Source organism: Rana temporaria, chromosome 3, assembly GCF_905171775.1.
Source record: "Rana temporaria chromosome 3, aRanTem1.1, whole genome shotgun sequence".
Classification (NCBI taxonomy): domain Eukaryota; kingdom Metazoa; phylum Chordata; class Amphibia; order Anura; family Ranidae; genus Rana; species Rana temporaria.
Genome location: NC_053491.1, coordinates 439,833,720 through 439,905,808, shown reverse-complemented (window position 1 = coordinate 439,905,808; position 72,089 = coordinate 439,833,720). Strand labels below are relative to the sequence as shown.

The 72,089-nt window shown below is 45.5% G+C and overlaps 3 non-coding genes across 3 annotated transcripts; all 3 read right to left on the bottom strand.

Moving 5' to 3' along the window:
- Nucleotides 1-37,570: 37,570 nt before the first annotated feature.
- Nucleotides 37,571-37,652, bottom strand: TRNAS-CGA. The gene has a single exon. It is a non-coding gene; the product is annotated as a tRNA-Ser (tRNA).
- A 1,145-nt stretch (nucleotides 37,653-38,797) lies between these two features.
- On the bottom strand, nucleotides 38,798-38,879 carry TRNAS-UGA. Its single transcript has one exon. It is a non-coding gene; the product is annotated as a tRNA-Ser (tRNA).
- A 624-nt stretch (nucleotides 38,880-39,503) lies between these two features.
- TRNAS-CGA lies at nucleotides 39,504-39,585 on the bottom strand. Its single transcript has one exon. It is a non-coding gene; the product is annotated as a tRNA-Ser (tRNA).
- Nucleotides 39,586-72,089: the final 32,504 nt, after the last annotated feature.

Sequence of the window (72,089 nt, the reverse complement as noted above, 5' to 3'; positions counted from 1 at the left end):
CTGCCGCTAGCGGGGGTTAATACCGCACCGCTAGCAGCCGATTCCCGCGGCAATCCCGGCGGTATAGCGCCGCTATTTTTAGCGGCGCTATACTGCCACCGCGGCTCCCGCTCCAATGTGAAAGGGGCCTAAAGCTTTGACCAATCGGGAAACGGGCGGGTCCCACGATTTAGTGTGAAAATTGCGAATATTCATTTGCTATTGTCACACAACTGGGTGGCATCGGGGGCGCAGTGCCCTACCCTTTTTTGAAGCCTATTAGAGCTTCCTTTAGCACTCAAAACTAACAAATTAAATCATCTGAGTTTTACATACCTGCTTTAGAAATTCTCATTCTCCAGACGAGAGGTGAACAGCTTCAAGGCAGAAGATAATACCTAAAAAGTGATTAAGGGCCCTTTCACACGTACGGACCGTATGTCCGCATTTTCATCCGTCCGTTGCAGATGAAAACGGGACATACATAAGTCCCTATGTGATTACGGGTGTCAGCGGATGAACATCCGCTGACACCCGTAATTTGTCCGCCTCCGCAAAGATGCGCATTTGCGGACGGAAGAAATCCTATTTTTCTTTCGTCTGCCGGATCGGATGAACACGGACATACGGTCCGTGTTCATCCGATCCCCCATAGGGGAGAGCGGAGGAAACACAGGGCGGTCCCTGCACAGTGTGCGGGGACCGCCCTGTCAGCTGCCAGCTCAGCGGGGATTTTACGGAGGATCCCCGCTGAGATGTACGGACACACGGAGCGGATCATTACTGATCCGCTCCGTGTGAAGGGGCCCTAAGTGTGTAATTCATCTTATAACAACGGCGGCTGGTCGGCAAGTGGTTAAAAAAACATTTTCTTTTCCATTTATAGAAGATTTGAATTTAATGTACACACTACCTATCAGGACTATATTTACTACACAACAACTCAGAAAAACTTCACATCTGAAAATGAAATTTACCTTCTCAGTTACCAAGGCTGAGTGCTTTTCCGTATAAGCTGTAATGACATGGAAACCAGGGCGGTCCAAAACCCACAAGACAAAAAAAACCACACATTTACATCACAAAGTTTGGGCAGTGTCCATCTCTGTGGATTCGATTCTTGGAAGTATTTGAGCTTTATTATTTCTATTTTTTTTAAATCACAATAAACCCTTTCGTTCTCATATCACTGCAAGAAGATTTTTTAAATGGGGACACTAATATGTACATGATTTTTTAGCTGTTTGCTCTATGTCTATTATAGCCAAACTTTAGAATTTTTTTACTTTTATCACCATTTTATCGCTTCCTTTTTGTCATTGCTCTATCTATCCTAAATTCTTGGTATCTGCAAAGCCACTCCCAAGTGCTCTTGAAAAATGCCCAACATCAGCCAACCACTTCCAAGTGGCATTGATGCCCGACATCAGCCAACCAATTCCGGGTGGCATTAATGGCCAACATCAGCCAGCCCCTTCCAAGAGGCATTGATGCCCCATGTCAGCCAATCACTTCAAAGTGGCATTGATACCAAGTTTCAGCCAAACCCTTCCAAGTGGCATTGATACCCAACATCAACCAACCCCTTCCAAGTGGTATTGATGCCCAATGTCAACCAACCACTTCCAAGTGGCATTGATGCTCTTTGTCATCCAACCACTTCTTGTGAGAGCAGGCTGTCAATGGCACACCCCCAGGACTCAGCATCATCATGCGGCCTGGACACTGACACTTCACAGCACCATTCTCTGCAGCTCTGAAAACCACCCATTGCCCGACGCTGGGGATGGCGAAGAGGACAACGCTGGTCATGTGACCTCTGTAATTAAGGAGTGTATGCTTTACATTTTCATCAAGTTAGGGATGATGAGGAGAGGAGCTGGTCTTCAAAGTTAAACTTCAGATATAAAAAAATAAATGTTTTTTTTTAAGGGCTCATTCCCGCACTAAAACACATTTGTCCTGGTTCCCCCATAATATAGTGTCTGTTCCCATCTCAGGGCATTTTTAAAAATAATTTTTTTTTCTGAATTTGAGTGCATTGAGAGGCCCAGAGAAATTAATGGCAATGCATAAAAATGCATATAAGATGCATTTTGCTACCTTAGAAAAAAAGATGGCCCGGATTCACAAAGCACTTGCGCCGACGTATCTCGAGATACGCCGCGTAAGTGCACATATGCGCCGTCGTATCTATGCGCCGGACTCAGAAACTAAGATACGCCTGAAAATAGGCTTCATCCGACCAACGTAACTTGCCTACGCCGGCGTAGAGTGGGCGCAAATTTACGCTGGACGTATTTGGCGCTCCCATTGATTTTCTATTCACATATGCAAATGAGGGAGATACGCCGATTCACGAACGTACGTCCGTCCGACGCAGTGCGCGTAAAGTCATACGTCCGGCGTAAAAAGTTATGCCCCATAAAGGAGGTGTAACTCAGCAGCATCCATGCAAAGGGCTGCACCAGGGAACACAAGCCGACGTATTTTACGTAGTTTATGTAGGACGTGAATATGACTAGGCGTAGGTTACCTTCACGCCGTAGGCAGTGATCCGACGTATCTTAGGCAGTTGTACCGACGTGATTGTGAGCATGGACACAGCTGATCACGCGGTAAAGAGCCGCTGATTGGCTCTGTACCCCAATCTAATTTGATGTCATTGTAAGCACCATGGGGTGTCCTAAAGCCCTGTCACTTTTACAGGACAGCTTGGTCTGTTAAATGAAGCTAAAACATAATGTATCAGCAGGTAAAAAAATTGAAAAAAGGAAATAAACCCAAAGGGAAAACGAATGTAGTCACCACATCTAAGAAAAGATATGCTACAATATATTAATATTATTATTATTTGTAACACTGCTTTAAAAAAGCACATTTGGCCTAGTTGATAGGTGGGTCTTGAATAAGATCTGTATTGGCCTGAAGCCATTGAGGGCTAATACTATCTACCGGTAATAAGAATGTGCAGAGAGAGCGGGCATCATCTTAGGCTCATGTAATTGTATCAGCTGCATAGCTTGTATCATAAGGATAATTATTAGTCCCAAGTCAGCCCATCCCTGCACATATAGTGTATGTCCCATACATTGAATTCCGTTCCGGAACACAGGCTCTTCTGTCATGATTCATCTCGTGCCAGCTTCTTAAAACCATTTCTTTCTCCTGAAAGGGAAGCCACGTCCAGCTGCTGTTATAATAGGGATTCAGTGGCTTGACTAGACCCGATTATAACTGTTCAGAGACTCGGAGAATGAGAGGTGCACAGCTGACGGACACAGCTGGGAATTCAACTGGAAAGCCTGGAGAATTCTGGGAGTATCTCCCTCGACCATCGTAGACTTTGATTTAGGGTAACACTACATATGAGCGTTTAGAACACTGCGGCCGCTCTCTAAGAACTGAAGATGTCACCATGTTCAACATTATGTAATGTCCTGCATATCAGAATTGGGTACAGTGCCTAGATTAAAGCTTAACTCCAGGTTTCATTTCATTTGAATAAATTGGTCCAAATGAACTATTTTCCATTACATAATACATATGCCCACTTTTAGCGCTGTATAAGCTGTATAAGGCCTCGTACACACGACCGAGGAACTCGTCGTAAATTAAACATCGTTTTCCTCGACGAGTTCCTTGTTAGGGTTGTTGAGAATCTTGACAAGCTTTCTTTGCATACACACTGTCGAGACAAAATCTCGTTGTTCTCAAACGCGTGACGTACAACACGTACGACGGCACTATAAAGGGGAAGTTCGATTCCACTGGCACCGCCCTTGGGGCTGCTTTTGCTAATTTCAGTCTGTTACAGCGTGACGAATGTGCTATCTCCATTAAAAACCCTACTTTTACCGAAGGCACGCTCCCATCTCATACTTTATTCTGAGCATGCGCGGGTTAAACCTAAGCATACACACGAACGTGTTTCTCGTCGTAAACCAGCCCGACGAGAAACACGAAGAGGAAATTGAAACTCCCGACGAGGAAAAAGAGAACTTGTTCTCTTTTTTTCTCGTCGAGTTCCACGACAGTTTTCTTGATGAAAAACATACACACGACCGTTTTCCTCGCCAAAAAAGCTCTGCCACCAAGTTTCTTGATGGATTCTGTCGAGGAAAACGGTCGTGTGTACGAGGCCTAACTGTTTTATTAAGTTAAGTTTTCTTCACAGTAAAAGCTGTGAAAATGTGGAATAGACTCCCTCCAGAGGTGGTTCTGGCCAGCTCAGTAGATTGCTTTTAAAAAAAGGCCTGGATTTGTTTCTTAATTTACATAATATAACTGGGTACTGACATTTATAGGTAAAGTTGATCCAGGGAAAATCCGATTGCCTCTCCGGGGATCAGGAAGGAATTTTTTCCCCCTGCTGTAGCAAATTCGATCTTGGTTTGCTGTTTTTTTTGCCTTCCTCTGGATCAACTGTGGGTTGTGTATATGGCATTCTATTATTATTTTTTTCTTGATTGAACTAGATGGACTTAAAAATATTTTTTAACCTGACTAACTATTTATGTAGAGCATCAGCTACATACAGTACACTTAACTGTCTTCCTGTAACGTACTTCCACAATGTCTCCGTCCTGATAAAAATCGCAGATCGCCGCTGTGATACATTTGCCTATAGGTCTCAGTTTACTGCTCCCTGCTAGCCAGGTTATTGATGTGCTAATGTCCCCTCACTATTTCTAAAGGTTAATTGATCTATTGTGTTGTGTGAAGGAGAGCTGGGTTTAAGTGGCTTGTGTTAATTATTCTGATTGCTTCATTGTGGTAATTATCTCCCTATATGCGGGGTCGAGCGGTCTGGTTGATGTATTCAGTACAGCTAGTGCTCAGCGTCATTGATGTCATTGTCTAAAGAAAATGTGTTTCAGCATCGGCCCCGTCGTGTCTACTTAGTCATCTGTATGGAAGCCCCAGTGTGAGGGGGGCGGAGATTTGTCATTGTAACAGTTTTGGAAATGACATATAAGCTGTGTGTGTTATAACATTAAAGTCTGTGTTGTTCTAGCAGTAAGCTGGTCTCATGTGTGGCTTTCTGGGCGATTCCAGGGATATCCCTCCTCGTGGAATATTGGGGTGATTTTCGTTATGGGAAGAAGGGAACGTTGACGGGGATATCATACCGATACCGTCACAATTGGTTGGTAGCAGTGGGATTTTTCCCTTCTATTCCCCTTCACACCCGGATTCCAAGCAGACACTGGAAGAACTACTGGAAGTTCGTGGAAGGATTGCTAGCAACAAAACCAAGCGGGTCATCATAGCAGAATCAATGGAGCTAGACCAGGAGGACGGGATTGCAGCAACGCCAGCAGTACAAGAGATGGAGACACCAGTGATTCAGGAGGAGGAATCGCCAGCCAACAAGCTAATGAGAGAGAAGCTAGCGTGGTTCGGCCCGAACCCAACGCCAGATGTGGTACTGAAAGTGATGGACATGTTAGTAAACGCAGAGCTACAGAAGGCTAAAGAAATAAGAGACGCAGAGCTACAGAAGGATAAACAAATAAGGGACGCAGAACTACAGAAGGATAAACAAATAAGGGACGCAGAACTACAGAAGGATAAACAAATAAGGGACGCAGAACTACAGTTAAAACTGGCAGCAGTCCAACAAGCAGCCGCACCTTCTACGAACAGTGAGTACAGCACAGCAGACGCAAGGAAGATTCCGTTTAGCGCTTTTAAAGCTTTTGATGAAAAGGACTGTGAGATTGATAACTTCCTGGCGGATTTTGAGCGACAATGTAACCTGCACCGAATAGCTAGAGGAGACTGGGTTGCAATATTGTCAGGCAAACTGTCAGGCAAAGCTTCTGATGCTTTCCGGACCGTGCCAGATCAGGATATTCATAGCTACGCCCGGGTTAAAGAAGTGCTCCTGGCTCGTTATGCAGTAACCCCAGAGTCCCACCGACAGAAGTTCAGGGACTCACGCAAAACCACGAAAGACTCTTATGCGGAATGGGCATGCCAATTGTCCCGGTCGGCCTCTAACTGGGCTAACAGCAGCCAGGCCACCACCGCAGAGGACATTTTGCAACTAATGCTCCTGGAGCAATTTTACAATCACATCCAGACGGACGTCAAGGATTGGGTGAGAGATCGCAGGCCCATGACTCTACCAGAGGCCGCGAAGTTGGCGGATGAATATGCAGATACTCGCAAGACGAACCAGGTCACACCACAGGAACAACCTCCACCACAAACGGTGCCCTCACACCCACCAACCGCTAGATACCAACCTCCTAACAGACCGGTGACATCTAGCCCTCGCTATCCACGCCAGGAGGACAACGAACAACGCTGCTTCCGGTGCAAACAGCTGGGTCACTTCAAGCAGAATTGCCCCCTGAGTGACAACACCAGGTCAACTTGGTCTCAACCTGGGTACCGCCCACCAGCAGCAGCCCATTGTGTAGACTCGGCTTGGGATCCAAAGGAGCTGGGTCAGGAAGAACCATTGGGCACCCCTTACGAAGCCCTCATGGTACAATCTGTTATTACGGACAACAGGGAACACCATTGTCAGCTGGTCATGGGCGACAGCCCTGAGCCGGAGGGGCCCTGGAGGGAGCTGGGCAGAAAGAGGCACCGCCGGCCACCCTTCAAGAAGAAGAGGTCCTGGAAGCCGTATAACAAGCTGACCTGGGAGGAGAAGAAGCGACTGGAGGAGAGGGAGTCGCAGCGGGCGTCCCAGATGCGTGCCGAGATGTTCGCCAAGGGCCCACCGGTGGCCCCTTACACCACCACCCAGTTCCTGATGATGAAGGACCACGTGGAGAGCCTGCAGGACATGAGCAAGCAGGAGCTGATCCGTGAGTACATAGAGCTGGAGGAGTGCATAAGCCGCATGGAGGAGGAGAACAACCACCTGAGGTCACAGCAGCATGAACTGGAGATGGAGCTGGAGAAGCTCCAAGAGGAGAACCGGCGGCTGCGGAGGGAGCAGGGGGTGGCTGACCTTATGGGGCTCTGATTCCCCCCCCCCCGGACTCTGAGCACCAGTGCTACAGCATTTCAACAAATATAACTTTTTCTTTTTATGAATCTCCTGGGATTGTCACTTCAGAGCCATAACCTACCCCCTCCCATAGCGGGACACCTAGACGGCGGCGCACAGACCCATTCGCTGTCTTCACACTGACTTCTGGTGACTTTGCAGATCGCACAAAGACTTGGGGACTGACCGGCGTGTGATCTGACGACCCGGTGACATACCTGAGTCTGAAGCAGTTGCCAAGGGAGGTCAGTCATGCCAAACGGAGTTAACCTCTGACTAATAGCTCTGAACCCGTCAACCCTACTGGACCAGGGAAGGTCCAACCGGGTTTGCCGGAGCAGGGAGCAAAAGGGGGGCCATTGTGATACATTTGCCTATAGGTCTCAGTTTACTGCTCCCTGCTAGCCAGGTTATTGATGTGCTAATGTCCCCTCACTATTTCTAAAGGTTAATTGATCTATTGTGTTGTGTGAAGGAGAGCTGGGTTTAAGTGGCTTGTGTTAATTATTCTGATTGCTTCATTGTGGTAATTATCTCCCTATATGCGGGGTCGAGCGGTCTGGTTGATGTATTCAGTACAGCTAGTGCTCAGCGTCATTGATGTCATTGTCTAAAGAAAATGTGTTTCAGCATCGGCCCCGTCGTGTCTACTTAGTCATCTGTATGGAAGCCCCAGTGTGAGGGGGGCGGAGATTTGTCATTGTAACAGTTTTGGAAATGACATATAAGCTGTGTGTGTTATAACATTAAAGTCTGTGTTGTTCTAGCAGTAAGCTGGTCTCATGTGTGGCTTTCTGGGCGATTCCAGGGATATCCCTCCTCGTGGAATATTGGGGTGATTTTCGTTATGGGAAGAAGGGAACGTTGACGGGGATATCATACCGATACCGTCACAGCCGCCATTACTAGTAAAAAAAAAAAAATAATAATAATAAAAAGGTCATAAATCTATCCCCTATTTTGTAGATGCTATAACTTTTGCGCAAGCCAATCAATATACGCTTATTGAGATTTTTTTTACCAGAAATATGTAAAAGAATACATATCGGCCTAAACTGATGAAGACTTTTTTGGGGGATATTTATTATAGCAAAAAGTACAAAATATTGTACTTTTTTTTACGCAAAAAATAAATAACGCAGAGGTGATCTATTACCAACAGGACTTCTGGCAGCAGAAAAAAAAGTTACTCTGGGTGCAAAAATATGTAGAATACCGGCCTAAACTGATGAAGACCTTTTTTTGTTTTTGGGGGGATATTTATTATAGCAAAAAATACAAAAGATTGTGTTTTTTTTTCCAAATTGTTTTTTTTTTTTTTGTCTATAGCGCAAAAAATAAAAAACGCAGAGGTGATCTAATACCAGCAGGACATCTGGCAGCAGAAAAAAGTTACTTGTGGGGAAATATCTGCATGGAAGATAAACATTGTAGCAAAAACTGGTTGATTATTTTATCCTTCAATGGGTGCTTAATTTTTACCTTGTTACTATTTGTTTTGCTTTAATAACTACTATACACATTGCAGGCACCTACCTAATTTGATACAAATTGAATTGATTGTTTTGATAAGATATTACAAGGTTTAGATAAATTTTAAAAACCATCCTTAGCCATAAATATTTGATAGGAGTTCTCTAGAAAAGATAAATGTTCTTATTGTTCTTTGTGTCCCCAATGAAGACACAACATACATTTAGTTAGGCGGAGCGTATCAGAGATACACTACGCCGCCGTACATTACCTGGCGTATATATTCGAATCCTCAGCGAGTTTGCGCCGTAAGTTACGGCGGCGTAGTGTATTTCTGGCGGCGGATTTCAAATTGGGCGGGTTGGGGGCGGGTTTCATTTAAATAAAGCGCGTCCCCGCGCCGAATGAACTGCGCATGCGTCGTCCAGAAATTTCCCGCCGTGCTTTGCGCAAAATGATGTCGCAACGACGTCATTTTTTAAACTTAGACGTGAGTTACGTCCATCCCTTATGCAAAAAAAAATTCAAATTTCGACGTGGGAACGACGGCCATACTTAACATGGCAATTCTATCTATACGCCGCAAAATACCAGCTTTAACTTTACGCCGGAAAAAGCAGACTACAGACGACGTTAGAAAATGCGACGGCCGCGCGTACATTCAGGGATCGTCGTAAATCGCTAATTTGCATACCCGAGGCGGAAAACGACGCGAACTCCACCCAGCGGACGCCGAAGTATTGCATCTTGGATCCGAAGGCGTACGAAGCCGTACGCCTGTCGGATCAAACCCAGATGCCGTCGTATCTTGGTTTGAGGATTCAAACTAAAGCTACGACGCGGGAAATTTGAAAGTACGCCGGCGTATCAGTAGATACGCCGGCGTACTCTCTCTCTGGATCTGGCCCGTAGGGGTTGATTTACTAAAACTGGAGAGTGCAAAATCTGGTGCAGCTCGGCATAGAAACCAATAAACCACCATTTTTTTTTGTTTTTTGTCAAAGCTCAATTGAACAAGCTGAGGTTAGAAGCTGATTGGCTAACCCGCACAGCTGCACCAGATTTTGCACTCCCCAGTTTTACTAAATCAACCCCATTGCCTCATTTCCTGTCCTATTGACCACACAGGAAATAAAAAGAGATGTCCACATTAGGCACATTATATATATATATATATATATAGAAGTAAAAGCATAACAGGTTTCCTAATCCTACTTTGTTCAAGGCACTGGTCAGTTGTGATGCAGTTCTCATGTGCTAGTAAGGAATATGTTGATAGGGGGAGAGAGCAGAATGACAGTGAGATGATCTTATCAGTCTTCTGCTTTCCCTTCTCTGTCCAGTCATAGGCTGAAGGAGGAACAAGCGACCTCTAATGCCGCGTACACACCATAGTTTTTCCTGTCGTTCAAAAACCCGTAGTTTTTCACGACGTGATTCCTCTCCAGCCTGACTTTCATACACACGTTCATGCAAAAAAAAACATCCAACTAAAGCGCAGTGACGTACAACACGTACAATGGGACTAAAAAGGGGAAGTTCCTTTCAAATGGCACCACCCTTTGGGCTGCTTTTGAGCTACATACTTGATTCTGAGCATGCACGTTTTTTTTTCCCCTCGGAAAAGCATACACACGTTTTTCGCGTTGAGAAAAAAACTGACGGGAAACACGACGAGAAAAAAGAGCTGGTTTCAATTTTTTGCGGGCAGTTTTGAGAAAGTTATCGAGAAAACTGCTAGGGAGCATACACACGACCGGTTTTCACGACCAATATAAAAAAAGGCAGTTTTCTCGTCGTGAAAACCGGTCATGTGTACAAGGCATAAGTGTTACTGAACTGCAGAAGATAAAATCAGTGGCATCGGGAGGGGGGCTGGAGCCCTAAGTGGGCCCCCAAAAAGCCCCGGGTCTCGGGCATTCACAATTGTATTGTTAGCCCTAAATCCAAGCAGCCCTATGCAAGGAGTCAGACAGTCACTGGCTGTCTCACTCAGCGCAGCCAGTGGGATCGATCCGACTCCAAGCGTGGCCAGCAAATGACATAAGTCCCGCCTCCTGGATCCTGCAGCGCCTATGATGGACGTCACACTGATCCAATGCCAGGACCGCAGGACGTGTGACGTCCATCATAGGCGCTGCCGGGTCCAAGAGGCAGGAACTACACTGCGGCTGCGACGAGCACTATGAAATCTGGTGCTCACTCTATGTAAATGGACAGGCCGCAGGTGGCTCTCCTAACCTGGCTCTGGCTGCCTGGAGCGTGCAGCCTGCTGACTGACTGGTCATGAATGGGATGGTAATGCTGATCTGCAGAGGGTCAAGAGGTCACCTGAAGTCTGAGGTGGAAAAATAAGGTAGGTCAGTGTATGTGTCAGGTAGGTCGGTTCATGTGCCAGGTATGTCAGTGCATGTGTCAGTTAGGTCAATTCAGATGTCAGTTAGGTCAGTGCAGGTGTCAGGTAGGTCAGTGTATGTGTCAGTTAGGTCAGTTCAGGTGTCAGTTAGGTCAGTGCAGTTGTTACGTAGGTCAGTGCATGCATCCGGGAGGTCAGATTAGTGGTCAGCATTGATGGGCACTGGTAAGCCAAGCAGCAACTAGCAAACAAGCCTAACCCGCCCCCCCCCCCTCCCCAGGGCTGGACTGGGACAGAAATTTGGCCCTGGACTTCATCCAGACTGGCCCACTTTGACAGGTTTCCCCCATGGCGGCCGGACAACTCCCGCACCCCCCTCCCCCAGCCACCCAAGCCCCCTCTCCCCCTTCACTAGCCACTAGCCGTTCTACTTTATTAGAGTAGAACGGCTGGTACTGGTACTCTTATAGGCAGTACCAGTGGGGAAGCTAGACATTATTTCACCCGGGGCAAAGAATCAGTTTGGTGCCCCCCCCCCCCCTTATGGGACAAGATTAGGCAGAAGTGAGAAACTCCCAGGCCATAGCTGTTGAGTCAGCTGTCTGTCCCTTCCCCCCTGCTCCTCTGGTCCTCCCCCTGCTTCTTTGTTCCCCCCAGGTGAGCGCTGCGGGGAGGGAGAGGAGGTGAGCGCTGCGAGAAGGGAGAGACAGAGGAGCGGAGGGCGATGGCGGTCCGCTGTCACTGAAGCCGGCCCACTGAGCCATCGGCCCACCGGGAAACTCCCTGTAGTCCCAATGGCCAGTCCATCCCTGCCCCCCCCCTTGCAGAGCGCTCTCCTGCCCCCGTCGTTGCCGGGCTTGGACTTCGGCCTAGAGCCCATGGTCTTTTTCCCGCCTAGCAACGCCCCTGGGTAAAAGTCACATCTCATGCCCTTTCAGATGGCATTCAGCTGTTTTACTTGGAGTTCAGCTTTCATTTTTTTTATAAATCAACTCAATTAAATCTGCCTTGAAGTAGCAACTCTAAAAGAAAGCCTGACATATGGACCTGTATGAAAAGGCAGTACAAACAATCATGTGCTGTAACCCATAACTAATCAGACGTGACCTTTCTTCAGTTAGGACAATGACAAATGATCTCTGATTGGTTGATAGATGTTACTGTACATGCCTACTCACAACTCTGTCTTATTATCCAAGCCTGATAATGAATGGAACAGTTGTGTGCGAAAATAAGAATAGAGACCAAGTAACGCCATATGTGGTCCCCCCTCCCGGAGGAAGAAAAGCCGCTGTTTTCTTGCGGAGGGAGCAGCCCCCATCTTTCACCAGTCACACTTGACCACAGCGGAGGATGGAGCAGACAAAGCATGTGGCTTCCTTTTCACCACAGCTCTCCGTGCTGGCCTTGTTGTGGATCTCTGTAATGGGGTGTGACGGTTAGGAAAATAACCATTTGTGCCGGATCACAAGCTCCGCAGCTGCTGTAGAATGTTATTTCACCTTTCCTTATTTATTTATACAGCATGCCCTCCAGAACTAGAATGAAAACTTGCCCTTACAATAGAAATTCCTAGAAGCAAAGCCGAGATTTGAAGACTTTGTAAGAGGATCTTTTCTTTAAGCCCTTCTCTTTCCCCAAATCCTTCCCCCAACCCATCCCCTTCTCATGCATTCGCAAGGGTTTTCCTTAAAAAAATGATTTTGACTTGAATCCACCATGACATTAGTGAAGGCCAGTAATTCACATCTGTAGTCTTGGCCTTTCTCTGATCAGTCTTATTGCCACCCATCATTATAACAGCATCACGATCATGGACCTTGTAAATAGCCAATCGGAAGTTGGAAAGTGTCCACATTATTAGTCAGCAACGTTGACACCCAAAAAGGACCCTTCCATTTTGCAGACTAGTACAGAGAAGACTCGGTTTCTAGCATATCCATGTGACCATGGATTTAAGGTGAGTAAGGCGCCCAGGGCCACCATCAGGGGGGTACAGGCAGTACACCTGTAAGGGGCCCGGAGGTCCCCAGGGGCCCAGATGGCAACCCCCCCAAAAAATATATATATATATTTTAGGGGTACGGAGGTCCCCAGGGCCCCAGATGGCAACCCCCCCTTTTTTTATTTATTTTTTATAAAAAAAAATATTTTTTTAATATATTTTTATTTTATTTTTTATTAAAGGGCCAATTTTTTTAATAGGGGTCCGGAGATCCCCAGGGCCCTGGATGACAACCCCCCTTTTTTTTATAAAAATATAAATGTTTTTTTATTTCTTTTAATTTTATATATATACTATTATTATTATTATTATTATTATTATTATTATTATTATTGGGCCCAGAGGTCCCCAAGGCCCCAGGTGGCAACCCCCCTTTTTTTTATAAAAAAAAATATATTTTTTTATATTATTTTTTTCTTTATATATTTATATATATATATATAGAGGTCCCCAGAGCCCCATGTGGCAAACCCCCCCCCCTTTTTTTAATAAATGTTTCTTTTTTTATTATTGTTTATATATTTTTTAAAGGGCCCAGAGGTCCCCAGGGCCCTGGATTGCAACCCCCCCCCCCCTTTTTTAAATGTTTATTTTTATATATGTGTATATATATATATATATATATATATATATATATATATATATATATATATATATATATATATATTTATTATTATTTTTTTATTAAAGGGCCCAGAGGTTCCTTTTTTTTTTTTTATTAAAGGGCCCAGAGGTCCCGGATGGCAAACCCCCTTTTTTGTAATTTATTTTTAAATCTAGGAAGTCATATAGTCTGGCTTCATGATGCCCACACTTAAGATGGCCCCAGTCAATTTCTAATTTATAAAGTGTCTAAATGCTGTAACAACCTAACAAAACGGACCTTGTTTACAGACTAACTTTACTAGAATACATTAAGCTTGTGTATTACAGGGGTATTTATATTTAAAAAGTGAAATTGTGGCCGGAACTCCGCTTTAAAGGGCCCAGAAGTCCCCAGGGCCCTGGATGGCTACCCCCCTTTTTTCTCAATTCGTGGCAGCCCCCCCCCCCCCGCTTCTCAATTTCAGGCGGCAGAACCCCCCCCCCCCCGGTTCTCTGCTCCAGGGGGCCCATGCCTGAAGCTGTGTAAGGGGCCCCATAATTCCTGATGGCGGCTCTGAAGGCGCCTTTCACACGGGTACAAAAAACAACTGTCACTGCCCCTACCTATGACTGGTCTTCACAGCAAGGAGCATTGGAAGGGCGGACGCATGTCAACAAACACACAGAGTAACCAAGCTCAACTCACCAACCAATCAGCAACCAACCGAATTCACCTGTCTAACAGTGCGTTAAAAAGAGAGGTTTAGTTCTACGCATTTTCAAATACACGCGTAAGCTGCAGGCCCCGTCAATGTTCCCTGTGTACTGCACTCCTAACTCTAAAATTTAAAGTCTCCTCAATGGAAGCACATGCATGCTGATGGATAGATGAAGGGCAGATGACTGGGTGCCTCCATGGAACTGATCTTGCTCAGCGGGGGATCGCTCCACACAGACTCTAGGCTTTGCGAGACCTTAGGCCAAACCTAGACAGGAGGCCCCACCAGTGGCGGCTGGTTCTCAACATTTTTGGGGGGCGCAAACGAAAAAAAAAAAATTGCAGCGTCACTGTGCCCATCAAATGCAGCCACTGTGCCATCAATTGTCACCACTGTGCCATGCCATCAAACGCAGCCACTGTGCCATCAATTGTCACCACTGTGCCATGCCATCAAACGCAGCCACTGTGCCATCAATTATCACCACTGTGCCATGCCATCAAATGCAGTCACTATGCCATCAATTCGCACCACTGTGCCATGCAATCAAACGCAGTCACTGTGCCATGCCATCAAACGCAGTCACTGTGCCATGCCATCAAACGCAGCCACTGTGCTATGCCATCAAACACAGCCACTGTGCCATCAATTGTCACCACTGTGCCAATTGTCGCCACTCTGCCAATTGTCACCACTGTGCCCTTTAATTGTCACCACTGTGCCCTTTGTCACCACTGTGCCCATTAATGCCACTGTGCCCATTGATGCCACTGTGCCCTTTGTCACCACTGTGCCTATTGATGCCACTGTGCTCATTGATACCACTGTGCCCATTGTCGCCGCTGTGCCCTGTAAAATGCACTTACCTTACTCCTTCCACGTCCCTCGATGTCTTCTTCCGCCTTGGTGACGCTTCAGCCAATCAGGTTACCGATAAGCAGAATCTGGGAACCTGATTGGCTGAGACAGCTGTCAGTCTTATCCAAGGAACGCACCCCCCGTACGTTCCGAGGATAAGACATCCGGGAGCCGAGGGCTGTACTCGGAAAGGCACTTTCGCACAGCCAACCAGCTGCCGTTATTCAGGTGGCCGGCGCTCAAGTTCCGGCCATCTCTGAATAGACCAGCGGCAGCTGGCAACAATAACATACATTCATGCAATGCATGAATGTATGTTATTAGACTCAGTGGCGGGTGAGAGCCAGAGGGGGCGGCGCTCCAGCGCCCTCTATGGACGAACCGCCACTGGGCCCCACTCCAGCCCATAATGGGGAAAAAAATCCAAGCAATTGTGGCACTACCCCCGAAGGAGCTGCTGGTTTGTTTTGGGTCTACGCTCTGACTATCAACCCCTGAAACTGGCTCAAAACCCTCCCTTGGCGCAACTGGTATAAATGAGAATTGTGGACCCCACCAACTGCTGGGGAACACAATATTTTATCACACCACAGTAAATATGTAAATAGATCGTTACCTTGTGTTGCACTGGACCCACAGGATGATAGACCGGTTTGCACTTAACCAAAGGAACTTTACTTGGTAGACATAAAAGTAAAAGAACAAAGGTAAACAAGTAATGGACTACTTGCAGGGCCCTTGCAAAGCCGCACGACTATATACGTCCGCACAATGGCACGGACAGGCAGAAGGACGTATATATACGTCCTTGCCTTTCCGCGGGTCGGATTCCCTCGGGGAGCAATCAGGGACGACGGCGCGGCTATTCGTTTATAGCCGCTCCGTCGCGATCGCTCCCCGGAGCTGAAGAACAGGGAGAGCCGTATGTAAACACGGCTTCCCCGTGCTTGACTGTGGCGGCGCATCGATCGTGTCATCCCCTTTATAGGGGAGACACAATCGATGACGTCAGACCTACAGCCACACCCCCCTACTGTTGTAAACACACACTAGGTGAAGCCTAAAACGTTCAGCGCCCCCTGTGGTTTACTCCCAAACTGCAACTGTCATTTTCACAATAAACAATGCAATTTAAATGCATTTTTTGCTGTGAAAATGACAATGGTCCCAAAAATGTGTTAAAATTGTCCGAAGTGTCCGCCATAATGTCGCAGTCACGAAAAAAATCGCTGATCGCCGCCAATAGTAGTAAAAAATTTTTTTTATAAAAATGCAATAAAACTATCCCCTATTTTGTAAACGCTATAAATTTTGCGCAAACCAATCGATAAACACTTATTGCATTTTTTTTTAACCAAAAATAGGTAGAAGAATACGTATCGGCCTAAACTGAGGAAAAAAAAAAATTTATATATGTTTTTGGGGGATATTTATTATAGCAAAAAGTAAAAAATATAGCATTTTTTTCAAAATTGTTGCTCTATTTTTGTTTATAGCGCAAAAAATAAAAACCGCAGAGGTGATCAAATACCACCAAAAGAAAGCTCTATTTGTGGGGAAAAAAGGACGCTAATTTTGTTTGGGAGCCACGTCGCACGACCGCGCAATTGTCTGTTAAATCGACGCAGTGCCGAATCGCAAAACCTGGCCTGGGCATTTAGCTGCCTAAAGGTCCGGGGCTTAAGTGGTTGACAACTCACTTTGCCTAATAGGCAGTCTATAAATCAAGTACCTCACCAAGGTAGTTTGGTTGATCAGACCAAACGTCAATACGATCGTTCTCAATAGTTCACGCGTATTTTAGTTGCATGCGGTGGTGCACAATGATTGATTTGTAATCCAAAGGGAGGAACACATAAACTGATGCAAAATGCCTGGGCAATCAAGTCACAATGGCAAGTCTGCACAATTCACTCTCCTGCAATACAGTCAGTATACTTGGGCAGGTGCCTGTCTCACCCAACCAGACTAGGCCTTGTCTTTCCAGAGGGCTCCATCTGTGAAACTCCAATCCGCAGTCCTTCCGGCACCGACAGTCCCAGGTCCTCACGCAGGTCACCATTGCGCATGGACAGAGTCCGGTCACTCCGTCAGGGATCCTCTCAATGGGCGATCCGCACAGGTGTGGATAGGCCTCGAGACTCAGGCATAGGCTTCCGGAGAGGCGCCTCACACAGGCGTCCTCCTTGGTTGAAGAGGCGGATCAGAGAGAGCGCGCCAAAGACGTCCTCCCCCTTAAATTCCCTCACCCAGCAGGCTGTGCGGGGTGCAAAGCATTTTGGGATGCACAGTTGCTCTCTGGGTATTGTAGTCTATCCATTTAACCAGGGCAATGGAGTCTTTATCTCCCTGCAATTCGATTCCCACAATTCTTCGCTGCATCAGTGTAAAATCAAATATAAGGTGGCTATCCAATAATTGGCCACCGGAGGGAGCTGAGTTCCTTCTATATGTGCAAACGGTAGTCTTTTAACACATAAAAGTGATACCTTGCTACACAATAAAAAAAAATTAACTGTATAAATTGCATATATTAAGACCTATAAAGTACTGGTGTCAGTGCTCTCTATCTCAGTACTGGTGTCAGTTCTCTGTATCTCTGTGCTGTTGTCAGTGCTCTCTATCTCAGTGCTGGTGTCAGTTCTCTGTATCTCTGTGCTGGTGTCAGTGCTCTGTATGTCTGTGATGATGTCAGTGCTCTCTATCTCAGTACTGGTGTCAGTTCTCTGTATCTCTGTGCTGTTGTCAGTGCTCTCTATCTCAGTGCTGGTGTCAGTTCTCTGTATGTCTGTGCTGGTGTCAGTGCTCTGTATCTCTGTGCTGTTGTCAGTGCTCTGTATCTCTGTGCTGTTGTCAGTGCTCTGTATGTCTGTGATGGTGTCAGTGCTATGTATCTCTGTGCTGTTGTCAGTGCTCTGTATCTCTGTGCTGGTATCAGTGCTCTGCATCTCTGTGCTGTGTCAGTTCTCTGTATCTCTGTGCTGTTGTCAGTGCTCTGTATGTCTGTGATGATGTCAGTGCTCTCTATCTCAGTGCTGGTGTCAGTTCTCTGTATCTCTGTGCTGGTGTTAGTTCTCTGTATCTCTGTGCTGTTGTCAGTTCTCTATATCTCTGTGCTGGTGTCAGTGCTCTGTATCTCTGTGCTGTTGTCAGTTCTCTGTATCTCTGTGCTGGTGTCAGTGCTCTCTATCTCAGTGCTGGTGTCAGTGCTCTGTATCTCTGTGCTGGTGTCAGTGCTCTGTATCTCTGTGCTGTTGTCAGTTCTCTGTATCTCTGTGCTGTTGTCAGTGCTCTGTATGTCTGTGCTGGTGTCAGTGCTCTGTATGTCTGTGATGATGTCAGTGCTCTCTATCTCAGTGCTGGTGTCAGTGCTCTGTATCTCTGTGCTGTTGTCAGTTCTCCGTATCTCTGTGCTGGTGTCAGTGCTCTGTATCTCTGTGCTGTTGTCAGTGCTCTGTATGTCGGTGATGATGTCAGTGCTCTCTATCTCAGTGCTGGTGTCAGTTCTCTGTATCTCAGTGCTGGTGTCAGTTCTCTGTATCTCAGTGCTGGTGTCAGTGCTCTGTATCTCTGTGATGGTGTCAGTGCTCTCTATCTCAGTGCTGGTGTCAGTTCTCTGTATCTCAGTGCTGGTGTCAGTTCTCTGTATCTCTGTGCTGTTGTCAGTTCTCTGTATGTCTGTGATGATGTCAGTGCTCTCTATCTCAGTGCTGGTGTCAGTTCCCTGTATCTCTGTGCTGGTGTCAGTTCTCTGTATCTCTGTGCTGTTGTCAGTGCTCTGTATCTCTGTGCTGTTGTCAGTGCTCTGTATCTCAGTGCTGGTGTCAGTGCTCTGTATGTCTGTGCTGGTGTCAGTTCTCTGTATCTCTGTGCTGTTGTCAGTGCTTTCTATCTCGTTGCTGGTGTGAGTGAGAATATTCAGTTGTATTATTATTTTGCCACCTCCCCTTCTCCTCCTTCCCAAGACAGACAGCCAGCGCTCTGTCCTCTCTTTCCACTACCTGGCTATGGGGCTCGCAGGCAGCATTAACCCTCAGCAGGCCGGAGCGTATCACCACAGCGGCATTGTTGTCGTCAGGCACAGTCCTGAATACCCAGAAGAGGGTCTTCAATTAGGCAAATTAGGTGGCTGCAAGGCCCCTGTGAGTGCGAGGCTTTAGGCGACCGCCTAATTAAAGAGCCCACAGTCCTGCTCTCCTCTATGGGGAAATTGAGTGGAAACAGACCGCCTGTCCATTTTCATCCACTCCTATCCAATCGATCTGCCAGATGGATGTAAAATTGAACAACCATTCGTCTGGATTTTGCAGATCAAATGGAATAATCTCCAACTGATGTCAAACTGTTGCCATTAACACAAGCCTATAGCCTGTCGATATCGGCCATTGAGAACCTGCCCAATACACTTTCGGACCATCCACCCGCAATGTACTGCGGATAAGCGGCCCGTGCAGGTAAAACTATATACTGGTATGTCGGTGCCTGCTTCCAGGTTTACGGCGCGTGCATGCGCCCAAAGCGATATATTGGTAAAATCAGCACGCATTGCACACGTTTCACAATGTTAGGGACACATTTAACCCCTTGATCGCCACCAACTTGTAATCTCCATCCCAGCCAGTGTCATTAGTACAGTGACAGTGTATAATATTATCACTACTCACCATATTAGTGTCACTGGTGATGCCAGTGTCAGTTAGTCAGTTCCCCCCTCCAGTGTCAGTTAGTGTCAGATTGCCCACAGCACTATCAAAGTCCCATTATAATTATTAGTTGTGTAGAAAAAAAAGACATCCAATATACTGTATAAACCAGTGACATGTTTTCTCCATTCACTCATTACTCTCTCACACACTCACCAGCACATTTTACTGAACTCCCATTCCCATTTACCCCTTTTCTCCCAGACCCTTCACTTTACACACTTTGTTTCTTTGCACGTCCCCTTTTTCGTTTTTCTTTCCCCCTTTCTCCTCCCTTTTCTTCCTTTACCTGTTGACCATCTATTTAGTATTTTGAAGGTTGTAATCCCTCCTTTATTTATTTATATAATTTTTTAGGTTTTGCTGGGTCCGTGCTTCTCCTTTTTTCTCAGCTGGTTCTGTTTGGCTCCCCTCTATCTCCCCCCCCCATCACCTCTTGCCCCTCCCTGCCCAGTGTAGGACCTGTAAGTGCGACCTCTCGTAGGCATGGAGGACGCCCACCTACTTGCAGCCTGGTCTTTTCCATCGACCCTCCCATTCCGTGTGGTTCTCTGGGGGTGCTGTTTCTCGGTGATAGGGTCCTGTGGTGGACCCATGGTTTCAGTCTTTGACATTGATTTTTTGGTAAATATACTTACCTATGCCAATATGGCGAACAATAATTGTATAGAATTTACTGTGTAAATATTTGTTTGTTTTCTGTTTTAACAAATATTATTTATATGTATCTTTTTTCAGAGTTCATGTTTTCAATCATTTCCCCCTGAAGAGACCTCCATTATCAAAGGTCGAAACGCGTCAGGGTTTCTAGTACAAGTCTACTTTTTTGTTACATGAACTCACATAGTTGTATTTATGTATCTACTTTTAAATCGCATTTTGGAACTCATGTCTTGATCCCACTAGAACGCTTTTTTCACCATGTATCTTTTTAATAAATTATTTCTTGAACTTTGGAATCCATTCTAATTTTTTGCTGCAACTCAAAGCCCCTTGGGGTACCTTTCCTTCTATCAAACCAGTGATTCTCAACCTATTTTCAGTCTAGGCACTCTTTGAAATTATGGACAATCTAAAGGCATCCCATTCTAAAATGTAAAAAGCGATTCTAATCGTTTTACATATTGCAGCAACATCCACACACGTAAGACACCCAAAGTTAACGGTGATTTATTCTTCTAAAGCAAATAAACTTTTGAACACTGGTACTAACTAGCTAATTAGTAGGCCCCGTACACACGGCCGAGGAACTCGACGTGCCAAACACGTCGAGTTCCTCGTCGAGTTCAGGGATGAAGCCGCCGAGGAGCTCGGCGGGCCGAGAGCTCCCATAGAACAACGAGGAAATAGAGAACATGTTCTCTATTTCCTCGTCGAGCTCCTCGTCGGCTTCCTCGGCCGAAAGTGTACACACGGCCGGGTTTCTCGGCAGAATTCAGCCAGAAACTCGGTCGGAAGCTGAATTCTGCCGAGGAAACTGGTCGTGTGTACGGGGCCATACTCACTCAGCCAGGCCCTTCGCTACAGGACAGGCAAAACAAACAATTGCTTGGGGCCCCGAGCCGGCCTGGGGCCCCCAACTTCCCCTTCCCAGGCTGTAGTGTGGCCAAGCTCCTCTTCCTTCCTCCTGGAGTCCTGTCAGTCCGGCCGGGTACCATGTGTGGTACAGGAGATTCAATTTCCTGTTCCCAGGCTGGACTGACAGGAAGAGCACACTGAGTGCTCACTTCCCTTAAGTCCGGCCGGGAACACAGGAAACTAAATCTGCTGTACCACGCGGTACCGGATAGAGGACTGGGGACCCATAATGATAGAACACCGGACTGACAGGAGGAAGAGGAGCTCGGCCACGCTACAGCGGCTGCCTACAGGGAAGAAGGGGAGGTGAGAATAGACAAACATAGGGACTAGGGAGGGGGGGAGGAGTAAGAACATGGGTGTAAAAAATTATTGTAGCGCTAACGTAGGCTTTGCGTGCGGGGGGAGGGTGCTTGGGGGCCCCCATTTTGCTTGGGGCCCCTAAATTCCTTCAAACAGCCCTTCACTCAGCTAATTTGATCCCAGTGCTGACAGAGAGGGACAGGGGCAGGTTAAAAAAAGAATGCTGTCCAGGTGACCGACATCATCTTTATCAACTGATGATGTAATTGGCTGTTAGGATGCCAGCGGCTAGAAGGTCGTAATCGCATAGCTCCCAACTGTCCCTGACTTCAAGGGACTGTCACTGATTTTAAACAAAGTCCCTCTTTACTCTTCATTTGTCACTCATTTTGGTCTGATCAAAATTAGTTGTTATAAAATTACCGTAGTTATTAATTATTATTATTATTATTATTAATTATTGTTATTAGTTATTAGTGATTAGTTGTATATAAAATGCACTTGTTATCTATCAAAAAGTGTTTCCCAGTACTAAACCTTTCATCCAATATCTAAATTGCTGCATTTGTAAATTTCAAAAGCCAATATAAAAGAACAGTAGTGGTAAAAAAAAAAAAAAATGATTGGGGGTTTACCTAATAATTTTTTTCCGTATGATTCTGCTTTAAGGGGGCGTGGCAGGGTGATTGTCCTATGCAAACATACTTTTGCTAATACGTGTCCCATGTTCCCATCTCAAAATGTTGGGAGGTGTGCATAATGGTGTTCAATGAACCTGTGGCTTTGTGTAACTTTAAAGCAGAGTTCCGGCCACAATTTCACTTTTTAAATATAAATACCCCTGTAATACACAAGCTTAATGTATTCTAGTAAAGTTAGTCTGTAAACTAAGGTCCGTTTTGTTAGGTTGTTACAGCATTTAGACACTTTATAAAATAGAAATTGACTGGGGCCATCTTAAGTGTGGGCATCATGAAGCCAGACTGTATGACTTCCTGGATTTCAGCCTTGCAGATCTCGCACATGCTCAGTGCTGCACAAGCAGTGTAATAGGTTTCAGATCAGGTTTCAGCACCTGTACTGTCCAAGTCACATGATTCTTCGAGACTGGGGAGTGCACATACTCCTGGAAAGTTACACCCACTACATTCCCAGGAGTCTGTGCGGTGTAGGTTAGGATGCTTAAGCACCTAGGTGCAGGAAGAGGGAAGATTAACTATTCTGCCTAGCAACAACACTTTGAAGGCATCTAAAAAAAAAAAAAAAAAATTCTTAAAGGACTAATGACATTTTTTTAAAACTACTGATGTAATTTTATATTTATGGGTGGAACTCCACTTTAAGGCAGGCTTCATCCACTTGCTGGCTTGTGTACAGTTGTTGGGCAATTTTTAGGCATTTTGCCAAGGTACCCCCTGAAGAGACCTGAAGGCACACTGGTTGAAAAAGGCTGGTACTGTAAAACCTTGGATTGCGAGAATAATTTATCCCAGAAACATGCTTGTAATCCAAAGCACTTGTATATCAAAGAAAATGTCCCCATAAGAAATAATGGAAACTCAGATGATCCGTTCCACAACCATTTATTCATAGGTCCTTCAGTTTATAGTCCATATAAAAAGATTATAGCAATGTGACCAGGTTGTGTAACCATAAAATGTCCTTCCACAAATGGAAGCCTCCACAAAGGGATTAGAAGCAAAATCCAGCAGGAGCTACAGAGTATAAAAGAGAAGAGAGGCGCCTCTAAGTGTAGCAATATGTTGTATCTTCATTAAATGTAACCATATTTCTACACTTATAGCTGGATTCTGAGACGTTTACGCCGGCGTATTAGTAGATACGCCGTCGTAACTCTGAATCTACTCCGTCGTAAATGTAAGTGTATTCTGTAAACCAGATACGCTTAAATTAGGCTAAGATACGAGCGGCGTAAGTCTCCTACGCCGTCGTATCTTAGAGTGCATATTACGCTGGCCGCTAGGTGGCGCTTCCGTTGTTTTCCGCGTCGAATAGGCAAATGAGCAAATGAGCAAGATACGCCGTTTCACGAACGTACGTGTGCCCGTCGCAATTAGTTACACCGTTTACGCAAGAGATACGCTGGCGTAAAGATAAAGCTGCGCCCTAGGTGGCGCAGCCCATGCAAGGTATGGACGTCGGAACAAGCCTATCTTTTTACGTTGTTTGCGTAAGTCGTACGCGAATAGGGCTGTGCGTAAGTTACGTTCACGTCACAGGCATTGAGCCGACGTATCTTAGGCATTCTATCCGACGCATGCGCACTGGGATTCTTTCACGAACGGCGCATGCACCGTTCGTAAAAAACGTCAAATACGTGGGGTCACACTAAATTTAGAATAAAACACGCCCACATCATCCACATTTGAATTAGGCGGGCTTACGACGACCAAATACGCTACGCCGCCGTAACTTAGGGCTCAAGTTCTGAATACAGAACTTGCGCCCTAATTTACGGCGGTGTAACGTATCTGAGATACGTTACGCCCGCCGACAGATACACTCTTGTACCTGAATCTGGCTATCTTAGGCGCCTCTCCTCTTTTATACTCAGTTGTGACATGACGCTACTCTTATATCAAGACATTGCTTGTATATCAAGTCAAAAGTTATTAAAAATGTTGCTTGTCTTGCAAAACGCTCTCAAACCAAGTTACTCTTAAATCAAGGTTTTACTGTATACTGTATACCATCGTTTATAGACGCTAGAACTTTCACACAAACCAATCAATATACACTTATTGGAATTTTTTTTACCAAAAATATGTAGAGGAATACATATTGGCCTAAACTAATTAATTTACTAGTAATCGCCGCCATTACTAGTAAAAAAAAAAATTATTAATAAAAATGCCATGAATCTATCCCCTATTTTGTAAACGCTATGGCCCAGATTCTGAAAGTCCTAATCTGGGCCGTCGTATCTATGCGACTGATTCTTAGAATCAGTTACGCATGGATAACCATTAGATCCGACAGGCGTAAGGCTCTTACGCTGTCGGATCTTAAATGCAATTTTTTTTTCGCCGATAGGTGTCGCCTCCGTCGTTTTCCCGATCGAGTATGCAAATTAGCAAAATACGCGAATTCCCGAACGTACGTGCGGTCGACACAGTGAAGATACGACATTTACGTTAGATTTGCGACGCAACTCACTAATAATGACCTCCCTGGCACTTACTGGGCACTTCTTTCTGCATTGTAGCTGGCACAAAATACCCAATGACTCCAGCTATGGGGGAAGCATATGACCTGACCCCACGATGTAGTGTTAGAGTTAATTGCATTTGTTAGGTAGGAGAGGTGATGTCACCACGACTTCTAAGCTCCGACACAGGGTATTTTGGTGGCAACTTTAACAAAGGAAGGAGTAGCACGGGACGACTGGAGAGGTAAATATGAACGAGTCGCGGTGTAGGTTTTCCATTGACACTGTCTATTAATCCCTGTGTAAGCAGGTGCCTACAGGTGGGTTAGTTTGTTTTTTCTTTAGGCTGCCTAGGTGGGAATGGGTTAAACCATTCTCTGCAGTTTCCTGGGCATTTGTGGGCTTTTCCCCCACCACCCCCCGTCTCTGTGCTGTAAATTAAAAGGGGGAAGGCTCTGCTCAAGAGCGGTCTGCCCTGGCCTGCATCGGACGGAATCGAGAAGCCAAGCCGAAAGACTTGATAAAGTCACGTGACAGCGACGCAACGTGTCGGTAGGAGGAGCTTAGTGACGTCACTTCCAGTTACACATTTTTTACGCTGTTTTCCCTGTTTGGCATTTTTTTGCCATTTTATTGACATCTCATACTTTTTAAATAAATGCAATCATATATTTTTTAAACTACTAGGCCATGGAGATCTTCCTTATTTCTCATTTCTAAAATGTGTGGAGCTGGAGGCTGTACTTTCTAGGAAATCGTTGGGAAGACTGGAGAGACAACTGCAGTAGTCCTTTGTCCAGGATTCACCAAGGAAAAGAGCAATCACTGTCTGCTGGATACCCATTGCTTGATGCACATTTAGACCCATTGGGGTCCATCTATGAGGTGAGAGGCTGGTACGATCTGGAGAATTTAGAGGCCAATTCAACACCTCGAACTTGTGTGCCCCAAACTATTTTTGAATCATTCTTGCAGTGTGGCAGGGCACATTATTCTGCATCAATGAGCCTTGGCCATCCATGACCCTGTCACCGGTTTGACAATTTTCCTTCCTTGGACCACTTTTACGTAGGTCCTGACTACTGCAGACTAGAAACATTCCACAAGGGCTGCAGTTTTGGAGTTGCTCAGAGCCAGTCATCTAGCAATTACAACTTGGCCCTTGTCAAAGTCACATAAATCCTTGAAGGAGTAGTCCAGTCTGAGCTTTTTAGGCTGAGCTTCTCCTATGGGTCACAGGAGAGCAATTCGTTGCACTCCTGTGACCCGTTTTCAGCAGAGACCACTCTCTGCTGACCAGGGCCGGCCTTAGGTGTTCAGGCGCCCTGTGCGAGCTAATCCTGTGGCGCACCCCCCATCTTCACCCCTCGCCCCCTGGTCACCTAAACATACACATAGAGGAAAAAAATGCCACCGCGGGTGTAAAACAATCGCGGAGGGGGGTGCTGGTCTGACACCCCCCCCCAGTGTGTGTGGTACCCGGGGGCGGCCCGCCCCTCCGTGGTACCCGGGGGCGGCCCGCCCCCCCTTAGTACGCCTCAGGGTGGCCGCAGGGCGCCCCTGTTGCCCATGGCGCCCTGTGCGACCGCACAGCTCGCACACCCCAAAGGCCGGACCTGCTGCTGACGTCACTGTCATCAGTTGAGGCAGCTCGTCATCCTGACTCCCCAAGTCTGGATCCGCCAGCTGCCTTGACTGATGGCAGTCTCAGCGAGCCGCTGAGACGGCCGCTCCCCGCCCCTCCTCAGCTCAGTGCTCCAATGAGCGTGGAGGAGCAGAGAGGAGAAACGCTGACTTATAGTCAGCAGCTCTTCCTTTGGCGATGTTCGGTGGCTCTGTTCTCAGTGCAGAGAGGGCGGGGGACAGATGCAGATGCTGCATCCACCTAGGTAAGTACGAATCTCAAAAAAAAAAAATATACTTCTCCTTTAATCTTGCCCATTTTTCTGCTTTCAATACGTCAACTTTAGGGACAACATGTTCACTTACTGCCTAATAATAATACTAATCAATGTTATTCACTTAACCTGTCAGTGTTCATAAAGTTATGGCTGAGCGGTGTATATCTCACAGAATGAATCAGTCTCTCGCATAGTCAATTTCATATAGTCATCAGTCATTGAAAAATATGTATTCTTTATCCTTCACTTTGTTCTGTTAATCCCATCACTGTCCCCTTCTGACGCCCCCTGATCCTCCAGCACATCCCCAGCTGCCTCTGATCATCAGGTTCTGCATTCTTCCCCTTACAGATCAGTTTACGTTACTATATGGAGAAGAGATGAAAGAGATGCTCCTCGGATTGTACACGCTTCCCTAAATCATTCGGAATGCCTCACAGTGGTCTGTCCGGCAATGATGACATTCATAGCTCAGGCATACACTGATCCAAATATGGCTGGTTCAGCAGGGACTGGACACATTTCCATCAGTGTGTGGCCGTCCCTGCTTAAAAGAAGTTGATAATTTCATCCACTTCTGTTGAAGGAACTTGCTGGAAAACTTTTATCGATCAGCAGCTACCGCCTCTGATCAGTGCATTCCAACAGCGGTGGGTCCCACTGTCAGAATACAATGTCCCATCAGGCGTGAATTAGGGAATCTATTTATTTTTTTGATCATTACGCTGGCTAAATAATAGAAACATGAAAGGGACAGAACACATGTAGTGGAGAGAAATATACTGCTCACCCCGGTATATACTGTGTTTCCCCGAAAGTAAGCCCTACCCTGAAAGTAAGCCCTAGCGTGATTATCGGGGCGGGCTGCAATATAAGCCCTACCCCGAAAGTAAGCCCTAGTCAAAGTTCATTAAAAATAAAAAATTTTAAACCTATACATTGCTGCAGTGTTTCCGTTTATTACTGTGTTAAAAAATATGGTACCATTATGTTTAAAGCCACTGCTGATCCATCCTCTTATCACCTCGTCTGCATCCCGTCCCTCTTTACTGTAAGCAGCAGTCCAGCTCTTCTTGTTCCTTCTCTCCTCCCCCCTGACATCTTCAGCCTGTCCCTTCTTACTGCACGGAGAGGGAGCCGAAAACAGGTGACCTCGGCTCTTCTCTCTCCTTCTCTCCTCCCGCCTGACGTCTTCAGCCCGTTCCTCTTTACTGTAAGCAGCAGTCCAGCTCTTCTTGTTCCTTCTCTCCTCCCCCCTGACATCTTCAGCCTGTCCCTTCTTACTGCACGGAGCGAGCCGAAAACAGGTGACCTCGGCTCTTCCCTCTCCTTCTCTCCTCCCGCCTGACATCTTCAGCCCGTTCCTCCTCATCGCGCAGAGCGCGCTGACGTCAGCGGGATCTCTTCTCTCTCACTCTCTCCTCCCGGATGACGAAAGAAGAGCAGGTGAATACTGGTACACCAGGGAGCTGTATACCCTACGGTAAAAGGTATTTTCTATGGTACTGCACCTTATACAGTGCCAAAATGTCTTTCTCAAAATACCGTAATGACTCCTGACCTGACAGTTCGGGGGGGGGGGGGGTGACAGGGGGACACAGAATCTTTGTAAAATTTGTACATTCCGTAAATAAATAAGCCCTACCCTGAAAGTAAGCCTTAGTGTGTTTTTTGTGGACACAATTAATATAAGACCCGGTCTTACTTTCGGGGAAACACGGGTATAACAGAGAAAGTTTTCCCAGTAGGGTTTTTTTGGCAGCTCAAGTAGGCAAAAATTTGTTCAATGTAATAAAAATTTATTTATTCACGTATATCAAAAAAAGGGGAAGGGATATTGGATTGCATAAATAGATGTGGCAGAATGTGGCATAACAAGCTACAGCAACAATATAAACAATATACAGCTATTATTGAATATTGCATGTATAAATGGTGTCCTAACGCGTTTCGACCCTTAAGGTCTTCTTCAGAGGTTTATTTGTGTTGTGACGTTGATGAAATGAGGAGTGGTCTCGCTGTAATTTTGCTATAACAGATAGAGGTGTCCAATAGCTCAAAGATCGCTCCAATTCTCGGAACTCATGCAAGGGTATCCACGCCAGATGCCAATGGTCCCGTTTGACACAACAGGGGGTCACCCTCTATGAGCGGGGCCCAAAACGCGGCAGGCCGGCAGTGGGGGAGGAAAACAAAAAAACAAAAAGGAGAAAAAGGGACCTTGTTAGGCACGATTATCACTAAATCTTATAGATTAAAACATCCAACAGGGACCATGCTTTATTGTAAAAAGACCGCTGGTGTAGGAAAACATGTGAGCGTTGTCCCCTCCTATTGCAGGGAAAGGATTAGTTGCTGTTCCTGGAGGTCAGCAGAGTCCTCTGGTATAATAGAAACAAACCATTTTTGATCAACTTCACAATCCACTTTAATTTAAAGGGGTTGTAAACCCTTGTGTTTTTTCACCGTAATGCATCCAATGCATTAAAGGGGTTGTAAAGGTACAATTATTTTTTCCTAAATAGCTTCCTTTACCTTAGTGCAGTCCTCCTTCACTTACCTCATCCTTCCATTTTTCTTTTAAATGTCCTTATTTCTTCTGAGAAATCCTCACTTCCTGTTCTTCTGTCTGTAACTACACACAGTAATGTGAGGCTTTCTCCCTGGTGTGGAGTGTCGTGCTCGTCCCCTTCCTTGGACTACAGGAGAGTCAGGACGCGCACTAACACACACAGCTCCTTTCTCTATCTGCAATGTAGAGAGCGTCCTGACTCTCCCGTAGTCCAAGGGAGGGGGCGAGCAGGACACTCCACACCAGGAAGAAAGCCTTGCATTACTGTGTGGAGTTACAGACAGAACAGGAAGTGAGGATTTCTCTGAAGAAATAAGGATATTTAACCACTTAAAGCGGTGGTTCCCCCTAAAACAAATTTCTAACAATACATTCGTAAGACCCGTTACACTGCGGGTAGGCTGGCTTTTGTTTTGTTTTTTTAGTACATACCTCGATATCGCCGTTTCGTCCCTTGGCGGTGGGCGTTCCTAGTTGATTGACGTTCCTCCGACGGGCGCATACTGCGCGTCACGACTTTCCGACAGAAGCCGAACGTCATTGCGCAGGCGCCGTATAGAGTCGGCTCTATACGGCGCCTGCGCAGCGACGTTCGGCTTCTTTCGGAAAGTCGTGACGTCACGTATGTGCCCGTCGGAGGAACGTCAATCAACTAGGAACGCCCACCGCCAAGGGACGAAACGGCGATATCGAGGTATGTACTAAAAAAACAAAACAAAAGCCAGCCTACCCGCAGTGTAACGGGTCTTACGAATGTATTGTTAGAAATTTGTTTTAGGGGGAACCACCGCTTTAACGACCGCCGCCTGTAGATATACGTCCACAGAATGGCACGGCTGGGCAGATGGACGTACCGGCACGTCCTGTACATCTACCCAGCCGTGGGTCGCGGGCGCACGCCCGCGACACGGTCCGAAGCTCCGGGACCATGGGACCCGCAGACCCGATCGGCGCTGGGGTCCCGCGATCGGTCCCCAGAACTGAAGAAAGGGGAGAGCCGCGTGTAAACACGGCTTCCCCGTGCTTCACTGTGGCGGCTGCATTGATCGTGTCCTCCCTTTTATAGGGAGACACAATCGATGACGTCACTCCTACAGCCACACCCCCCTACAGTTGTAAACACACACTAGGTGAAACATAACTCCTTCAGCGCCCCCTGTGGTTAACTCCCAAACTGCAACTGTCATTTCCACAATAAAGAATGCATTTTCAATGCATTTTTTGCTGTGAAAATGACAATGGTCCCAAAAATGTGTCAAAATTGTGCGAAGTGTCCGCCATAATGTCGCAGTCACGAAAAAATCGCTGATCGCCGCCATTAGTAGTAAAAAAAAAAAAAAAAATGCAATAAAACTATCCCCTATTTTGTAAACGCTATAAATTTTGCACAAACCAACCGATAAATGCTTATTATGATTTTTTTTTTACCAAAAATAGGTAGAAGAATACGTATCGGCCTAAACTGAGGAAAAAAAATATTTTTTTATATATTTTTGGGGGATATTTATTATAGCAAAAAGTTAAAAATATTGAATTTTTTTCAAAATTGTCGCTCTATTTTTATTTATAGCACAAAAAATAAAAATCGCAGAGGTGATCAAATACCACCAAAGGAAAGCTCTATTTGTGGGAAAAAAAGGATGCAAATTTTGTTTGGGAGCCACGTCGCACGACCGCGCAATTGTCTGTTAAAGCGACGCAGTCCCGAATCGCAAAAAGGGGCCTGGTCCTTTACCTGCATTTTGGTCTTAAGTGGTTAAAAGCAAAATGGAAGGATGAAGTAAGTGAAGGAGGACTGCACTAAGGTAAAGGAAGCGATTTAGGAAAAAAAATTGTACCTTTACAACCCCTTTAAGGTGAAAAAAACTTCTGTCACTCAGCAGTTCCCCAGCAATCCCCCCCCTCATTTTACTCCCTCGACGGAGACACTCTACCTCTCTGGCCGGGGTTCTTGGCTCTTGATTAGATAGATTGATAGCAGCGCAGCCATTGGCTCGCGCTGCTGTCAATCAAAGCCCCTTTGGGTGGTCTGTTACAGCTTTAGCTGCTTTTTTTTTTTTACCTTGCCAGCTTTTAAAGTTGTTGTAACGAGTTACCCCCTTGATTGGAAGTTGGAATTAGTCTGTCTGTCCAGCACCTATGGTAAGGACAGGCCCCCTTTAGAATTTGACAAGTTAATGTTAAAGCGTGTTCGCAGTACAACTGCTGGAAAGTGTGGTGAGAAAATGTTGTATGGTCCTGTGGATTGCCTTGCCCATGTGCACCTTTCATTGTGCTGATTATAAATTAAACTAGGCAGTTGTCATATCTGCTTTGTTGGATTTGGTGCACACAGACACTGGGGGTCATCAGCTCCCAACTGTCCCTCGAAATCAGGGACAGTTGGGAGCTATGTTATTTCACAGTACAACCAGCTAGAGCAGTGGTCTCAAAGTACCGGCCCGCGGGCCATTTGCGGCCCGCGGACCAGTTATAAATGGCCCGCAGGCATGGTGGAAGTGGGGGGAGCAAAGAGTAAAAAAAAAAAAAAAAAAAAAAAAAAAAATTTTTTTTTTTTTTTGTGAGCTGGTGCTATCTGGTGGTGAGCCGTTGGTATTACAAGTTATTACCACCAGATGTGAGCTGGCGCCATCTGGTGGTGGCCGTTGGTATTACAAGTTAAGCATTACAAGTTAAACAGCAATTCTAATGTCATTTTACACTATTTTCACTGCCATCTTCTTCCCTCTAATTAGAACCCCCCAAACATTATATATATTTTTTATCCTAACACCCTAGAGAATAAAATGGCGATCGTTGCAATACTTTCTGTTACGCCGTATTTGCGCAGCGGTCTTACAAGCGCACTTTTTTGGGAAAAAATTACACTTTTTTTTAATTAAAAAATAAGACAACAGTAAAGTTATCCCCATTTTTTTTAATATTATGAAAGATAATGTTACGCCGAGTAAATTCATACCCAACATGTCACGCTTCAAAATTGCGTCCGCTTGTGGAATGCCGACAAACTTTTTTACCCTTTAAAATCTTCATAGGTGACGTTTAAAAAAATCTACAGGTTGCATGTTTTAAGTTACAGAGGAGGTCTAGTGCTAGAATTATTGCTCTCGCTCTACCAATCGCAGCGATACCTCACATGTGTGGTTTGAACATATGCGGGCGCTGCTCGCGTATGTGTTCGCTTCTGCGCGCAAGCCTGTCGGGACGGGGTGCGTTTTCTGGCTCCTAACTTTTTTTGCTGGCTCCTAGATTCCAAGCAAATTTGTCAAACCCTGCCTTACACCAGTGCTGGTGGTAATAATGCGCTCGCTGACACCAGTGCTGGGGGTTAATAATGTGTTCGCTGACACCAGTACTGTTGTTTTTGAAGTTTGAAAGTTTGCATGCGGCCCCTCATGGGATATGAAAACTTGTCTTGTGGCCCTCAGGTAATTTGAGTTTGAGACCCCTGAGCTAGAGGGATCGGGTAGGGCTCCAGCTTCTTATCACATGATTTTATGTTGTACATTTTTTGTGGCAGTCCCTGTGTGAAACACCCCAATAAACACAGTGGCCCGGATTCTCGTACGAGTTACGCCGGCGTATCTCCAGATACGCCGTCGTAACTCTGAGTCCGAGCCGTCGTATCTATGCGCCTGATTCTAAGGCCCCGTACAGACGAGCGGACAGTCCGTTGAAAACGGTCCGCTCGGAGATTTCTGTCTGATGGTTGTACACACCATCAAACAGAAATCCGCGCGGACAGGATAAGCGTTGACGTGGCCGCGCCGTCGCCGTGACGATGACGCGCCAACGTGCGTGACCCTGGAAGGTCAATGCTTCCACGCATGCGTCGAATCACTTCGACGCATGCTAGGGCTTTTGGCCGAGCGGACATGTCCGGTGAGTCGTACAGACGACCGAACATGTCTGACGGACTGGTTTCCAGCGGACATGTTTCTTAGCATGCTAAGAAATTTTTGTCCGCTGGAAAACGGTCGGCTGGACAAATGTCCGCTGGAAAACGGTCTGATAGGCCGTACACACGACCGAACATGTCCGCTGAAACTGGCCCGCGGACCAGTTTCAGCGGACATGTTCGGTCGTGTGTACGAGGCCTTAGAATTAGTTACGCATAGATTTGTATTAGATCCGACCGGCGTAAGTGTCTTACGCCGTCGTATCTTAACTGCATATTTACGCTGGCCGCTAGGGGCGTGTACGCTGATTTATGCCTAGAAATATGTAAATCAGCTAGATACGCCAATTCACGAACGTACGCCCGGCCGACGCAGTACAGATACGCCGTTTACGTTAGGCTTTTCCCCTGCGTAAAGTTACCCCTGCTATATGAGGCGTAGATGCGGCGTACCAATGTTAAGTATGGACGTCGTTCCCGCATTAAATTTAAAAAAATTTACGTCGTTCGCGTAAGTTGTTCGCGAATAGGGCTGGGCGTCATTTACGTTCATGTCGAAAGCATTGGCTTCTTGCGGGTTAATTTGGACCATGCGCACTGGGATACTTTCACGGACGGCGCATGCCCCGTTCGTAAAAAGCGTAATTTCTGTGGGGTCACATTAAATTTACATAACACACGCCCACATCTACCATATTTGAATTAGGCGGGCTTACGCCGGCCTATTTACGCTACGCCGCCGCAACTTTGGTTTGAGAATACAGCACTTGCCTGTCAAAGTTGCGGAGACGTAACGTAAATAGGATACGTTGCGCCCGCACAAAGATGCGCGCTTCTACGTGAATCCGGGCCACAATTGGCAGATATGGGAACCTTATCACTTCATCAAAACTGCGCACCACTGCACTGCACCCAAATACATTTGTGAACTTTTTTTACCTGGTTTTATAAATATCGAACCCTTGTACAAGTCTTATAATTAGGGTTGTCCCGATACCGATACTAGTATCGGTATCGGGACCGATACCGAGTATTTGCGGGAGTACTTGTACTCCCGCAAATACCGCCGATGCCTAAATAAAATACTCAGCCCTCCCACCCCCCTGCCGCCGCCGCCGCTACACCGCATCCCGCCGGCCGCCTGGTTTATACGAGCGGGGAACATTACAGCTTTCATTTGAATAGCTGTAATGTTCCCGCCGTGCCGCGTATAGAGACTCCCCCTTGCTCGGGTGATCTGTCCAATCCCGAGCAAGGGGGAGTGTCTATACGCAGTGCGGCGCGAATCATTACAGCTATTCAAATGAAAGCGTAATGTTCCCCGCCCGTATTAGCGGTGCGGCAGCATGCAGGTAAGGGGGGAGGCATGGCTGCATATATGGGGGGACATGGCTGCATATATGGGGGGACATGGCTGCTTATGGGGGGACATGGCTGCTTATGGGGGGACATGGCTGCTTATATGGAGGGACATGGCTGCTTATATGGGGGGACATGGCTGCTTATGGGGGACATGGCTGCTTATATGGGGGGACATGGCTGCATATATGGGGGGACATGGCTGCATGTGTGGGGGGACATGGCTGCATGTGTGGGTAAATGGCGGCATCTGTGGGGGGACATGGCGGCATCTGTGTGGGGACATGGCGGCATCTGTGGGGGGACATGGCGGCATATGTGTGGGGACATGGCTGCATATGGGGGGGACATGGCTGCATATATGGGGGTACATGGCTGCATATGGGGGGACATGGCTGCATATGGGGGGACATGGCTGCATGTGGGGGGACATGGCGGCATCTGTGGGGGGACATGGCGGCATCTGTGGGGGGACATGGCTGCAAATGTGTGGGGACATGGCTGCATATGGGGGGGACATGGCTGCATATGGGGGGACATGGCTGCATTTGGGGACACATTTAAAAAAAAGTATCGGTATTCGGTATCGGCGAGTACTTGAAAAAAAGTATCAGTACTTGTACTCAGTCCTAAAAAAGTGGTATCGGGACAACCCTACTTATAATAATTATAATTACCTGAGATGCAAATGGGGGAAACTGGTAAAATGGAGCAAACTATATCCAGGCTCTATAACTAGGTCAGTTAGATATTCTGCTTATACCCAGGAACATGTGTTTGCTAACATTCCTATGGCATGGCAGAGATTAAGGGCTTGTGCACACAGACATTTTTTTAATCTTTCTTCCTGCTCTAAAACAAAGCAAGTGTTGCCCATGGAATGACTCCAGCGATATTTGGTCAGTGAAGTGAATGTTTGCAAATTCCTAAATTTCTTTCCACGTCCACTTATATGCTTCGTGCAGAAACATAGCAAAATACAGATTGTTTGATTTTTCCTATTGTTTTATATAATAACATTATTATAAAATTATGATACTGTACATCAATCATAGGTGTGCGCAGCCTATTGCATTAGGGTGTGCACCCTAAAGCTCAAAACAAACATGGATGTGTATGCGTATATCGATTTCCCTGTCGATACAGTGAAAGAGAAGAGCAAACACTTCTCGTATGGCAGAGCCAGTAAAAAGGAGAGCTCTCCCTATGTTCCTGCTGCTACACAGAGCGATAATACTAATGTGCATGGGGTGATTAGGGTGTGCCTGGGCACACCTGGCACACGCCTATGACATCAATAGATACTGTAAATAGACAGCCATCGATATGTGATGTGTGGATTTTCAAATGCAATTTTGGATCAACTGGAGGTAAAACATGAAGTATAGTAAAGTGGACCTGTCAACAGATATATTTTTGAATGTTAAAGAAGTAATAAACCCAAAACCAAAAATGTAATACAGTATGTCACTAGGGGCAGTGGCGGCTGGTGCTCAACATTTTTGGGGAGGCGCAAACAAACTGAAAAATTGAACTGTTAGGTTAGTAATCCAGGGCTGTAAATAGCAATTTATCAGGTGATTATGTATCATTACAGCTAGATAAAATATTGAAAATGTTAATGTTAAAGTCAATTGTTAAAGAATAAAATAAAATGTATTCAAAAATCAAAATCGGTGAGTTTTTTTTAAATCAGTAAACACCAAATGCAGCCTCACTGTGCACATCAATTGTAGCCTCACTGTGCCCAAAAAATGCAGCCTCACCGTGCCCATGAAATGCAGTCTCACTGTGTCCATCAATTGCAGCCTCACTGTGCCCATCAATTGCAGCCTCACTGTGCCCATCAATTGCAGACTTTCTGTGCCCATCAAATGCAGGCTCACTGTGCCCATCAAATGCAGGCTCACTGTGCCTATTAATTGCAGGCTCACTGTGCCTATTAATTGCAGCCTCACTGTGCCTATTAATTGCAGCCTCACTGTGCCCATCAAATGCAGCCTCCCTGTGCCCATCAATTGCAGGCTCACTGTGCCCATTAATTACAGCCTTTCTGTGCCCATCAAATGCAGGCTCACTGTGCCAATCAAACGCAGCCTCCCTGTGCACATCAAATGCAGCCTCAATGTGCACATCAAATGCAGCCTCATTGTGCAAATCTAGTAAAAGACTGGGAGCTCAGTGTGAAGATCTACAGTGGGATACTGTGAGATGTGAGAGAAGATCCACAACGGGATACTGTGAGTTACGTCTGCAGATCTATATTGACTGTTGAAAGTTCAGTTGCTATAGGAGACAGCAGTTCTACAAAATACAGTGCGCTGCATTCAGCATAAAGGTCCTCTACCTGTATAACTGCTTGCCTGTTACTATTTTTGGTTTGGGGAGTCTGACAATTGCTATTGCATTTGCCGAAGGGTGTCCTGGCCCTAAACCCTCTCTTCCCCAGACAATAAAATCTCTTTTGTTGCATTCAAAAAGTGACTGGCGCCCATGTTTCTAACTTGCATTACACCCACCATGCCCAATGACTTGCACCTTGAGGAGGAATTGTAGTTCTCCCTAGCTCTGGGGGTCACCTTTAGACCCTTAAATGCTGGGGGGACCGCTACATGTGTTGTGTGACCAGATGCAGAAACTATGTTCAGAAGATTTAATGTACGGAACACAAAATTATGAAGGAGACATAAACAAAGCAGACGACGTGGCCACAGGTAACATAGGAATGAAAATTCTAAATACAAAAAAGATAAAAATAAATTGGCAGCATGGCTGTCATGTACCGACTGTGGAGCCTGAGATACCACCCCCAAAAATTCACCAGCCGCCACTGCTGAAGGCAATCCAGCATGGGGCCTGTACGAGATTCCCGACAATGGCTTTTTCTGGCTGAAATATGGTGGCTCCTGCAGTAAGTGCTTCCTCCACAATACAGTCATGGTCCTAAGCTTGCATATGTGCTGTACAACATTGCATTCATCTTCAAGTGAAAGGAGGACAGGCTTACATTGGATATCATTTGAAGTAGGAGCCTTTTCAACTGAGGGCCAGTGAGAGAAAGGATACTGTAGGTTAGTGATCCATGTATTTAAAACGCTCACGCTGTGAGCAGGATTTGAACCTGCGCAGGGAAACCCTATTGGATTTCGAGTCCAACGCCTTAACCACTCGGCCATCACAGCTGCTTGCTCCAAAAGCTTCTAGAGCTTGTTTACATCATGTCCATTGACAGAAAGGGCACTGTAGATTAATGGTCAAGTCAAGTCATGGTCAAGTCACTTTAAGTTGAAGCCTACTGACCACTACTCTATAGGGTCCCTTCAATCTCTGATCATAGTGTAAAGGGGACCGACCAACCCATGGTCAAGTCACTTTACATTGGTGATCATTCGTAGGAGAGGTCATTTACACTGATGGGCAGTGAGAGATGGGATTCTGTTGGTTAGTGAAGATAGACTATACTTCACTCACTGGTAATCATTCGGAGTAGGGGCCCTGTATAAAAGTACAGTAGTCAAGTGGAAGGAGGACCACCTTACATTGAAAAAAATTAGGAGTAGGGGCCCTTTACGCTGATGGTCAGTGAGAGAAGGGATCCTGTAGATTAGTTGTCAAGTGGAAGGAGGACCACCTTAAATTGGTGGTCATTGAAAGATGGGCCTCTTTACACTATGGTCAGTGAGTGAAAGAACCCTGTAGAGTAGTGGCCAGTAGAAGGATCTTGTAGAGGACCCATAACACTGTTTGCCAGTGAGGTGAGGGACCCTGTAGATTAGTGGTCAGTAGAAGGAATCAGCCCTTTACACTGACCAGTGAAAGATGGACTGTACATTACTCATTGGTATTCATTTGGAGTAGGGGCCCTGTATAAATGTAGTCAAGTGGAAAGAGGACCACCTTACAATGGAAAACTTTAGGAGTAGTGGCCCTTTATGCTGATGGTCAGTGAGAGAAGGAATCCTGTAGATTAGTGGTCAGTGAGTGAAGGGACTCCGAAGAGTTGTGGTCAGTAGAAGGACCAATTTTGCCAGTGAAGTGAGGCACCCCGTAGATAAGTGGTCAGTAGAAGGAAGACCACCTCTTCATTGGTGATCATTTGGAATAAGGGCCCTTTGCACTGACGGGATCCTGTTGGTTAGTGGAAGAATGACTGTACTTTACTCACTGGTGATCATTTGGAGTAGAGGCACTGTTGAGAGAAGGAACCCTGTCGATTAGTGGTCAAGTGGAAGAAGGACCACCTTACATTGGAAATACTTTGGAGTAGGGGCCTATTACACTGAAGGCCAGTGGGAGAACTAAGTAATCAGTGTTTTAAAAACTCTTACGCTGTGAGCAGGATTTGAACCTGCGCAGGGAAACCCTATTGGATTTCAAGTCCAACGCCTTAACCACTCGGCCATCACAGCAGCTTGCTCTGTAAGTTTCTAGAGCTTGTTCACATCATGTCTATTGACAGAAAGGGCACTGTAGATTAATGGTCAAGTCAAGTCATGGTCATGTCATGGTCAAGTCACTTTACTACTCTACAGGGTCCCTTCAATCACTTATCATTGATGGCCAGTGAAAAATAGGATCATGTGGGTTAGTGGAAGAAGAACTGTACATTACTCACTGGTATTCATTTAGAGTAGGGAGTATAAATGTAGTCAAGTGGAAAGAGGACCGCCTTACAGTGGAAATCTTTAGGAGTAGGGGCTCTTTACGCCGATGATCAGTGAGAAAAGGGAACCTGTAGATTAGTGGTCAGTGAAAGAAGAACCACGTTACATGGGTGGTCATTGAAAGATGGGCCTCTTTACACTATGGTCAGTGAGTGAAGGCACCCTTAAAATAAGTGGTCAGTGGAAGGAAGACCACCTTTCCATTGGTGATCATTTGGAATAAAGGCACATTGCACTGACCTGGTGATCATTTGAAGTAGAGGCACTCTTGAGAGAAGGAACCCTATAGGTTAGTGATCAAGTGGAAGAAGGGCCCCTTTACACTGATGGCCAGTGGGAGAACCAAGTAATCAGTGTTTTTAAAACTCACGCTGTGAGCAGGATTTGAACCTGCGCAGGGAAACCCTATTGGATTTCGAATCCAACGCCTTAACCACTCGGCCATCACAGCTGCTTGCTTCAAGAGCTTCATGGTCAAGTGTAAAAAGAGGACCACGTTGGTGATCATTCGAAGGAGAGGCCATTTACACTGATGGGCAGTGAGTGATGGGATTCTGTGGGTTAGTGGAAGATAGACTGTACTTTACTCACTGGTAATCATTTGGAGTAGGTGCACTGTTGAGATAAGGGACCCTGTAGATAAGTGGTCAAGTGGATTGAGAACCACGTTATATTGGTTGAAAGATGGGCCCCTTTAAACTATGGTCAGTGATTGAAGGGACCCTGTAGAGTAGTGATCAGTAGGCTTAAAAAAAAGGGTGGGCACTGCACCCTGAGCCCACCCAGTTGTGTTACAATAGCGAATTATTATTCGCTATTGTCACAGTGATTCTCCCCCCGGACAGTCAGGAAGCATTTCCCGATTGGCCCAAAGGAGTAGAAATCCTATTGGCCTAGGAGGAGGAGGGAGGAGACACACGACCGGAGGAGACGCACGGGAAGCCTGACCGACCAACCCACCATCCACCACTGTCTCCAGGGATGGCTCACCCACAGCGGCTCAGCCACATCCAGTACTCCACTGGACAGGGGAGGGAGGAGGAGAGTTGGAGTGTCATCCCAGGCAGGACATCTGCCTCAGGTAAGGAGGCCTTCTGCTTTCCCATTCGTCCTTCTCCTGTGGGGGAAGGGGGGGGTGTTGCTGGTGTTCCCCCATCTTCATTTTCGTCTCCTGCCGAGGGGGGTGGTTTTGGTTTGCCGACCCTCCCCCCCTCCCAAATTATTGAGCACCAGCTGCCACTGAGAACCACCTTACATTGGAAATCATTTGGAGTAGGGGCCCTTTAAACTGATGGCCAGTGAGAGAGGGGATTCATCTTGTTAAAACAACCCATCCCCTAAAAATTTCGCAAGATGTTGGGGAGTAATTTTTATTTATTTATTTAACCAAAAGATCAGTGCAAAGTCGTCACAAAAATGGTTCATGCTATCTCATGCATGCGTAGTACAACAATATTGAGAAACCTTGCAAAATTTTGTAGATTGGGAGGCACAAGGGGCCAGATCCACAAAAGGGATACGCAGGCGTATCTGCTGATACGCCGTCGTATCCCTGTTTCTATCTATGCGGCTGATTCATAGAATCAGTTACGCATAGATATTCCTAAGATCCGGCAGGTGTAATAGTTTTACACTGTCGGATCTTAGGATGCAGTACCGCGGCCGCCGCTGGGGGCATTTCTTGTCGAAATTCCGCGTCGGGTATGCAAATTAGCACTTACGGAGATCCACGAAGCTTTTTCCCTTCGTTATTTCTCCGTAAGTGTTAGTTTGCCATCGCAAAATTAGGGCTGCTTTTACAAAGTGTAAACTTAGTACACCATGTTAAAGTATACCCTTCTATACCGCGTTGCTGTCAATTTTTTTTTTACATTTTTTTTTCCCGCCGCAACTCTTTTTTTTTCTTTTACACCCGTCGCGATTCTCAAAACCCGGCGCAACGTAAATCCGCGCAAAGCATGTCGGGAAAATAGCGTCGGGAGCATGCGCAGTACGTCCGGCGCGGGAGCGCGCCTAATTTAAATGGGACTCACCCCATTAGATTTGGCCCGCGTTGCGCCGGACAGATTTAAGTTACACCGCTGGAAATTTCTAAGTGCTTTGTGGATCGGGCACTTAGGTAGAAATTTTGCGGCGGTGTAACTTAAATCTGAACATTTAAGTTGCGCTCGCTGGCTGTGGATCTGGCCCAAAGGGTCCTTGCAAACCTGTGTCACTGCGGTTCTCTTTGAAGTGATATGTGAACAGGTCTGGGAAAATGTTTTGTGTTTCTTTCACAGGCCAAGTGATAACCTACCATGTGCAGGATATGAGACAGGGCCAGATGCCCTAACAAGGGACTTTGCCAGATAAGATATTAAGCCAAGGGAAATTATCTCTGTTGCTTATTTCTGCAGCTGAGATTCTTTCCTTTGTACTTTGTGTATTCTCCTTTTCATGTTTAGATTCACGTGCATGAAGACTGGACCACCTGAGGTTTAACCTTTGTTTTTGTTTTTTTTTTTGTTTTTTGGGGGGGGGGGGGGGCAAATATGGCTTTGTCTCTTCATCAAATTTAATTGAAAGATGCTTCTCTTTTTGTCATTCAGGTCACAATGGCAATGAATGAAAAATAAAATGTATGGCGGAGAAAAACACTTCTTTAGTCTATTTATGAAGGTTTTCATACAACTTTCTCCAAGAATTGTCACATTTTTTTTCAATTTAATGCCACTAGCGATAAGTGGAAAGCTGTGAAAATCTTATCTCATAACTTTTATAAATGGACCTCTTAAAGCGGAGGTTCACCCTCAAAATGAACTTCGTATTTATCAGTACTGCAGCCTTAATAAATGCCTAAACCGCTGTGTTTTTTTTCCAGATCTCTAAGGGTACCTTTATTCAGATCGATTCCTCACTTGCCTCACTTCCGGGTCTTGTTCCCCGCGGGAGTGGGCGTGTAGCTCCTTTTCCCCGACGCCTCAAGGCTGTGTGCAATGTTTCCTGGGAGTGACGTTTCAACACTCACAGGAGACCATCCGAAATAGCCAGGTGTGTATTCTCACGCTAGCTCGTCACAACGGGACATGAACTTCTCAGGACGCCGGCCGTTGTGATGGCAACTGTGTAGTGTTGACGGCGCCGCTCGCCGTCAACACTGCACATGCGTGGGATAGAGCGTGGGATAGAGCGGTGAATGCTGGGACAACAGCATTCACTGTATCCCGGAAGGATCTTCAGAGTGCCCACAAGCAAGATGGAAACGTCCATCGAAGATTTTTATAAAACATCTTTTGCGGGAGAATGACTATGCTGGCGGCTGCAATAATAGGAGACGTGAGTACCAGATTAGCTAAGTTAACAGCGCCAGAAGCATCTAAAAAAAAAAAAAAAGAATTACCGCGGAACCCCCCCTTTGGGTAAATATACCGGGTAAAACAAACCAAAATGTATTCTACAACTTCTCTCCACCATAACGCGTGTGTATGGTTTACTGGGTCAGTACATGTAAAGGGCCCACAAACAGGCTAATGAACACGAAAACCATGTTTATTATCAAGAAATAAAAATAAAAAATCCAAACTGTCTCTAGAGATCATCAAACGCAACCAGAAGCCCCTTGTAAAAAGAACATGTTGAATGCTTGGTGGGTAGCAAGTCTACTCTTCCCAGTCTTATTGAGATATGAGCACCGCCACTATCCTCTTGGGCTGGGTGATTTGGACAGTGTGTCCTACGCTGGACACTAGGCTTTCTCTTGACTACAAGACGGTCACAGTTCCTTTTCTTAGAATGTCCTCTTTTCTAACAGTTCAAACTGCCAAGCTCTCAAAAGAGTGCTGCAAGGAACTGTATATACTTGTAGTCTTGGCTAAGGTAATTGGTGCCTTGCAGAGGATGAGCTAAAACAACTTATCAACAAGGAACAATAATGATAAAAAACCTTTAACTAACCTGCCCAATTAAAGCTGGTCATACATGGATCAAATAATGACAACACTGGTTCAGCAGGGACAGGCTAAATTTCAATCCATGTATGGGCAGGCTGGTTATACAGAAGTTGATCTGCTGATCGATTCCTGTACAACTATCCTGTTGGGTTCTTTCTGATCAATCTGTGCCGCCAGCTTTAGCTGATCATTGTATTCTATTGACAGGAAAGTCTCCCCACTGTTAGAATACAATTGCTCAGTGTAGAGGATTTCCCCATCCGCATTGAGTGTTTAACCCACTTATTGAACAAAAACAAATAACTCATCTATGGGTTGCCTAACTCTTCTTGCCGTACAAGAGGAGGCAAGCGCATGGGCGCCTAATGGCGCGTACACACGATCGGTTAAGCTGATTAGAATGGTCTGATGGACCGTTTTCATCTGTCAAAACCGATCGTGTGTGGGCGCTATTGGTTATTTAACCATTGGTTAAAAAAAAGCAAACTTGTTTTCAATTTAACCGATGGATTCCTAACCGATAGAACAAAACCGATCGTTAGTAGGCACAACCATCGGTTAAAAATCCACGCATGCTCAGAATCAAGTCGGCGAGACGGACCATCAGTCAGCTTCATCGGTTAACCGATGAAAACGGTCCATCGGTCCATTCTCATCGGATGGACTGATCGTGTGTACGCGGCATTAGTTATTGAGCAGGTTGGGAAACAAATACAGCTGCCCCCATGTTCAAATATTATAACCATATCATTATTTTAATTACATTCATATGTACAGTAGATTACTTGAAAAGCCTTCAGCTGGCCATACACCTGTAGAATTATGTTTAAACATTTGTATCAGAGCATTCGATAGAACCATTGTGGACTTGACAAATTTCATGTATGAAACCTAAATGAAAATCACAAGCACAATTAGAATTTCATTTGTTAAAGAAACATTTTTGTTATTTTTTTGATTTTTCCTTGTCATCACCGTCAAATAATTGCTGTTTTGACCCCATTAACTAATGACAATTGAATAAATACTTTTTTTAACAAAACTTTACTGGTATATGACCAACTTTTGTCTACCAATTATACACCAGGCAGATATAAATGTCAAAAATGAATGCAGTTCTGCATTCATTATTACATTATTAAATGTATTTTTTTTTTATGCAAGCAGTGTAAATACATGAATTTAACTTGGTATCTGCCAAATAATTTACATAGTTACATAGTTAGGTTGAAAAAAGACACAAGTCCATCTGGTTCAACCATAAAAATAAATAAAATAAAAAATATCATAGAATCCCATATACCCAATTCTATACTCTCAATTGATCCAGAGGAAGGCGAAAAACCCCAGCAAAGCATGCTCCAATTTGCTACAGCAGGGCAAAAAAAATCCTTCCTGATCCCCCGAGAGGCAATCGGATTTTCCCTGGATCAACTTTACCTATAAATGTTAGTATCCAGTTATATTCTGTACATTTAGGAAAATATCCAGGCCTTTCTTAAAGCAATCTACTGAGCTGGCCAGAACCACGTCTGCAGGGAGTCTATTCCACATTTTCACAGCTCTTATTGTGAAGAAACCTTTCCGTATTTGGAGATGAAGGGCCAGATTCTCATAGAATGCGCGTTGGCGTAGTGTAAGCCATTTACACCACGCCACCGCAACTTACTGGAGCAAGTGGCGTATTCTCCAAGCACTTGCTCCATAATTTGCGGCGGCGTAGTGTAAATGGCCCGGCATATGGCCGCGTAATTCAAAGGGGGCGGCTTGTATTCAAATTAAGCGCGCCCCCGCGCCGATCGAACTGCGCATGCGCCGGGTGAAAAAATAGCCCAGTGCGCATGCTCCAGCTCACGATGGAAAACATCAATGACGCCGATGTGAGCGTCACTAACGTAAAGTCGTATTCGTGAACGACTTAGTAAAACGACGTAACCGACGAAAAAAGACGACGCTGACCCGGCGCCATACTTAACATGGCATACGGCGGACTGGCGTAAGGTTACCCCTCATATAGCAGGGGTAAACTTACGCTTACGGAAACGGCGTAAACGACGATGACGTGGCGCAAATTCGTTCGGGAATCGGCGTATCAGGCTCATTTGCATAGTCAAATGAGAACTGAACGTAAACGCCACCTAGCGGCCAGCGTCGAATTACATCTAAGATCCGACGGTGTAAGTGACTTACACCTGTCGGATCTACGCCGTATCTATGCGAAAATAATTGTAGGAATCATACGCATAGATACCCGGGGCCAAAAACAGAGATACGACGGTGTTTCCTGAGATACACCGTCGTATCTCTTCTGAGAATCTGGCCCGAAATCTCTATTCCTCTAGACGTAAAGAGTGCCCCCTTGTCCTCAGTGTTGACCGTAAAGTGAATAACTCAACACCAAGTTCACTATATGGACCCCTTATGTATTTGTACATGTTGATCATATCCCCCCTAATCGCATCTTCTCAAGAGTGAATAAATTCAGTTCCTCTAATCTTTCCTCATAGCTGAGCTCCTCCATGCCTCTTATCAGTTTGGTTGCTCTTCTCTGCACTTTCTCCAATTCCCCAATATCCTTTTTGAGAACTGGTGCCCAAAACTGAACTGCATATTCTGTTTTGTCAGGATTATGACTCAGGGAGGCTTGCCAAGCAGCATAGCCTGGCCTCAGTAAAGCTGGCCATAGAGGAATAGTATTTTGGCCTTTTTTCCTGTTAAATCAGCCAATATTTAATCTGTGGTTGGCCGAACAGTAACTGTAGCCAAGCATTTTCAGTTACATTTCAGTTTTTTTCTATATCTGCCGGAAATTTAGCTTTAAAGCTATCATCAAATGAACACTCAAGAGCTTTCCATCACAGAATGTCAAATCTGCAACTCATTATGATAGCCATAAGATGGGGAAATTAGGATGCATGGTAACCCCCCCTTTTAAAAAATGATTTGGGGGCCTTTGAAAATGCTCCTTTAAGGCCGGGTACACACGGACAAACATGTATGGTGAAAGCGGTCCGTCGGACCGTTTTCACCATACATGTCTGCCAGAGGGCTTCTGTACGATGGTTGTACACACCATCGTACAGAAGTCCGCGCGTAAACAATACGCGGGGCGTGTCCGCGGTGTCGCCGCGTCGATGACGCGGTGTCGCCGCGACAATGACGCGGCGACGTGGGCGGCCCGCCTTTAAAATGCTTCCACGCATGCGTCGAAGTCATTCGACGCATGCGAGGGACGGCGGGCGCCTGGACATGTACGGTAGGTCTGTACTGACGACCGTACATGTCCGAGCGGGCTGAATTCCAGCGGGCTGTTTTAAAACAAGTCCAGGAATATTTGTCTGCTGGGAAAAGGCCCGGCGGGCAAATGTTTGCTGGAATTCGGCCCGCTCGCGCCCACACACGACCAAACATGTCTGCTGAAACTGGCCTGCGGGCCAGTTTCAGCAGACATGTTTGCTCGTGAGTATGGGGCCTAAGAGCCAGATAAGCTGTACATAACTGGGCACCTTCTAACTGTCACTTATAAGGTTCAAAATTATCTTCCCCTAGTTATGTGCCAGAGCGTAAACCCAGCAGGGTTCCAGGATCTAATACAATTCATATTGTGTTTTACAACTCAATAAAATCACCCTGCAGACAAAACAATATCAGATAACCGAGCTCTGTTGGGAAGTAGAACTGTACTTTAAAAGAAAAAAATTAAGGGACATTCAACATTTTAGAGCTTTAGAAATCGTGAGTGTGTCTTGTATTTCTGAAATCAAATTCTCCTTCTCTCTCAGTGAGCCTTTAAAATACATTTATAGGGTTAATATGGCTGTTCTTACACCCTCTTGAAGGTCTGTATGTTTGGGTTTAGGAAGATGGCCCGGCCCTGCTCTGGAACAATTGCAGGATGTGACTCCGCAGAGTCCTAGCAGTTGACTTCCCTACCGATAACAAGATGGGACCACAGACTAATGACAGTGACGTAGGTGATGGAGCAAAAACACACACTTGCATGTTACGCGCAGAGTGATCTAATGACTGCAATGTTTGAAATGGGTTAAAAGGCCACTTTCTTGACAGTCACAAGGAGACGTGACACTTATTTTCTCTTATGTACAGTAGAGATGGTAAAGAATGAGCATCAATAGGGATAAGTGCAAGGGAGGGAGTGACTTGCCTATTGTAATCACGGATTACAATTGCCACAATGCCAATATTGGCAAGGCATTTGAGTAATCGTTATTTATACTAATTAGCCCCTTCTTAGCCACTTTTAGACTGCACTCTTGCCTTTCCAAAAAGTGGCAATAAACCAGCCACATTGTAAAGGTCTGGTATTGATTTGGGGGACACCATGTTGTTTTTTTAGGATAAGAGTCTGCTATGAAATTTGGGGGGAACCTAACCTAACATTTTTTTTTTGCACAGCATCATTGGTTGTTATGGTACATCACTAAGAACAATGGGGTAGATTCAGAAAGCAATTGCGTCTGCGTATCCATAGATACGCAGCGTAATTGCTAATTTGCGCCGGCGTATCGACTTTTCTGTATTCAGAAAGCTCTATACGCCGACTGCAGCCTAAGATATGACTGGCATAAGGCTCTTATGCCGTCGTATCGTAGGCTGCATTCTTACGCTGGCCGCTAGGTGGCGTTCCCGTAGTGGTCAGCGTAGAGTATGCAAATTGCATACTCGCGCCGATTCACAACCGTACGCGCGCCCTGCGTTCGCATTTTACGTTGTTTGCGTTCGTCGGTTTCTGCGTAAGGCTGCTCATGCTATTAGCAGGGGCAGCCAATGCTAAGTATACCCGTCGTTCCCGCGTCGCGTTTTTTAAAAATTGTGTCGTTTGCGTAAGTGAATCGTGAATGGCGCTGGATGCCATTTACATTCACGTTGAAGCAAATGACGTCCTTGCGACGTCATTTACCGCAATGCCCGTCGGGAAAGTTTCCCGACAGAGCATGCGCACTACGTTCGGCGCGGGAACGCGCCTAATTTAAATGATCCACGCCCCCTACGGGATCATTTAAATTACGCGCGCTTACGCCGGCCAGTTTTGCGGAGCGCCCGCGCAAATTACGGATCTACTGCTTCGTGAATGAAGCGTAGCGCAAGTCATTTACGGAGGCGTAGCGTTAAAACGGTACGCTGCGCCTCCGTAAGAGTGCGCAGCCCTACCTGAATCTACCCCAATAAATATGCATTGGTTGCCAGGATGCAGGTGGCCACCCACCAGTGCCAGCCCAAGACATTGTGCTGCCTGATACCAAGAATTAAATGCTGCCCCCCCAAAAAAAATTTTACTCCCACCAAAATGCCCCCACATCCATTATTTTATATCTGATAACTAAAGTGGACCTATCATGGCTCTATACATGTATATAGGAGTATAAAGAGGACCTGTTATGGTTGTTTACATGTATAGGAATATAAAAAGGACCTGTTATGGTTCTATTCATGCAATTAACCCCACAGTGGAGCGGAGAGCGGTCAGGTGGCAATTAGCCCCACAGTGGAGTGGAGAGCGGAGTTGGCGGAATGGGATGGCGTGCGGGCGGCAATTTGCTGCCTGGTACAATGGTACCATCGGGTCCCATGGTAGGGCCGGCCCTGCCACCCACGCTGTGTTCTTGGCAGTCAGTGTCCTAGTAACCAATGGGGGGGGGGGGGGGGGGGGAGTGGATGTATGGCTACTATAACATCTTGCAACAACTGGAGGTTCGCTATGATGGATGGGAAAACTATTTCATTTGACCATTCTGCAAATTGATAGAGTGTACAGCCAACCCTGTATCGCCACAACGTTGAATCTCATCCTTACCTGAGACAGCTATTTTGAGACGTTTTTCTTACGCTGGCCATAGATGGGTCATTTTTTTTTCACTTAACCAGAGGGCTGAACAAAAAAAATGAACTGGTTCCTCTATACACACAATGGACCCAGGGTCAGATGAGTCTGCTCCATGTCACTGCGCCCCTTTTTTCTTCTTCCAATGTGATCACTACAAGGAGATGTTTTTATTGATGTCCATTATTCCGGTATCTATGTACGTTTTCTACCTTTTAATAAAATTTGTGGCCAAACTGTTTTACACTATGTGGAGGTCTTTTTTTATGGATGTTGGGGTTTATAATTTGACAATTGACCTGGCTGGTGTGGAGAATCTTCTGGTTTACCCTTGGATACCATTCCTGTAACTACCATCCCAAACCATCATTACTACATGCTACTTAACCACTTCAGCCCTGGAAGAATTGACCCCTTTCCTGACCAGGCCATTTTTTGCGATTTGCCACTGTGACAATTTAACTGACAATTGCTCGGTCGTGTGACATTGTACCCAAACAAAATTTATGTCCCTTTTCCCCCACAAATAGAGCTTTCTTTTGGTGGTATTTGATCATCTCTGCGGTTTTTATTTTTTGCACTATAAACAAAAGAATAGCGACAATTTTGAAAAAAAAACTAAATATTTTTAACTTTTTGCTAAAATAAATATCCCAAAGTGAAAAAAATGTCTTCATCAGTTTAGGCCAATATGTATTCTTCTACACATTTTATATAGGGGATCGATTTATGGCATTTTTATATAACTATATAACATATTTAACTAGTAATGGCAACGATAAGCAATTTTTATTGGGACTGCGACATTGCGACATTGCGGCGGATAGATCAGACACTTTTAACACTTTTTTGGGACCATTGACATTTATACAGCGATCAGAGCTAAAAAAAGCCACTGATTACTGTATAAATGTCACTGGCAGGGAAGGGGTTAACGCTAGGGGGCGATCAAGGGGTTAACTGTGTTCCCTAGGTGTGTTTCTTTTTTTTTATATCAGAGGAATCGGTCCACAGGGACCTCAACATAAACAATACATCAAATTGCATCAAATCAACATAACGATCACCTGAAATACATTTTCTTGAAATAGCGATGGAGTATCAATATCCCCAGTGCACCACGTAGGCACACTGTGATCCACCGGGACCGGCCCCCTTCATTTTCCGTTTACATCTAAAGAGGTTAGAATAAAATAGGTGAGAAAATTAGAAAGGGCTGGCGAGACGGCCCCGATATAGCAAGAAATTGGGGGGGAGGGGTAAGCACGGGGGGAGGGAAGAGGAGGGGGAGGTAAGGGGAAGACAGAAAATAACCTAAGACAAAAAAAAAGGGGGGTGGGTGTGCGTGTGTATGTAGCCCACGGACATGGACCCACTTGTATTGCACGCAGGAAATCCACACCCACCATCCGCGTCGCACTGCGACACCACTGACAGCAGCCAGGGGCACTCGAGAGCACGGCGGGGACTCAGTCCGGGACTAATGCAGGAGGGCGAGGAGCGACCACATGCAGTCCAACCTCTCCTCTCAGCCGTTGACCTTCATCAGAGTACTTAAAGATATTCCAGTGTTGCCAGGTCTTTTTAAACTGTTCGTGTCTGTTTTGGCTGGTTAGGACTAAATCCTCTAGTCTACCCACTAGTCTACCCACCTCGTCTACCCACCTCGTCCACTCTCTTTATCCACGCCGGTCGGTTGGTGTGGACTCTTCCAGAAAACTGGGACGCAAGCCTTCGCTGCGTCCAGCAAATGGTGTACAACTGAGGTCTTGTAGGCGCGAGCCGGGGAGTCATTGGCGTGCAGCAGCAAGTATGCAGGCTCGAACGGGATAATGCGGTCTGTAAATTGTTGCGTTATCCTGTGGACCTCCCCCCAGAAACCCTGGAGACGGGGGCAGGACCAGAAGATGTGAAGAAGGGTACCCCTCTCCTCCTGACAGCGCCAGCAAAGGTCTGTCGACTCTGGGAAGAACTTGTGCAACAGGTCTGGCGTTCTATACCACCGCATTAGGAGCTTGTAGTTCGTCTCCTGCATCTTGGTGCAGAGGGAGGACCTGTGCACGAACCTAAGAATGTTCTGCTTTTGGTTAGCGGAAAAGTTGCAGTTTAGGTCCCTCTCCCACTTGAGAAGAGACGGGAGCTGGAAACTCCCAGGTGGGGTAATAAGTATGCCGTAAGTCAGGGATAACGTCAGGGATAACGTGTGCAGTAGCGTCCCTCTCTCCTCAGCCCCTCGAATTCCGTCAAGGTCTGATCTGCGTCTCCAGGAGGAGGCAGGCAGGTCAGGAAGTGGTTTAGCTGCCTTGCTCTCATAAAGTCAAGCCGGTATATGTCTCCCGGTCCCGGGTCCGAAAGCTCCGCTACCGTTCGCCACCTCCCCATAGAGCTAAAATGTGAAGCCTGATGCACGCCCGCCTCCCTCAGGATATGGAAGGGTCTGTCTGTTAGGCTCGGTACAAACCGAGGGTCCCCCAATATGGGTCTCAGCAGCGAGCAGCGGGACGAGAGGGAAGAGCGCGCCAACAGGCGTGCACTCGTGTTGCCAATCAGTGGGTGGCCTCTGAGGCTAGATGAAAGGCCCGTTAACCTAGGTGTGTTTCTAACTGTGAGGGAACGTGACTAACTAAAGGAGGAGCCAGATAGTTGTTCCTACTTAGGAACAGACGATCTGCTTCTACTCCCCAGTCAGAACAGGGATTTGTGTGTTTACACACACAAATCCTTGCTCTGGCTCTCGTACCCGCGATCACGCCCCCGCCGTGCCTGCTATGGCTCTTAAAGGAGCCGTCATGAATATATGGCGATTCGTTCAGGAGAGCCATCCTGCCGCCATCTATGTACAGGAGTCAGTCAGGAAGTGGATAAAGCAGCCTTATGGTAAGCGTATTCAGACTCTTCTTCTGGGGGAATGATGCACTCATCATGGTGACTCCTTAATTCAACTTCTGGATTTCTTTTTCTTTCCCAATAATTTGGATTGAATAAAAAGTTTTTAGGTAAACAATGAGATACAAAACATTCTAGTTGCGATATAACTATACCATATCATAACCACTGTCTGTAGCCATTTGCTCCCGAGGAGCCTAGGTGAGGGCATAAAAAACGCGCTGAGTGCAACGGTCAAGGTAATCTGTATACTATAGGCAAAATATGTTAGGTATCAACATATATGACAACTTGGCCAATATTCATATCTGGTCCCTAGGCAAGAAAAAAAAGAGGGGGGGGGGGATCCTGCAAAGTAAATTCTGCATGGATGGACAAAATTTTATTTGCCTATGTCAATCCAAAGTACACCATATTTCCAAACATGCTAGATTTCTATTACATAATCACCATTGAATATGAACTTCTGCCTTTTTTCACAATTTTGGACTATTTAATAGATGACGTTATGTCACTTATATTTTTTCATTTTGCACTGTGCACTTTGTTATGCTGATTCGTCAATACTAGTGGCTGTTTATATATATTTAGTGCTGCATTTTTTTTTTTTTTTACCTCATAATACACTGTTCACTGGCTACAACCCATTTGCAGCAGCCACTAATTGAGAACATTTTTTCAAAAACCCTGTTCAACAGAAATTGATTGTTCAATTAAGAGCCCATTCACACAGGGGCGACTCGTCAGGGGCGACAGCCACCTGACAAGTCGCGTCCCGCTCTGTTGAATAGAACCGTTCTAATAGGAGCGACGCAAGTCGCTCCGACTTAGAAAAAGGTTCTTGTACGACTTTCGGGGCGACTTGCATTGACTTCTATACAGAAGTCATTTTGCAAGTTGCCTCTGAAGTAGACATGTGCACAGAAAAAAAAAATTTGTTCTGTTTCATATCGTTCCGTAGGTTCGTTTCCGTTCGTTTTTCATAAGACGCCCGTTTTCCTGTTCGTTCCCGTTCGTTTTTCGTACGACGAGATTTTTTCGTATTCCGATCGTTTCGTATTTTCGTTACCGTTTTATTTTCGTACATGCGGGATGGTTCGTTATTCTGTTTAATTCATGTTCGTTACTTGTTAGACAATAATTTTCGTGAATTTTCGTCAATGATTTGCATTCTGTGTTTTGGATTCCTTTTTCTGTTCGTGTTTTCGGTCGTGTGTTCGTGTGACATCTATGACAATTTGTTGTGGATGTCATGTGGGCATGCGACTGAAGATACGAACAGAAAAAGGATTTTCGTCATTTTGTACTTTCGTAAATATATCGCGGGATTCGCGGCACTTTCAACACGCGGCTCATCCATATTAACGATTGTTAAGCCCCATACACTTGGTCAGACTTTTTTAACAACAAACATAAAAACGATCGTTTTCCGTTCGTTCTCAGAAAATTTGTTCGTTTTTAAACTCCATCAAAAAACCATTTTTGGGTTCAAAAGTCTGGCCAACTGATCTCCCTTCAGATGAAAATACACAGAACAGTTTATTTGGCTTTACTGTACTACTCAGCACAAAAGAGAAGCTGCTTTACTAACTACACTCACTGCCCATTCAAAAAAACGAAAATTACATCTGTGGCAAGGGATTTGCATTCTGTGTTTTGGGTCCTTTTTCTTTTGGTGTTTTCGGTCGTGTGTTCGTGTGACATCTGTGGCAAAAGATTTGCATTCTGTTGAATCCAAAATACGAACAGAAAAAAGGAATTCAAAATACAGGGTGCGGGTCTTTTGTTGTGGATGTCGTGTGAGCATACGACTGGGGATGCGAACAGAGAAGGGATTCAAACAAGATACAGAGTGCAAATCTTTTGTTGTGGATGTCGTGTGAGCATACGACTGAGGGTGCGAACAGAGAAGGGATTCAAACAGGATACAGAATGCAAATCTTTTGTTGTGGATGTCGTGTGAACATACGGCTGAGGATACGAGCAGAGAGGGGATTCAAACAGGATACAGAATGCAAATCTTTTGTTGTAGGTGTCATGTGGACATGCGGCTGAGGATACGAGCAGAGAGGGGATTCAAACAGGATACAGAATGCAAATCTTTTGTTATAGATGTAATTTTCGTTCTTTTGCCGTTTTCGTTTTGTCGTATTTTCGTCAGATCGTTCGTTCGTATTTGCGGTTGTTCGTTATGCGGCTCATTCGTAATCCCGTCGTTTTCGTATTTTGGTGCTTTCATTTTCTTCGTATGTACACATTATTCTGCGGGTACGAAAATGAACATTTTCGGACGAAAATAACATTCGTATGAACGGGAATGCACATATCTACTCTGAAGTCGCCTTGCCGAGTCGCCCCCAAAGTCGCGCTGCCCCAGTGTGAATGGGCTCCAATTTCTGTTGAGCAAGAGTGGCCACAAATTTAAATTCGGCCAGTCCCTCCTCAACCAGCTGAATTTGGATCCATCTATGGCCAGCTTTGTGTTAATGGGAAACAGTAGACTCTTTGTAAATGATAATCAGTTTGGTGCAGATCATGTGATGTAAGCTGCCAGTACTTTAGGTCATGTGAAGGGGTATGAGAACATAAAATGGCAGAACATGCTTATTTATTTAAAATAATATTGTGAATAGGTTATGCTGTCATAAACTCTCAAATGCATGTGTATGGGCAATTATCTGTCATTTACCATATATGCACACATGACAGGTTAAAAGCAATGCATTATGTAGAATGCATTTAAAAGAAAGGCTTCCAGCACAGGGCCGAAAGTCAGAGACCTCCTTGAAATCAGTTAGGTGATCTCGGTGATAATGAGATAATGTCTAGTTGTCACACTTGTATCTATTAGCATAGCGGCCTCGTTAAAGCTATCTAAATGACAAAGGCACAATACAGTAACGTGGTGGAGAATATATAGGATTGGGTTTATTACAATGTTGTGGTTTTTTGATGTCTAAACAGTTTTGAAGTTTCAAAGAGCTCTTGGGGTTTCTAGTGTAATCACAAACCCTGTAATTTCACTGAGGGAAGATGAATGAGGATGGAGGGTTATGGGATAGACGTATTTTCAGGCCATTGAAGTGCCCTTGTAAAGAAAATCCCAGGCTGTGTTGCTGCTTTGTTTACATGAAAGACCCTGTGCTCTAGAGGATGATGTGTGATGGCGGGAGGATTAGACAAGGAATGATGTCAGAGACAAGGACACAGGAAGATGCCATGACAGGAAGCAAAGATAAGATTGTAACAAGGCACAGGAGAGAAGGAACAGGACAATGAATGAGAAAAGACACAGGAAGACTTGACAGGGATGGCAGGACAGGGTGCCTTGGGTATTTATTGCTGTCAAAATGAGGACCCATACTTATGTGCAACATTAGAGGCCCAAACCATAACACTTTATTACGAGTTTGATTCTTAGGAAATGTAAGGGAAAAAAAAACCTGAAATAATTCAATGTGCCTGCAAGACCAACCACCTTTTACTGTCTACATTAGTGTTCCTCAACCTAGGGTGCTGTCTGGGTCCCCATGGTGTTCTGCCGGCATGGTACCCAGTTTGCCCTGGATCAGCACCATGAGTTTCCATGGTGAGAGCACGTTTGCCACCAGCACCATAACAATCAACAACACTCTAGGTGTCATTTGCTGCTTAAAGTGGAGGTCCCCTCTAAAAAAAATTTCTAACAATACATTCAGAAGACTGGTTACACTGCGGGTAGGCTGTTTTTTTTTTTTTTTTCGTACATACCTCGATATCGCCGTTTCATCCCTCGGCTTCCGGGTATGATTCTTGTGGGGCTGGGCGTTCCTAGTTGATTGACGTTCCTCCGACCGACGCATACTTGACGTCACGACTTTCCGAAAGAAGCCGAACGTCGCTGCGCAGTCGCCGTATAGAGCCGACTCTATACGGCGCCTGCGCAATAACGTTCGGCTTCTGTCGGAAAGTCGTGACGTGCAGTATGCGCCGGTCGGAGGAACGTCAATCAACTAGGTCCAGCAAGAATCATACCCGGAAGCCGAGGGATGAAACGGCGATAACGAGGTATGTACGAAAAAATTAAAAAAAAACAGCATACCCGCAGTGTAATCAGTCTTCTGAATGTATTGTTAGAATTTATTTTTTAGGGGGAACCTCCACTTTAACCACATCCACAGATTGCCAGAAAGAAACTTGCACTTGCATTTTCGGATGACGGATTAAACAGTGCTCCATGAGATGTTCAAATCATAACAACATATTGCTCACACGACTCAAAGAAGTAGCAGGAGTCTCTGACGCGGCCCTACCGTGGTTCGCATCTTTCCTAGAAAATCGCACTCAGACCGTGAAACTTGGAGGTTTTACATCAGAAACACGGACCATTAAGGATCGCCCCTCTCACCCATACTCTTCAACATCTACATCCGCCCGCTCCTCAAAATCATGAGCAAACAGGACCTGCGCTACCACTCCTATGCGGACGACACTCAGTTTTACCTTCGAATCACCAACAAAAAAGACCAATTTCATGAACTTGGAAAGTGCCTCACACTGATCGACAATTGGATGACTGAAAGCTCCCTCAAACGCAACGGATCCAAAACAGAACTACTCACCCTTCACGCAAATACGAAATCCATTTCTAGGACCATAGGGACACCACCCACCATCCTCGGACAAACCATCGCGCCAAGCAATAAAGCCAAAAGTCTCGGAGTCATCTTTGACTCAGACATGACGATGGATGCACAAATAGGATCAGTCGTCAGCGGTTCTCATCATCTGCTTGCATGCTACGTAGACTCATCCCCTTCATCCCGGAAGAGGACACAGCAGTAGTGGTGGGAACGATCATCAACTCACGACTCGACTACGCAAATTCCCTCTATTTAGGACTACCAAAATACCAGATTTCACGTCTACAAGTTGTCCAGAACACGGCAGCCAGACTGGTAACAGGTAAAAAGCCGTGGAAATCAGTCTCCCCGGTCTTGAGGTCCCTCCACTGGCTGCCCGTACAGGATCGGGTGACATTCAAGACACTCTGCCTCACCCACAAATGTATACAGGGGAACGCTCCCCAACACTTAAGCGAGAAAATAAAACCCTACGTCACCAAGCGTGTGCTCCGGTCAACCAACCAAAACCTTCTCCAAATTCCTAAATCCCGCTACAAATCGAAGGGAGAACGCAGATTTTCGGTCCAAGGACCACGGCTCTGGAATGCTCTACCCACTACCATCCGCTTGGAGGAAAACCATCAGGCCTTTAGGAAAAAACTAAAGACCCACCTCTTCTGAAGGACCGGTACGACTCTGGATGTCAAGCTCCTTGAGGCGATTAAGTTCGCATTTGTTGCTCTATACAAGTTACTCACTCACTCACTCAAAGCTTGGGATGCTTTTTTATACACTAACACTGCTTTAAACTTCTCCACAACTTTATCCCTCACCTCTCTGGTTTGTTCTTTGGCCTTCATGATGCTGTTTGTTCACTAAGGTTCCCTAAAAAAACGGAGGGCTTCACAGAACAGCTTTATTTATACTGAGATTAAGTTACACACAGGTGGATTCTATTTACTAATTAGGTGATGTCTGAAGGCAATTGGTTCCACTAGATTTTAGTTAGGGGTATCAGAAAAAAGGGGGCCGAATATAAACGCACGCCACACTTTTCACATATTTATTTGTAAAAAAAAATTGAAAACGTTTTATCATTTTCCTTCCACTTCACAATTATTGTGCCACTTTTTGTTGGTCTATCACATCAAATCCCAATAAAATAAATTTTAGTTGTAATATAACAGTGGTATTTATCCTTAAACAATGTGGGGCAGATCCACAAAGAAAGTACGCCGGCGTATCTATTGATACGCCGTTGTACTTTCAAATTTCCCACGTTGTATCTTTGTTTTGAATCCTCAAAACAAGATACGACGGCATCTGGGTTTGATCCGACAGGCGTACGTCTTTGTACGCCTTTGGATCGTAGATGCAATTCTTCGGCGTCCGCTGGGTGGCGTTCCCGTCGTAATCCGCGTCGAGTATGCAAATTAGCTATTTCCGACGATCCACGAACGTTCAAGCGGCCGTCGCATTCTTTTACGTCGTTTCCGTTCGGCTTTTTTCGGCGTATAGTTAAAGCTGCTATTTGGTGGCGTACGCAATGTTAAGTATGGCCGTCGTTCCCGCGTCGAATTAGATTTTTTTTATTTTGTTTGCGTAAGTCGTCCGTGAATGGGGCTGGACGTAATTTACGTCCACGTCACAACCAATGACCAATGACGTCCTTGCGACGTCATTTAGCGCAATAGACGGCGGGTTAGTTCGGCACGGGGACACTTTTCATTTAAATGAAACACGCCCCCTACTCGCCGCATTTGAATTCCGCGCCCTTACGCCGCGAGAGATACACTACGCCGCCGTAACTTACGGCGCAAATTCTTTCTGGATTCAAAGATTTGCCAAGTAAGTTACAGCGGCGTAGCGTATCTCAGATCTCATGAATCTGCCCCTGTATGTTTTTTACATAGATTCAGGATATTTCTGCACATATGCTGATATACAGTGATATATATGCCTTTTAAGTAGGTTTTACCAGAAAATGCACTGTGGCTTTATCACCTTCTCCACCTTTCATGTTCTTGTGAACTTCATCATTATTCAGAAAACACTTGAACTTCGGTTTATGATAGGCCTTACTTGTGGTAGCAATGCATGATTATACTGACCACAGAATTATCACATTCAGAAGTCTCCCCACCCTATATCTACAGCGCTAAAAGTTGCCAAAACTAACAAGCACCTACTACAAACCACTGTGCGGCTAACAGCTCAGTCTATTGGTTGAACAGTGAAGTGCCATTTAGAGGAAAACTATAATGAGTGATTATATTTAAAGAAGAATTTCAGGTATTAATATTTTATACACTGTTACAATGGTTAAGCTTTGACCCCATAACTGGCCAATCCCTCTGAAAAGCTGGTCAAGCTACTTAACTGATCCCCACTTTCTTCCAGGACCCATGTCAAGCGGCTGCCCTGCTGCATTCTGAACACAGGATGTTGACCAGCACCATTAGAGACGGCTTTGCATTTTCTGAATGAATGCAAAGTGTTCTCTGATTGGACAAGGTGGGGCGGTGACATCCCACTCTTCACTTCATCCATGGTGGGAGACAGTTGATTGGGAGCATATTACGTTACATCCTAGGTATAGGTGTAATGTGTTCCTAAAGTTGAACCTAGCCTTTAATATAATGGGGGCATTTACACTGGCTACTGGCACCCCAACCACCCACCTGGTGCCACCCCTGGATAATGCTAATGGACATGGGGTGATTAGGGTGTGCCCAGGTAGGGCCGCTGATAAGCCAGTACAACTGGCCCTGTTGTAGGGGGCCTCGGGCCCACAGGGTCCCAGATGACAACTCCCCCTTTTTTTTATTTATTTTTTATAAAAAATATATATATTTTTTTAATATATTTTTATTTTAATTTTTATTAAAGGGCCATTATTATTATTAACCACTTGACAACTGGGCACTTAAACCCCCTTAATAACCAGACCAATTTTCAGCTTTCGGTGCTCTCACATTTTGAATGACAATAACTCAGTCATACAACACTGTAACCAAATTACATTTTTGTCCTTTTTTTTCCCACAAATAGAGCTTTCTTTTGGTGGTATTTGATCACCTCTGCGGTTTTTATTTTTTCCGCTAATAATGATTTTATAATATTATAAAATTTTGCAAAAAATGAATTTTTCTTCATAAATTTGGCCTAAAATGTATACTGCTACATATCTTTGGTAAAAAAAAAAAAATTGGGTTATTATTTAGTCTGGGTGAAAGTTATAGGGTCTACAAGCTATGGTACCAATTACTGAAAATTGATCAATTTGATCACACCCGATGTACTGACAGCCTCTCTCATTTCTTGAGACCCTAACATGCCAGAAAAGTACAAATACCCCCCAAATGACCCCTTTTTGGAAAGAAGACATTCCAAGGTATTTAGAAAGAGGCATGGTGAGTTTTTAGAAGTTGTAATTTTTTCCCACAATTCTTTGCAAAATCAAGATTTTTTTTTTTTTTTTTCACAAAATGTTCATATTCGCCAGTTATTTCTCACACACAGCATATGCATAACACTAATTACACCCCAAAACACATTCTGCTATTCCTCCTGAGTATGCCGATACCAAATGTGTGAGACTTTTACACAGCGTGGCCACATACAGAGGCCCGACATGCAGGGAGCACCATCAGGCGTTCTGGAGCACCCAGACCAATTCTGACATTTCTCTCCTACATGGAAAAATCATCATTTATTCGCTAGAAAATTGCATAGAACCCCAAAACATTATGTATGCTTTTTAGCAAAAACCCTAGAGAATACAATGGCGGTCGTTGCAACTTTTTATCGCGCACGTTATTTTCGCAGCAATTGTTCGAATGCGTTTTTTTTGGAAATAAAACGGTTTTGTGCTTTTAAAAAAAAAAAAAATTAAAGTTAGCCCAATGTTTTTGCATAATATGAAAGATGAAGTTACGCCGAGTCAATAGATACCCAACATGTCACCCTTCAATATTGCACACGCTTGTGGAATGGCGCCAAACTTCGCTACTTAAAAATCCCCATAGTCGACGCTTTAAATATTTTTACTGGTTACATCTTTTTAGTTGGAGAAGAGCTATAGGGCCAAAAGTATTGCTCTTGCTCCAACGTTCGCAGCGATACCTCACATGTGTGGTTTGAACACCGTTTTCATATGTGGGCGGGACTTACGTGTGCGGTCGCTTCTGTATACGAGCACGCAGGAACAGGGGCGCTTTAAAAAAAAAAAAAAATTTTATTGTTCATTTCACTTTATTTATTTTAGTTTGATACGTTTTTCCCCAAAAATAAATGTTTTGATCACTTTTATTCCTATTACAAGGAATGTAAACATCCCTTGTAATAGGAATATAGCATGACAGGTCCTCTTTACAGTGAGATGTGGGGTCAATAAGACCCCACATCTCACCTCTAGGCTGGGAAGCCTGAAAAAAAATAAAAAAAAATAAAACGATCCTGGTTTCGATCGTAGCGGTGAGTCAGAAGAGGCACCAGAGGGAGAAGGGAGGGGAGACGTCCCCTTTCGCCTCCCGTAAGAACGATCAAGAGGCGGAACAGCCAACATGATTGTTCTTACGGTGTAGGGAATCGCCGGCTGAAAAAAATGATATCTGAATGATGCCTGTAGCTGCAGGCATCATTCAGATATCCCTGCACAAAGTCAAGGACGTCATGACGGCCGGCGGGCGGGAAGTGGTTAAAACGCATTTTTTTCCCAGAGTATTTTCTGGGTACTGCAGAGTATTAGCCAGGGTATTGCAGAGTATTGGTGTTGGGGTATTGCAGAGTATTGGTGTTGGGGTATTGCAGAGTATTGGTGTTGGGGAATTGCAGAGTATTGGTGCGGGGGTATTGCAGAGTATTGGTGCGGGGGTATTGCCGAGTATTGGTGCGGGGGTATTGCCGAGTATTGGTGCGGGGGTATTGCCGAGTATTGGTGCGGGGGTATTGCAGAGTATTGGTGCGGGGGTATTGCAGAGTATTGGTGCGGGGGTATTGCAGAGTATTGGTGCGGGGGTATTGCAGAGTATTGGTGCGGGGGTATTGCAGAGTATTGGTGCGGGGGTATTGCAGAGTATTGGTGTTGGGGTATTGCAGAGTATTGGTGCGGGGGTATTGCAGAGTATTGGTGCGGGGGTATTGCAGAGTATTGGTGCGGGGGTATTGCAGAGTATTGGTGCGGGGGTATTGCAGAGTATTGGTGCGGGGGTATTGCAGAGTATTGGTGCGGGGGTATTGCAGAGTATTGGTGCGGGGGTATTGCAGAGTATTGGTGCGGGGGTATTGCAGAGTATTGCCGGGGAGTAATGCAGAGTATTGCCGGGGAGTAATGCAGAGTATTGCCGGGGAGTAATGCAGAGTATTGCCGGGGAGTAATGCAGAGTATTGCCGGGGAGTAATGCAGAGTATTGCCGGGGAGTAATGCAGAGTATTGCCGGGGAGTAATGCAGAGTATTGCCGGGGAGTAATGCAGAGTATTGCCGGGGAGTAATGCAGAGTATTGCGCAGGGGGGTATGCAGAGTATTGCGCAGGGGGGTATGAAGAGTATTGCGCAGGGGGTGGTATGCAGAGTATTGCGCAGGGGGGTATGCAGAGTATTGCGCAGGGGGGTATGCAGAGTATTGCGCAGGGGGGTATGCAGAGTATTGCGCAGGGGGGTATGCAGAGTATTGCGAAGGGGGGTATGCAGAGTATTGCGCAGGGGAGGTATGCAGAGTATTGCGCAGGGGGGTATGCAGAGTATTGCGCAGGGGGGGTATGCAGAGTATTTCGCAGGGGGGGTATGCAGAGTATTTCGTAGGGGGGGTATGCAGAGTATTGCGCAGGGGGATATGCAGAGTATTGCGCAGGGGGATATGCAGAGTATTGCGCAGGGGGGGTATGCAGAGTATTGCGCAGGGGGGGTATGCAGAGTATTGCGCAGGGGGGTATGCAGAGTATTGCGCAGGGGGGTATGCAGAGTATTGCGCAGGGGGGTATGCAGAGTATTGCCGGGGGTATGCAGAGTATTGTAGGGGGGGTATTGCAGAGTGTATTGCACAGTATTGCAGAGTGTATTGCACAGTATTGCAGGGGGTTTCAGGGATGGCTGAGCAGGGATGGATGGATCTGTGACTGCAATAGTCACAGATCCATCCACAGCGCTGCTGACACCCGCGCTCCCCCCTCTCACACTGTACCGCTCGGTACAGAGAGAGGAGGGAGGAACCGGCGTCATCAAAAGACGCCGGTTTGTTTACATGTGATCGCTCCGTCATTGGACGGAGCGATCACATGGTAAACGGCCGCTATCAGCGGCCGTTTACCGCGATTCGTGATCGGCCGGGTCCTCTGGACCCGGCGGTCACGGATGTTCCCGTGTGCGCGTCCCAGGGGGGAGACGGACTCTGGGAGGACGTACATTGACGCCCTCCTAGAGTTAACCACCCGCCCTGTAGACGTATATTGTCTATAGGGCGGTTACCAAGTGGTTAAAGGACCCAGAGGTCCCCAGGGCCCCCGGATGGCAATCCCCCTTTTTTTATAAATTCTTTTTTTTTCATATTATTTTATTTAATTTTTTTTTCTTTTTATTCCTTTTATATATATATATATATATATATATATATATATATATATATATATATATATTAATTAAAGGGCTCATGAGGTCTCCATGTGGCAAACCCCCCCTTTTTTTAATTAAAGGGCCCAGAGGTCCCCAGGGCCCTGAATGGCAACCCCCCCCCTTTTTTTTTTATAAATGTTTATTTATTTATTTATTTTATATATTTTCATTTTTTCATTTTTTCATTTTTATTAATAATTTGTAAAGGGCCCCCCTCCGCTTCTCAATTTGCGGCAGCCCCCCCTCCCTCCCGCTTCTCAATTTCAATTTCAGATGGCATTCTCTGCTCCAGGTGCATACCAATGCCGCCAATCCCGTAACGTGCTGCAGAGACAGTTTCAAGGCGGGGCCAGGGGTGGAGCTAAAGGAGGGACCAGGGGTGGAGCTGAAGGGGGCCCCGTCAGGTGGGCTGTACGGGGCCCCATGATTTCTATCAACGGCCCTGTGCCCAGGCATATCCGGAACACCCTGTGCGCATGCCTTATGTATCCATCATTTCCCTTCCAATCGATTTAGACTCAGTTATGATTGGATTTGATCAAAATGAGTTAATGGACCAGGGTAAAAAATATTAAATTGCTATGCATCAGCAGTACTGAGATACTTTGTTCATGAATACGATTATATTGCAATCAATCAGATTATTAGTTTACATGGTGAAAACAGAGTTACAATCAATAATTTACAACCATAAGTTAAAATCTTTTTTAATTATCAATTGAAATCCATTTCCTGTATGTGGAATATCGGATGTGTTGTCAAATATAGATCAGTTATTATGATCTGAAGAAATCGATCAGAAAGGAAATTGATCATTTATTAAGGCTAGAGTTGAGCGAACCCGAACTGTAAAGTTCGGGTTCGGTACGGACTTTGGGTTTTTCCCGAACCTGGACCCGAATAATTGGAAAAAGTTTGGGTCCGGGTTCGGAGTTCGGGAAAAAAAAATGCGCGGAGGTCCCCGCAAATTCAATAACCAGACCCTTTAGGTCTGGTATGGATATTAAGGGGAACCCCGCCGTCAATTTTAAAAAAAAATGACGTGCGGTTCCCCCTAAATATCCATAACCAGACCCTTCAGGTCTGGTGTGGATTTTAAGGGGAACTCCACTCCAAATTTAAAAAAGTCCGTGTCCCATTGACTACAATGGGGTTCGGAGTTCGGGTTCGAACCCAAACTTTTTTTTTAAAGTTCGGGTTCGGACCCAGACCCGAACCCGAACATCCAGGTGATTCCATCCAATTCCATAGTTCATGCTGAGTTCTGCAAACCAATTTGGGGGTGTCATTAACTTTATATTGACACTTGCAGCGATTCGTAGAGCACAGTGTGAACTGCATGCGCTTCTGATGTGGAGCGGGAACCACACAGGAATCGCTGTGGTTCCGGCACTGCGTCAGTGTGAAATAAGCCTGAGCCTGATTGGCAATACAGCAAGCAAACAGGAAGCTGCACAAAACAATCTTCAGAAGCACTTAAAAATACTTTTTATTTCAAATGGTTATAGAAAAGCATATCGGTCTCTGATATACTAAAAGCCTTACTTCTGAATTCAACATAGCTACAATACATTCTTTACTTTCTAGCTATACAAACAATGAGCAAAAAAAGACACTTGTCTAGGGTATTGTGACATCATGGGCGCGCAGGTGCTCGCTACGGATGTGATGGGAATTTTCTTTTTATACAAAGTCATCGTTTTATTGTTTGTTTTATAGAGTTTCTCTATCGCTTTTTTGTTTTATACTTTTCTATCTCTTGTTTAGAAAGGATAAAGCTATAGAAAAAAATACAAAAAAATAAAATAATAACATCAACCCTGTATTTTTTGTCTGCAGCATGATCTTGTGAAATGGGTAACTAGGGACTCCTTTAGTAGGGAGAAGGGAGCACCGCCTGTACAAAGAAATCTCATTCATCATGATATGAATCACTTTAGAGTGTATTTATTATTTAAAAAATAAATAAATAAATAACACAAAGAAATAAGCTGTGTTTTTTTAACTTATAGGTCACCACCACCCACATGTTATAAAATGTTAAATATAGCAGAGAAGGGTTACAACAGAACTTTTGTCACTGTTTGTGTCATGTTGGAGTGATATTCCCTCACTACCTGTCCCAATTTCAGTAGCAGTAATGATGTAAATCTCTCCTTTGTAGACACAGACAACGTCAAAAAAATGTTTTATATTATTTTATAGTAGAGAGGTTTTTATTGCTGTATGTACTTTCCTGTTACATCCAATTCCCTCATTCCTTAATATGGATCAATATAAACTGAAGAACGTTAATTTCATAGCTGGGCAAAGTTTCTGGGGAGTGGAGACACAAAGAGTAGATGAGGAGTCATCTCCCTTTAACCACTTAAGACCCGGACCTTTAGGCAGCTAAAGGACCCGGCCAGGTTTTGCGATTCGGCACTGCGTCGCTTTAACAGACAATTGCGCGGTCGTGCGACGTGGGTCCCAAACAAAATTGGCGTCCTTTTTTTCCCACAAATAGAGCTTTCTTTTGGTGGTATTTGATCACCTCTGCGGTTTTTATTTTTTGCGCTATAAACAAAAATAGAGCGACAATTTTGAAAAAAATGCAATATTTTTTACTTTTTGCTATAATAAATATCCCCAAAAATATATAAAAAAAATTTTTTTTCCTCAGTTTGGGCCGATACGTATTCTTCTACCTATTTTTGGTAAAAAAAATCGCAATAAGCGTTTATCGGTTGGTTTGCGCAAAATTTATAGCGTTTACAAAATAGGGGATAGTTTTATTGCATTTTTATTATTTTTTTTTTTTTACTACTAATGGCGGCGATCAGCGTTTTTTTTCGTGACTGCGACATTATGGCGGACACTTTAGACAATTTTGACACATTTTTGGGACCATTGTCATTTTCACAGCAAAAAATGCATTTAAAATACATTGTTTACTGTGAAAATGACAGTTGCAGTTTGGGAGTTAACCACAAGGGGGCGCTGATGGGGTTATGTGTGACCTCATGTGTGTTTACAACTGTAGGGGGGTGTGGCTGTAGGTGTGACATCATCGATTGTGTATCCCTATAAAAGGGATGACATGATCGATGACGCCGCCACAGTGAAGAACGGGGAAGCTGTGTTTCTTCAGCTCCGGGGACCGATCGCGGGACTCTAGCAGCGATCGGGTCCGCGGGTCCCGGTCACGGAGCTTCGGACCGGGTCCTGTACGTGCATGTGCCCAGCTGTGCCATTCTGCCGACGTAAATGTGCAGTAGGCGGTCCTTAAGTGGTTAAAGAGTAAGTAAACTCCGCTGTTTTTTTTGTACTTATAGGTAAGCCTATAATAAGGCTTACCTATAGGTACTGTAAATATCTCCTAAACTTGCACCGTTTAGGAGATATTTACTGTATACCTTGCCAATTATGTCATCAGCGCATGCTCTTTGAAGGAATGGCCACCCGTGCCATTTGCCGTGACCAGCGGCTCCCGTGCGCAAGCGATGCTATCGTTGCTCTGGCCGCTCACATCGCTGGAGCCCGCAAACCCGGAAGAAACACTGACGAAGATGTCAGCCATCTCAGCGGTGTGCAGGCACCACTGCAGGGGCTTTGTCCTAAGGTATTTCATAATGAGCTAGTATGCAGCAAACTTGAGGCGGTGATCAAGTCAGGGACCCAACCAGGGGAGGTGACACTTGCAGAGCAGCCTTGTGAGTCATGCAAGAGACTGAGCCGGTATGCAGGGATGAAAAGTATCCAAGCCAAGCCAAGCTAGGGAACCAGCAGTGAGAGACTATGAGCATAAGAGGCTGAAAAACTACAAGTAGATGTCGTAGTGAAACTGAGAGAACTGTTGAACTTTGTGTTAGGAACTGTTAAGTACTGTTGCAATAGGAGACAGCAATCCTGCATGTGCAGACGTGGCGTCTTGCTGGGGCTTTCCCTGTATGGCCGTCATCTTTTTTGAAGTCTCTGAGTCTGCCAATTGAAATTGCAACTACTCAAGCGTGTCCTGGCCCTAACCCGCTTTCCCTTCAAAATACAAAAAGGACTGTTAAAAGAAATAAAACCTCTTTTGCATCCAAGAAGTGTCTGGCGCCCAATGGCTTTCAGCATCTTTGCACCCACTATGCCTCACAACCCACTACACATTGAAGGATGTCAGTTATCTTTGGCCTTGAATGCCCTCAATAGACTGGAAGAGGTTAAAGACTTTGCTACATTTGGCGCCCAGCGTGGGGCTAAGGTGTTGTCCTTGCAGCAGTCGCCTATGGTAACCGGCTTCAGTTCCATTGGGATTTCACCTGGCTCCGTGGGAAGGTGTCAAGTTACGTTTACCCTTCTTATAGACTGTGATGTCATGTCAGCATGGGGAAGAACCAACAAATCTCACTGCTTATGCAAAAGAATCAGCCTGGGCATTTGACACGTCCCGTCAGCGGTTTAAGGGTTAAAACAATATGGACTCCATTACAGTTTTGGCGTGCCACAGCAAGAAAAAGGCGGGCGTCACAGTTCCCAAGAAACATTTGCACCAATATGTTGGCAGGGGAAGAGTCTCCGCTCTTCAGCGGAGGACACATTACTGTTTAGGTCACCATCTTCGATCCCCATGCTGAGACCTCATGGCCTGAAAGGAAACATGGTGTATCTGAGAGCTACGAGACTGAAGGTTCCACAACCCATGTCGGATGAATACAACCCATGAGTGATCGCCAGTTTCTTTGCCTCTGGAAGCACGATTACTGACATGGTTATTCACCCTCTTTATGTGCCCTTGGAGCCGGTGCTGTGTCAATGTGGAGAACTGCTGCTGATAGCTGCCAGGCCGCCACTTCCATCGTTGGGGATGAGGGAAAATTTAGCCCGTGGGTCTGCCTCTGTGGAAGAACCCACTTCCAGTACCGAAGCTGCTTGAGTCGGGCAGTCCTACTCCGGGCCAGGCTGACTTTTCTTCCATGGAACCGGACCTGTCTGGCATGCTTGCAGACACTGCAGCGAAAGCGTTAGTTCCCGCTACCATCACACCTTCGGAGACACCCACAGTGAGCGATAGTCCGGAACAGGTGGTGCCGGTACCCTCTATCCCTATTATGAAGGCCCAAGCATCTACCTCAGCTACTAATTCGGGTGTCGTGGTTGCAGAAGGAGGCGGCTCCACGATCATTACTCGCCTGGCTCAGTACATTCGCTCATCACGGATGAAGCAAGGAGAATGGTCCTGGTTCCCTCAAAGGCCGCTCCTGAAGCCAGTAAGCGAAGGGGAAAGGGGGGACACACGAGATGAGTAAAGTAACGGTGATATAAAGGCAAAACATAATTTTCAACTGTTCTACGTGCAATCACGTGTAGACCTTCATTGTCTTATATCCACCCCCTCCTCTCTAGCTTAATATTATTTCTGGCTTATTAAAGGTCCTTTGTGTTGGCGACCTTATACAAGTGTGCATGTTTGTAAAATCATCTACATCCTTTAATTATTAGAAAGATCCTTTGATGGCTGGATTAGGCAACTGTTACTAGCATACATCTGAGCTCTGTAGGTTAGCATCCATCTGATCTCTGTAGGCTAGCATCCATCTGATCTCTGTAGGCTAGCATCCATCTGATCTCTGTTGCCACTTAAAAATGAACCTCTTCTTTGCCCATCTAAAACAAAGCAACAAGATCACTTTAATCCCTCTCCTACAAGCATATCATCTCTTTTCCATCACGCAGTTGCTGTTCAGAGCAGGATAAACTTCTATGTTTAAGCTATGAGTTGCTCAAGTCATAGCTTACACAGGGTTATAGACTCTCCCCATTAGGGATGAGCCGGACACCCCCCTGTTCGGTTCGCACCAGAACCTGCGAACACACCAAATGTTCGTGTGAATTTTAGAACCCTGTTAAAGTCTATGGGACTCGAACGTTTGAAATCTAAAGTGCTAATTTTAAAGGCTAATATGCAAGTTATTGTCCTAAAAAGTGCTTGGGGACCCGGGTCCTGCCCCAGGGGACATGTATCAATGCAAAAAAAAGGTTTAAAAACTGCATTTTTTTTCGGGACCAGTGAATTTAAAAATGCTTAAAGTGAAACAATAAAAGTGAAATATTCCTTTAAATTTCGTACCTGGGGGGGGTGTAAAGTATGCATGTGAAATAGCGCATGTTTCCCGTACTTAGAACTGTCTCTGCACAAAGTGTCATTTATGAAGGAAAAAAAGTAATTTAAAAATGACTCGCGGCTATAATGAATTGTCGGCTCCCGGCAATTCAGAGAGAATTCATTCATAATAAAAAAAGAAATGACGTGGGGTCCCCCCCAAATATCCATTTTAGACCCTTCATGTCTGGTGTGGATTTTAAGGGGAACTCCACCCCAAATAAAAACAAATGGTGTGTAGTTCCCCCAAATATCCACACCAGAACCCTTATCCGAGCACGCAACCTGGCCGGCCGCAGAAAAAAGGGGGGAGACAGAGAGCCCCCCCCCTCCTGAACCGTACCAGGCCACATGCCCTCATCATGGGGAGGCAGGGCAAAGGGGGCAGCTGCTGTGCCCTGTCATTGTTGTGGGGCCCGGTGCACATAGCAGAAGTAAAGGAATGTCCGCAACAAGTGTCTTTTGCTGTGCTCTTTATTACCCAGCCGGGTAAAAACAATAAAACTTGTGGTGAGGAAAGTAGAGTTGAAGGAAGAAGGAGAATAGCAAATTCAGGCGTAGCAATAGGGAAACAGTCCTGCTCCCATGTGTAACACTTCTCTGTGCCACTCCTGCTTGAGTGGGCTTAGCGTACCTGGACAGGCCTCTCTCACTGACCTGGCAGCCAGAGTATCACTTAAACCTTTTGAGGAAAAGTCTTTGCCACAGGCCCTCCTTGGAATGAACTTGCATTTGAGGAAAAGTCTCTGCCACAGACCCTCCTGGATGGACTTCAGGGAGACACCTCTGCCACAGGCCATCACTGATTGCAAATATGGAGGCAATCCTCCTTAGAAGAATTACGCCTGAATCTCCTTCAAATTGCCTTCAGGTACTCACTGACAGGTGACCAGCCTCTCAGTGTCCGGATACCTCAATCCCCGGTGGATTGTCGAGACCCTATTGGATCGCCAGCCTCTCATTGGCTTTTCTCAGATGGACTCCCCACGGAACAGCTATACCGCTTGGGATCTTCAGGATTGGGAACCCAGTTGACCACTGGGCTCCCGGCCACGACTTAAATGTTCTGGACCAGCCTAGTCCCAGAACCAGGAACTCTGCATGGCACGCCATGGTGCCGTGGAGCAGACACCCTAAAGGTAGATGCCGCACTTGAAGAAAAGACCCAGAACTAATGGTGTCTGCCCCATAAATACCCTCCCCCAGCATGCACAGCGAGGCTCAACCCTCCTGATTGGCTGCTGGGGAAGAGAACCCAAACCTTGACTCCACTGCTGCCATCTACTGCACTGAGGTGGGAAGAACACCCCAGCACAACAGAATGAGCCCACAGCACAGGCAAGCTGAGACAGAGACCAAATTTGAACATTTTAACCAGATCAGAGTTTAACTACACTTTGATCTCCCTCTAAATTTAAATAGCACCGGTACTTTGAAGTAACCAGGCGCTACACATATTTAATTACAGGCGGTATTCATAGGTATATCATGCCCCTCTGCAGTGAAGAGATGATGTGCTGTAACCTCTATCAACCAATCCATAAGCAGTATTACTGTACAGTAATCTCTAGCAACCAATCAACAAGAAGAAATCATATGCTGTAACCTCTAGCAACTAATCAGTGACGTGTAATGTGTGCTGTAACCTCTAGCAACCAGTCAGTAAGTGGTAATAATATGCTGTAACCTCTGGCAACCAATCGCAATCACTGCCTGATCTGATACAGTAAACTGATTTTTAAGACTGGCTGATATTTATTATGTCTCAGAGCAGGTGGAGAGCAAAATTGCATGGGGGGCCCCCAAGAACATTTTTGCCCAGGGTCCAATCAACATTAAAGATGGCCTGGCAATGGGGTGCTATTAAGAGTAATTAGCAATGCCACTACAAAGCACGTACTGTAAACAGAGGGTTTTAACGCACATTATTGCCATTGCAAAGGTGACGGATTGTTTAGAAGAGCACTGAGGGTATCTAAAAAATGTACTCTAAGATAAATCTTTGGTCATGAAAATCATAAGGTCAGCCATGAATGGACAAATCTGTCTGTGAAAATTACAGAAAGGAGGTGTGCTTGTCATCTGTGGTACCGGGTTCAACTTTTCTTTCTAAATTGATCTCACCCAGCAGACTGAAGAAGTGTAAGTGAGGTTAACACTATTCTTTCCAGGCATCATCCAGGATGCACTGAGATTCTTCAATAAACTTACAAATCTGAACTAAAAATTAAAGCTAGAGAAGGAAAGTTTGAAACTGATCTGTGACTGTGAGATACCTTAGAAAGCTTCTTGTTTAAAGTAAATATGTCACAATCTTTAACCCCCAGAACTAATCAAAAGAAAGCTAAGCACCAATAGGGACTGGTCAGTAGCAGGACACTCACCCTGGATCACCTCAGAGGCGGCTCTCTAATTAGGCAAATTAGGTGGTCGCTTAAGGCCTCGCACTCGCGGCCGCCTAATTTGCCTATGGTTAATACTAATGTCGGCGTCATCGGATCTCTCTATTACCCCTCTCCAGGGCTTTTTTTCAGCGGGAACGCGGGGGAACGCAGTTTCAGGCACCTCCTGGACTGACTGTATGTAATGACAAGGGGTACTGGGGTGTGCTGCAGGGTATTGATGCTCACTGCTGGGGATCTATTTGTGCAGGGGGGTCTGTTGTTGCTGGGGAGGTCTATTGTTGCTGGGGGTTTCTTATGTTGCTGGGGGGTCAGTTGTTGCTAGGGGTGCAACGGATCATGCCCGATCCGCGATCCGAACGGGTCGACCTGTTCGGATCGGAACAGTATGCGATCCGCGGAACGCACCGCCGCCGCAGCCTTAGGAAAGACCGCGGCTTTGGCCTAGCTCCGGAGCGGTCGGCCATCTTGGTACACTCGGCGGCGGTGCGCGCTGACGTCATCACCCCTCCCTCTGCTCGTGGATTTTTTCTATTTTGCGGCGCGCTGCGCCG